Consider the following 72089-nt stretch of genomic DNA (forward strand, 5'->3'; position numbering starts at 1 on the left):
GGCCCGCATCTAACTCACTAGCGTAAGGAGGCGGATGAAACGCCTGAACCACAATATCCCTGGAGCGGAAGGAACTCCGGATATTTTTAGGCACGAAAGCAGGATTAGGCCGCAGAGTGGCACCGCAATCGGAACGAAAAGACAGGCACTCTGGACTTACCGAAAGAGCACAGAGCTCACCCACGCGTTTAGCGGAGGTGACAGCCAGCAAGAACGCGGTATTGAAAGACAGCTGTCCCAACGGCGCTTGCTCAAGCGGCTCAAACGGGGCCAAGGACAACCGACCGAGGACCAATTGAAGATCCCAACTCGGAGCCAAAGAGCGTTGCACCGGCTTAACCGTCGAGCGCCAAGCAGGAAACGCTTCACAAGAGGGTGGCTAAACAAGACATCCCCCTCAAACCCCTCATGATAGGAGGATATAGCTGCTGCATATACCCTCACCGTCGAAGCCGACAGTCGACCAAGGAGAGACTGGAGATAACCAAGGACAGCATCCAGGGGGCAGGAGACTGGGTCCCGGCCCCCCGCCTTACACCACTCTTGGAACATACGCCATCTGCCCGCGTAAAGCGCGACAGTGGAGGGAACATGCGCATTCCGGATGGTATTAACCACAGAAGGGTCCATCCTCTCCAGACTTACCCTCTCACCAGCCACACCAACAGGCGTTGGCTCAACACCGGGCACTGGAACAGCGACCCGTGTTGCTGAGAGAGGGCCGTCACCGACCAAGGAATAACCCAAGGCGGAGCGACCAGTAGCTGGATCAAGACCGGGAACCACACTGCCGTGCCCCGGGTCCGGCGCGACCAGGATCACCGTCCTGCGCTCCCTCTGTATCCGCTACAACAGTTGACCCAACAGCCGTACAGGAGGAAAGGCGTACAGAAGACCGGGCGGCCATGGAAAGATCGAGAAGGCATCCACCCCCAAGGGGGGATGATCTGCTCGACTGACCGAGAACCACAAGGGGCACTTGTGAGAGCGTTTGGCTCGCAAACAGATCTACCGAGGCCTCCCCGAAACGATCCCAGATCTGCCTGACTATGTCGGGGCGGAGTTCCCACTCGTCGTAACGAGGACCGCCCCGAGACATCATATCCACGCCCACATTCTCTGCACCCGGGATGTGGAGCGCCCTCAGGCTGCGCAGCCTGCGAGATGCCCTTAGCCAAAGTTCGACCGCCGCCCGGTGCAGGCGGATGGAACGAGTCCCACCCTGCCTGTTGATATACGCCGCTGCCGTCATGCTGTCCGTTCTGACCAGAACGTGCTCGCCTACCACCAGGTGGTCGAACCGTTTGAGGACCAGGAGGACCGCCTTCAACTCCAACACATTGATGTGCGGGGTAGACTGGCCAGCATGGACCTTCGTCCAGCTGGCCCCCACTGCGTGGGTCCGACACGTCCCTCCCCAACAGAGGCGTCGGTGAAAACCGTGATGTGTGAGCGCCTGCTGCCCATGGGGACCCCAATGGTGAGGATACCCAGCCTCCTCCAATGGGCGAGATCTCCCCATATCGACAAAGGAACCGTCAACCGTTTCCATTTGTCCCTCACCGGATCTATTCCCATAGAGAAAAACCACCTCTGTATCCTCCTCATGAAGAGGAGGCCAAGAGGAACCACCGTGTGAGCAGATGCCATCATACCGAGCAGGCGCATCACTTGCAGCGCCGTGACCGTCCCTCCCAGACGGAAACCCCAGAGCGTGCGAAGGATAGACACCCGCCGCTGCTCCGAGAGGGTTACAATCATGGGCCTTGACCTCAACGTCAAGCCCAAGTACTCCACCTGTTGACTGGGAAGAGGTGTACTCTTCTTCCAGTTCACAGCAAAACCCAGCCTGGTGAGGAATTCCACCACCAGCCTGGTATGAGACCTGGCAACCTCCTCCTAACGACTGAGGAGTAGAATGTCGTCGAGATAGAATAGAACCCGTATTCCCCGACGACGTAGAGGCTCCAGCGCAGTCGCTACGCACTTGGTGAATGTGCGGGGAGCCAGAGAATAGCCGAACGGCAACCTCTGGTACTCGTACGCTACGCCCTGAAACAGGAACCGCAGGAACTTCCTGTGGGGAGGGAAAATCGGGATGTGAAAATACGCATCCTTCAGGTCTATGGAGGTGAACCAGTCTCCCCTTCTGACAGCAAGCAGAAGGAGTTTGACGGTCAACATCTTGAATGGTCTCGCTACAATCAACCGATTGAACGCGGACAGATCCAGTATAGGTCTGACCCCCCCCTTTTTCTTGGGCACCAGAAAATAACGGGAGTAGACGCCTGACATCGCGTCCTCTCTCGGGACCACGACTACGGCCTGCTTCGCCAACAGAGATTGGATCTCGTCGGCCAGGGCTGTCACTGCTTCTGACCCTGACAATAGGGTTGGCACCAAACCTGAGAACGGAGGGTGGGGTTGCGCGAACTGCAACACAAGCCCCTCCTTCAACGTTCTCTCTATCCACCCCTCCAAACGGCATTCTTGTCGCCATATGTGAAAATAATCCCACAGCGCACCCGCCGTCAACTGACGCTGGGCCGCAAGGAACAGTAGATAGTTGGCCCGGTCCCTCCCGCTGTGCAACGCACCCAAGGGGGGACCCCGACAGAAAGGGCCGGTTTGATACGGGAGAAGCTGTCATCAAACTGGTTGACACCCCCCCCCCCCCCCTGAACACCCCTCTAGCGCATGCTGAGGAGTTGTTCTACAGCTAGACACGCAAGGCATGAGGACCCCATGGGCTCCTACACGCCGAAGCCCTGCAGTGATATTGCTATCACCCAAATCACGCTCGCCTCTTCTTTGCAGACCACTGCCGCTCTCACGGGAGTGGGAGGCATCAGCGTGATACCCCGCCTGGCGAAGGCGAGGCCGGGGTAACCCTTGCTGTGCATTCAACAGAAGAGGCCTCGAGTCCCCTTGCTGACCACTGTAGCTAGTGGCAGCCGTAACACCAGGCTCACCCATCACACAACGTGTGGTACAGGAGCCACGTGACAGCACAACATTCTCACAGACAGGCTCAGCCATCAACTGGGTGTCAGCCCCTGTCCCCATGAGAAGTGAAAAATGGGGCTGCATGCGCTTCAAAGAAGGTTCGCGGCCCGCAGCCAAAGGAAAACGATCAGAGCCCCGCTTCCGTGGGTACCAGAGAGAGGATTGAACGGGGAGCGGGCTGCTCGCGGCAGAATGACAACGGCTTGTTTTATCCAAGCCGAATACACCCAAAATGGCCGATCCCTCGGCCGCTAAGGCTGTCGGCCTTGTTGATCCCTGTTGACTCTCCGCCCAGGGCACCACTGGCAGGGGAAACATGGCCGCCTGTCGAGGGCCTCGCCACAGTCGTTGACGAGGCCGTGCTCCCACCTCTGGCTGCACAGCGTGAGGCGGTGTGGGACCCAGATCAACAACCCCCTGCGCCTCCACAGAACGACCAAAAAGTATTTCCGTGGAAAAAGGAGTCGTGAGGAGAGAAAACCTATCCTCTTCCCCAAGAGGAGAGTGCTCCAACCAAACATGCCTAACAACAAACGTTGATAGCATCCTAATCCTCCCCGCAGTTATAGCTTGCGACTGAGTCAAGATCTCTATAACACCACAAACATGCAACATGTTTACAATGTCGGCTGGACCCATAGCCCCACTACCCGACGCCAATGTGGATAGGAAACTAGCCAGCTGAGCCATAACACTGGCCGCCGCTACAAACCATCCTGCAGCAGTATACCACTCATCCGTCCATACTGCCACCCTCCGAGCCGATTCGCTCTCAAGCATCGGCCGGGTGGGACAGTTCATCCCCGCCGGGGCACAGGAACAAAGCTACCTGGCTACGTAGCCACGGTACACCCGGCCTGCACCCTGTTGTTAGCCCTTTTACCCGTAAAAAAGGTAAATAAGACTCAGCGAAACCCCCCACATTAGCAACCGACTGACCTTCATCAATGAACCGGGCAAGAGGAGGGAAAAGCGGCAACGTCCCGCGGCGGGGAATATTAGAACAACGACCCATTTCAGCATCAACATTAGCATTAGCAGTAGTAGTATTAGTAGCATTCGTGTAAGCAGCATGCTCCAGGATAGCCAGGAAATCGTCCACTGCAGTGGAACGTTCACCAAGCCACCCCGGCCCTGGCGCCGAAACACACTTCACAGCATTACTAACACCAACATCAATGCCTGATGACAAAGGGCCTACCTGTGTACAAGCCGGCTCGATAGCCAAACCTTGCACGCTGCTCCTTGGTCTGCTGCCACCAGACGAGGAAACATCAACATGTCGCTGAAACATGCCCCGAAGATTCCAGGGGTAAGCAAACCTCCGGTAAGCTTTTAACATTACGCAATTTCTCTAATCTTTTCATAACAACTAGTTACATAAGGCGCATTGCGACCGTTATGATGGAAACGAAATAGAGGAAGAGTGTTTGGTGACCATGCCTAGTGTCTTATAGGCTACGCCTCCATAGGGGCGGGACCCGGCAGGTGATGGGCGTATTTGTTTTTTCGTTGGTGGAGTACAGTAGGTACATGAGATGATGTATATCTCGATAGGCTTAAGAGCGGGACGCGATGGCCAAGTACGCTATATAACTGTACTTACATTCATGGTTATTGCTGCACGCCTGGGGATACTAAATCCAGATTGAACTCTGCCATTGGAGATTTGGCCCAATCCATAGATGTATTACATGGCGATAATAAGGTAATTTATAGGCCTGATATTCTATATTCATATTTCATATTGCATGTGTCTGGATGGCAAAATTCTGTACTGTATCTACAAAAAAACCTGTAACTCATCTGCCCTTTGTTAATTTGCTTAGATTTTTTTGTACACTTGATCTCAAGGTGGTGCTGAATGAGCTGAATGAATTTTCACTTTTTGTCAAGGTTAGCATGGTGTTATTCACCATCAAAGATCCAAATAAAAGTACATACTTGGGTATGTACTTTTAGGGAATTTTCTGAAAATATGGCTAGGGCAGGTTAAGATATGTTACATAACAAACACCAGTCTACTGTGTGTTCATTGTCAACACAGCTACATTAATAAGGGTTAAATGTGTTTCATAACATACATCAGTCTACTATGTGCTTCTGGTCAACACAGATACATTAATAAGGTTAAATATGTTTCATAACAAACATTCTATGTGTTCCTGGTCAACACAGATACATTAATAATGGTTTAAATCTGTCCCTATTTCACCATCTGTTGCGGTCAGGTTGTTCTGATAAAATAAAGGGTAAAGTCTGACCGTGGGTGAGGTGAGCTTCCTCAGACTCTCTCCCAGTGAGTCCAGGTTGACCCGCTTCCTCCTCCTCAGGCCTCCGGTTGGGGGCTGCTCCTCTGAGAACGGGCAGGAGAGCTTCTCCACGGGGCTCCTCCCGTTCCACAGCAGCCGCTGGGAGAAGGGACAGCCGCCCTCATCCAGACAGTCTGAGCCCAGCGAACTGCTGAAGGACTCCGATGACATCTTTCGAGAAGATGAGGACATGGTTGCTGTGGTGATGGTGATGATGATGATGATGATGATGATGATGATGATGATGATGATGATTATGATGATGATGATGATGATGATGATGATGATGATGATGATGATGATAGCGATGATGATGATGATGATGATGATGATGATGATGATGATGATGATGCTGAAGATGTCAGGTTTTTTGCTGTGGAATCACCGGCTAGTCGGGGACCCATCAGATCTGGGCTTGCATTTGACGGAGAGAGAGAGAGGAGAGTGAGGGTGAGAGATATTGGGGAGAGGGAGAGAGAGAGAGGGGGAGAGGGGGAAAAAAGAGAGGGTGTGCGTGTGTGAGAGGGAGATGGGAGAGAGAGGGAGAGAGAGAGAGACAGAGAGAGATAGAGAGAGACAAAGAGACAGAGCGAGGAGAGGGGGGAGAAAGAGAAAGGGGAATGGGAGAACGCAGCACTAATGGCACACAAACATTTACGCAGGAGGGAAAATAGCGTGTTCTTCTCGTCCTGCTGTCAGAGGCTCCATGTGATCTTTACAGCTTCACAACAGTCTAATAATAACTCCCAGCTTCAGTGTTGTGCCAGAATTATTATTTCAACGATGTGGTTCCCAGAAGAACAGCTGGAAACGTGTCAAAAGGAAGACCGTCAGACTGCCAGCTGCTCCAGAAGCTCCATGATAACATCCTGGTTCGATCCATTCATAAGTATTTTATATATCATCATGTTGGGAGTCTTAATTATAAACAGCACAGAGCTGCTCCGTTGAGAGCCGAGGAATATAAACTGAAGGCAGGATTTAAACAGTGCAGGCTGCAGGAAGACCGTTACATCATTACTCCAATAAACGGATGAATATTATATTATATATTACCCTCCAATAAACATGCATATTTGGAGGTGGAAGAGAAGCAAGTAGATGATGGCTGGGATGTCTGGTGCTGCTCCTCACTGAAACCACATTTTCCTAATAAATAATAATCATTCAGTCCAGATGATTATTCATGTCAGAAACCTCAAGTCTGGTAGGTTATCTCTCTCCTCTACGCTGCAGCTGCCTCCTCCAATAACGCATATTCCTCTTCATGGTCCTCTTTTTTTCCCTGTATGTCCCATCAGTCCTTCACCTGGGGTCTCCGGAGGAAAGATCAGGTGTCTGGTTTGTGTTGTATGGAGAGAGAGAGAGAGGAGAGAGAGGAGAGAGAGGAGAGAGAGAGAGAGAGAGAGAGAGAGAGAGAGAGAGAGAGAGAGAGGAGAGAGAGAGAGGAGAGAGAGCGGAGGAGGAGAGGAGAGGAGAAGAGAGAGGAGAGAGAAGAGAGAGAGAGAGAGAGAGAGATGAGGAGAGAGAGAGGGGGGGGAGAGAGGGAGAGAGAGAGGAGGAGAGAGAGAGAGGAGAGAGGAGAGAGTGAGAGAGAGGTGAGAGAGGAAGAGAGAAGAGGAGGACGGAGAGGAGGCGCGCGCAGTCAGACGGTGGTATGCGGAGTCAGAAACGGTGTGTCTCTCGGGTGTTCTGCGGCTGTTACATGCTGCTGACACGACCAATCAGAGAGACCACCCCCCCACACACACGCAATACGCACGCACCGCTCGCTCGCACGCACCGCACGCAACACACACACGCACGCACACACACACACACACACACACACACATGTACACACATATAAAGTGCCGATAATGTTCAATTGATCAGAGAGAGAGGTAAGAGATAACACATAAGATAAGATATTCCTTAGGAAAATTCGGGAGTCATAGCAGCATGGGGAGGGGATGTGCAGTATGGGCAGGGTAATATTAGAAAGACATAGATAGATATAGGCAATATAATTAGATCTGGTTATAAAGACATGAGATAAATAAAAGTGTTCGAATTATGGGGGGCCAATGGGGGCTCAGCCCCCATAGATAGATTCTGAGCCCCCATAGTCAACAACAGCTGTGGGGGTCTCTCAAAAAATTTCTTTTTTTATATATATATTTTTTCAATGTACGAATTAGTATTATTTATGTTACCTAAATAAATTGTTAATAGATAATATTAGGGCGCTTTCACATATAGTTTTGGTGGACTCGGTGCGGTTCTGGTGGTGAAGTTGCAACATTGTTGCATTCGTCATTTGGTTCGTCTGCATTCACATTGCAATTTGTCAAGCGCACCAAACTTTCTGAACAATGTCACACGGTCGAAAAGGGCGCTCGTCTATTTGACACAATGGAGAGTGGAAATCCCTCCCCTTCAGGAAGTGAAATCCGCGAAAACACAAACAGCGCAAGAAGCGTGATAGTAGCATTTTGTGAGTGCCCACAAGCAGCTGTTTTATTTGGTCTTCTGCCCATATGTCGATCAGGGCTTTCACTTCATCATTCGCCCAAGTCTGTCCACGAGACATGTTTACAGTGTGCTTGTTTTGCAGTGAATGCCGCGCGCTGCGGTAATAATAATAATAATAATAATAGTAAGCCGCTGTGTTTTTTTCTTCCTTCTACCCAAGATGCACAGTTTATCAGGAGACATGTATACAGTGTGCTTGTTTTGCAGTGAATGCCACGCACCGCGGTAATAATAATAATAATAAGCCACTGTGTTTATTTCTTCCTTCTACCCAAGATGCACAGTTTATCAGGAGACATGTTTACAGTGTGCTTGTTTTGCAGTGAATGCCGCGCGTCGCGGTAATAATAATAATAAGCCGCAGTGTTTTTTTCTTCCTTCTACCCAAGATGCACAGTTTATCAGGAGACATGTTTACAGTGTGCTTGTTTTGCAGTGAATGCCGCGCGCCGCGGTAATAATAATAATAAGCCGCAGTGTTTTTTTCTTCCTTCTACCCAAGATGCACAGTTTATCAGGTGACTTCCTATATTTGGTCCGCGTTTGGTCCGATGAAGCAAACCGAGACCTATGTTTTTTGGCGGACCAGAGTTCGCGTGTTTGGTCCGCACTAGAGTTCGACTGCGCATTCACACAAACCCAAAAAAGCGGACTATCGAATTCTGGTCCGATAGTCCGGACCAAACAGCTCTGGTGTGAAAGCGACCTTAGTCTTTTCAGTTTTTAAAATGACAGAGTAATTAATGTTGTGGAATAGGCTACGTTTCACCTCCAAGCCCCTATGCGTCGCCCATGAGCGTGTTTGACGCTACTCCTCCAACCCATTGGTGAAGAAGAAGCAGCCAGCTTAACGTTATTTCCTGCAACTGCAAGTCTGCGACTCAAGTAAAAAGTAAACAGTACACCACATGCCACCGGAAAAAATGCTTAACCTGCCACAAGGCTGTACAAGGCTGGACAGCTTCGTCTTTATAAAAATGCCAAAGACTAGTCAAAGACTTTAACTAATGCTGTTAGCGGAGCAGCTAGCAGTGCTACTGGTGATTGACACTGCCAGACCAGAGTCTCCACCTAGACTGCGCTGCTGCTCAACCACCACAATGCTGGGGACAGAGTCAGTGGACCTGTTGGCAAACTAAATACAGCTGGTTATTTGCCAAGGAGGTAAATGCTGCTGTTACATTTCAACTGGCCTCACGTCTCGCTCTGCTACTGAGATAACCTCTTATCTCCTCGCAGCTAGCGGGCACGCAAAACTAAAACAAATGCACCCACTTGCACGTAACCGCGCCACCCCCATGCGTCCCTATATGACGCCGGAAATGGTCACACCTCACCCTTCCTCATTTCGTTTCCAAACGCAGGAGTAGCAGTGCACTTCGTGAACTGGTTGTTATGAAACGTAGGGAGAAATTACACAATGTTCGCCAGAAGTTCACCAGCCCCCTAACCTTCTCGGCACATCCTAACAGCGCAGCGGTCCTGTCCTGGGTTTTCCTCGTCTCGTCTCGTGATAGCGGACCGAGGGATGTCGTGCACCGGTAGGGCCTGCGCTATCAGGCTTTGATACTAGCATGGGTAATACTGCTTGTTGTCTCGTGAGATGACCGAGTGATGTATTGGCGCAGAGGGCGGGATATTTGGGAAAACATGACTCTCTTTTGGATGTTTTTCCAAGTATCCTAGCGCGCAGCTAATGCTACAATGTTGGGGCGCCGTTCCCATGTACCCCGCCGAGGGCTGTCTTTACTGTCTTCTCTCCTCTTAACCATTCATGCTGACGGTCAATCGGTGTCTAATGTTGGGGGTTTAACGGGGGCGTATTTACCCTTTACATGGGTGGATGGGCTGAGGCTCAGGGCAGGTGTGCTTTTTGTGAATCTATGGATTGAAAATGGGGGTCCCTGATGTGGACAGGACTAACGTTTTCTCTGGTCTGCACCCCCTTAACAATTGTGTGTATTGGGCTAGCCCATTCTGCAATATGTTAATAGAGTTTTCGTTCATTCCTTCATTTATCCCTTCACGGGTGCACACCGCAGTGGAGGTTGTTACATGACTACTAGTGGAGCAGTGCTTCACTAGTAGTAGACTTTGGTCTGCAGCCACCACTGGTGTTCCGTGCTTAGTGAAGCAGGTGGCATCAGTCCTTTGTCCTGACATGGTGGAACGGTGTCCCGCCCGGCCGACGCCATGAGGCGAGTCGGCCCGGCAGGTGGCTGGTGGGCTGATGAAGCCTATACTGCCGCGGTACAGAATTTAGCAGCGACTGGCAACATTGCTCAATTGGCTGTTTTTCTGTCAAAAATGGTGTCGGGTGGTGGGGCCTTAGGGCCAGCCGACGTCAAAACCATCACGCAAAACCATAGCTGTGTCTAGCACGCTCTCCGGTTACTCTCCCCCACTACACTACTGGACACAGGGCTCTGATTTGTTCCCTTTAACTGCGGGCCGCGTTCTTCCAGTGAAGGGCAAGCGGCCCCACATTTTGCTTCTCATGGAGACAGGGGCTGACACCTAGTTGCTAGGTAGGCCTGGGTCTGTCTATGAGAATGCTGTGCTGTCAAGCGGCTCCCACACCACACGTCCTGCGTCTGTGTTTGGTGAGCCTGGGGTTGTATCTGTCGACGGAGCAGGGTTCCCTGTATCTAAAGAATTTTGTCAGAGTGGGAACTCTAGGCCCAGGAGGTCGCAGCGTGGGTTCCCCCCAGCCCCGCCCTCGTTAGGCCGGGTATTACGTTAGTGCCTCCCCCGTCTGGACTTCCGATCCCGCGGTGGTCAGCAGGCACACGTAATTTGGGTGGTAGTAATATCACTACAGGGCTACGGTGTGTAGAGACCCACCCTATCGGGCAGTGTGAGGACCACACACCATGCATGTCCAGCTGCAGAGCAGGCTGTCCTCAGCAAGCTAAGCCGGGAAGATGCTCAGTGGGGGCGCCTATGTCACCAGGAGTGATGGCCGCTCCCCCCGTATCAGACCGCACCTTCTGTCGGGTCCCCCCCTTGGGTGCGATTGCCTCGTTGGTAGAGTCAGGGTGCAATATCCCGGCTCCACGAGACACCCTGCTCGCACGGTTGGCGAGACCAGGGTTGACAATGCACAGCGGCAGGGACCGGGCCACCTATCTACGATTCCTAGCGGACCAGCGGCAGTTGGCGGCGGGGGGCGCTTTGGAATTTTATCATGTATGGCTGCAGTGGTAGCCACATGTCAGTGTGGATGGAGAGAACGCTGAGGGCGGCGCTTGTGTTACAGTTTACACACCCCCGACCCTTGGGTTTGGTACAGACTCTATTATCAGAGTCCGCGGCAGTGACAGCCCTGGCCGAGGAGATTCGTTCTCTGGCGGCGAAGCAGGCGTTTCCTCCCGATATTCTCTGGTGCCCGAGAAATCGGGGGGGGGGGGGGGGTGTCAGACCCATACTGGACCTGTCCCATGGAAGGTTCAGAATGTTTACCGTCACCCACCTGTTAAGCGCTGTCAGGTGGGGGACTGGTTCACCTCCATAGACCTGTACGATGCGTATTCGCATCCCGATCTTCCCTCCTAGGACATACCTACGCTTCCTTTTCAGGGCTTAGCGTACGAGTACCAGAGGCTGCCGTTCGGCTACTCTCTGGCTCCTCGCATCTTCACCAAGTGCGTGGAGACCGCGCTGGGGTCTCTGCGTCGTCGGGGGATAAAATTTGTATTCTACCCTGGACGACGTTCTGGTCCTCGGCCGGTCAGAGAAGATCGCCAGGTCTCATACCAGGCAGGTAGTGGAATTCCTCACCAGCCTGGGTTTTTCTGTAGACTGGAAGTAGAGTACTCCTCTTCCCAGTCAACGGGTGGAGTACTTGGGCTTATTTCTAAGCTCAAGGTCTATATGGGCATCCCTCTCAGAGCGGCGGCGAGTGGAGGTTCTCGGCGTGCTCGGGAGGTTCCGTCCTAGGATGGTTACGGCGCTGTCCGTGATGCGCCTGCTCGGTATGATGGCATCTGCTCACTCTGTGGTCCCTCTTGGCCTCCTCTTCATGAGGAGGATACAGAGGTGGTTTTCCAGTATGGAAATAGACCCGGTGAGGGTCGAGTGGAAGCGGCTGAAAGTTCCCATGTCAGTACTGGGGGACCTCGCCCTCTGAGGAGGGCCTGGGGCCCTCACCAGCGGGGTCCCCATGGGCAGCAGGCTGTCACACGTCACGGTCTTCACCGACGCCTCCCTCACGGGATGGGGAGGATGTGTCGGGCCAACGCAGTAGGGGGCAGCTGGCAGGACCATGCTGCCCGGTCTGCACTACATTTCAATGTGTTGGAATTGAAGGCAGTCCTTCTGGTCCTCAAACGGCTCGGCCACCTTGTGTGGGAGAATGTGGGTGCAGATGTGATGTCGCGGGGCGGTGCTCACCCTGACGAGTGGGGACTACGTCCAGACATAGTCAGACAGGTCTGGGACCGATTCTGGGAGGCCACGGTGGACCTGTTTGCGAGCAGACAGTCCCACTAGTGCCCCTTGTGGTTCTCGGTCAGTCGGAAGGACAACCCCTCTCTGGGGGTGGATGCCTTCTCGATGTATCCGTGGCCGCTCCGGGATTCTGTACGCATTCCCCCCCCATACACCTGATAGCTCAGCTGTTGGGGCGGGTACGTCAGGAGCGCAGGACTTTGATCCTGGTCGCGCCGGGCCGGGGCTCAACTGTGTGGTTCCCGGCCCTGATTCAGCTCTTGGTGGGCCCACCGTGGCCTATTCCGCCCTCTCTCAGGCACGCGGAACCCTGTTCTGCCTCCTGTTCTGGGGCAGCCTCTAGGCTTGGCTGCTGAAAGAGTGAATCTGGTGGGGATGCGTCTTGACTCTTCTGTGGTTAACGCCATCCGGAACGCACACGTTCCGTCCACTACCGCGGCTTACGCTGGGAAGTGGCGTATGGTCAAGAGTGGGGGGCAGAACATTGTTCAGCCACCCTCTCGTGAAATGTTTCCTGCTTGGCGCTCGGCGTCTCAAGCCTGTGGAACGTTCTCTGTCTCCGAGTTGGGACCTCCAACTGGTCCTGGGCCGGTTGTCGGAGGCCCCGTTTGAGCCTCTTGAGCAGGCGCCATTGGATTGGCTGTCCTTTAAGACCGCGTTCCTTTTGGCCGCCACCTCCGCAAGGCGCGTGGGTGAGCTGTCAAGTCAAGTCAAGTCAAGAGTTTTAATTGTCACGGCATACAGGTATACAATGAAATGCGGGTGGTCTTGCCCGCAACGATGTGCAATACAGTGGTACATATAATAGAATCAAAAGAAGAAAACAACATTGTGCAGTAACAGGTAGCAGGTAACATGGAGTGACATCTCGGTATCTGTACATAGTTATTTACAGAGCATGTGTGACATGCTAGTTAGCTTTGGTAGTGCAATACACTGTTCCTGTTATTCTAATTTAAAGTGTCCTTTCCTTTGGCCATAAGTGTGCGTGTGTGCGACATGAGTGTGTGCCCGCTCATGTTAAAGTGTTAAGTGGCTGCTTGTGTGTGAGCGTGCACAGTGTGCGTGTCGTGTGTGTGTTCATGTGTGCTTGTGTGTGGACAGTTCAATGTTCTGAGCACTCAATGTTCATTGTTCATGGCTCTGATGGCCTGGGGGAAGAAGCTGAGCCTAAGCCGCTCTGTCCTAGTAGCTGGGGTTCGCAGGCGTCTGCCTGACCTCAGCAGCTGGAACAGGCTGTTGTTGGGGTGGTGAGGGTCTTTCATTATCCTGCAGGCTCTGGATTTGCACCTCTTGTTGTATAGAACCTGCAGGGGGGGTAGTGTAATACCCGTGGTACGCTCGGCTGAGCACACCACTTTCTGTAGGGCCTTCTTGTCCTGTGCCGTGCTGTTTCCATACCAGGCAGTGATGTTTCCGGTCAGGATGCTCTCTACAGCTCCTGAGTAGAAGGACTGGAGTATCTTCCCCGATACTCTGAACTTCCTTAACTGTCTCAGGTGGTAGAGACGCTGTTTCGCCTTCTTTACTACTGTGTCTATGTGTGTTGACCATGTCAGGTCCTCTGAGATGTGGACCCCCAGGTACTTGAAGCTGCTCACCCTGTCCACGGTAGCCCCGTTTATCATCAGTGGTGTGTGTGTCTCCTGCTGTCCTCTCCTATAATCCACGATCAGCTCCTTGGTTTTGCCAATGTTCAGGAGCAGGCTGTTGTCCTGGCACCAGCGTTCCAGTACCTCAACCTCCTCCCGGTAGGCCTTCTCGTCGTTGTCCGAGATCAGCCCCACCACCACCGTGTCATCTGCGAACTTCACTATGGAGTTGGAGCTGAACTTGGCCACACAGTCGTGTGTGTAGAGTGAGTACAGCAGGGGGCTCAGAACACAGCCCTGGGGGGACCCGATGCTCAGGGTGATGGTGTTGGAGGTCTGACCCCCCACCCTGACCGCCTGGGGTCTTTCGCTCAGAAAGTCCAGTACCCAGGCGCTCAGGGCGGAGCTCAGACCTAGCTCGATCAGCTTGTCCACCAGTCTGGTGGGGACTATGGTGTTGAACGCTGAGCTGTAGTCAATGAACAACAGTCTCACATAGCCCCCCTTCTGACGGTCAAGGTGCGAGAGGGTGCTGTGCAGTACCTGGGAGACCGCGTCGTCGGTGGACCTGTTTGTCCTGTATGCAAATTGCATAGGGTCCATATCACTGGGGAGGGAGGCACAAATGTGGTCCTTGACCAGCCTCTCGAAACATTTCATGACCACAGAGGTGAGTGCCACCGGTCTGTAGTCATTTGGACATGCTGGGGAGGGTTTCTTCGGCACAGGGATGATGGTAGACATCTTGAAGCAGGCAGGGACCACTGACTCCGCCAGTGATTGATTAAATATGGCGGTGAACACAGGGGCCAGCTGGTTGGCACAGGTCTTGAGTATACGTCCTGTTATGCCATCTGGGCCAGCAGCCTTCCTGGTGTTCACCTGCATAAATGCTCTTCTCACACTGTGTTCCGACAACGAGAGAGCGTCCCCCCCCCCTTGCGGTTGCCCCCCCCCCCCTCCACAACAGCCGGCGCGCCAGTGACGTCACTAGCCGGAGAGCCAGCAGCGCCACTGTCTACACCAAACCGAGCGTAGAAGGTGTTGAGCTTGTCCGCGAGGGAGGCGTCGTCGCTCCCCATTGAGGGGGCGCTGACTTTATAGTCAGTTATTGTCTTCAGTCCCTGCCATAATCCTCTTGTGTCGTTTTGTGCCATTTGTGTCTCCAGTTTATCAGCATATGTCCTCTTAGCAAGTTTGACAGCTTTGCGTAGAGTATAGACTGAAGCCTTATACTCCTCCATGTTTCCTGACTCTCTACCCAGGTTGTAGGCGGTGGTACGAGAGTTCAGAGCTGCTCTAATAGTGCTATCCACCCACGGTTTCTGGTTTGGGAAAATCCGCACCGTTTTCCTGAGGACAATACCATCAGCTATTGTTGTTATGTAGCTCACCACTGTGTCTGCTAGCTCACTGACGTCACTGGCGCTTCCTTTGAACATATCCCAATCCGTGTCTGCAAGCACGTCCTTGAGCGTGGCCTCTGATTCGTCGGTCCACTTCTTTGTCTCACGTGACACGACGGCGTCACGTGATCTCTGTTGATATGCCGGAAATAGCAAGATGGAGTCATGATCGCTCGAGCTTGTGGACCCCGTTAATGGCGGAGCGGCTACTGCCTTGTAACCGGCTTTGAACGGGGAATAGCAGTGGTCGAGTGTGTTCTTCCCTCTGGTGGAGCAAGCGATGTGCTGGAAAAAGGACGGCATCACTTTCTTCAGGTTGGCCTGGTTGAAATCGCCGGCCACTACCATCGCTGCGTCTGGGTGTTTGATCTGGTGTCTGTTGAGATGATCGTGTAGTTCGCCCAGCGCTTTGCCCGTATTCGCGTGTGGGGGAATATACACGGCAGTCATGACGACTGCGGTGAACTCCCTCGGGAGGTGAAACGGACGACATAGGATAGAAAGATGTTCCAAGTCCGGCGAACACGAGTTTGAGAGGACCTGCACCCCCTCGGGATTAACCCAGGAATTGTTCGTGATGAGGCAGACTCCGCCGCCGATGGTCTTTCCTGAGCCAGCGTTGCGATCTGCACGTAAGACTGTGAAGGCATCCGAGGGAGAGACGCTTTTGTCTGGGGTCGTCGACGTGAGCCATGTCTCTGTGAGACATATAATGTTGATGTCTCTCATCTCCCGTTGGAACCGGACCCTCGCTCTCAGGTCATCCATCCTACCCTCCAACGAACGGGCATTCGCCAGAAAGATGGATGGAATTGCTGGGCGGTAAGCAGCTCTTTTTAGTCTCAATCTGATACCTCCACGTCTCCCTCTGTGTCTCCTCCTGCCGTCGCCTTTGTTCTTTTCTTTGCCGCCATTCTCCCGTCTGATTTCTGCTGGCCATTCTAGGTCAAAAGTGTCTCCAAACTCCTCTTTGAGCCCGGGGTTCAGGTCCATAAGTGTCTGACGGTCGTATGACGTACCCGCCAGTGTTGCTTTAAATAAAAAAGTAGCAAAAACAAACATAATAGCTAAAAGTGAGTACATCGTTGCGGAGCTAAAACCAGAGGCGTCTGACCAGGGTCGCGTCCTCTCGAACCTGTGTGCTCTCTCGTGCGGCCTGAGTGCCTGTCTATTCGGCCATTAGCGGTGCAACTCTGAGGCCTAATCCAGTCTTCGTGCCAAAGAATATCCGGAGCTCTTTTCGCTCTAGGGATATTGTGGTTCAGGCGTTTCATCCGCCTCCTCACGCTAGTGGGTTGGAGGCGAGCCTTCACCTGTCGTGTCCTGTCCGTGCACTGAGGGTCTACCTTAGTTGGATGCAGGATATCAAGGCTTCCGATCAACTGTTGTTATGGTGGCCCTCGCGCGGGTAAGGCGCTATCCAAGCAGCGCCTGTCACATTGGTTGTGCGAGGGCATTGCCCTTTGCTACACGTTGGCTGGACAGGTCCCCCCCGGGGGCGTCAGGGCGCACTCCACTCGTGGTGTGGTGGCCTCTGCTGCCCTGTTAGGGGGGCCTCGGTGGAGGACATCTGTGCTGCGGCCTCCTGGTCCTCCCCGGGTCCTTTCGTTAGGTTTGACCTCATGGACATGACTGGGGGTTCTGTCTCCCAGGCGGTCCTGAGGTCCGGGACCTCTCCTGCATCCCGCCATCAGGTGGGCTAGCACGGGTGTGTGGGTGTGGACCGCGGGGTGCTGTGTCACACGTGGTCCCACCTGTGCTGTGCGTTTCCCCCTTTTCGCACTTTGGTGGAGTTGACTGCCTCCCCCCCTTCGTTAGGACGGGCGGGTGGACGGGACTCCCCTCCTCCCTGGCTGGGGCTTACGGGCCCTCAGGGGGTGCATTTGTCAGGCCGCGCATCCGCTCTTCCCTTTATCTCAGTAGCAGAGCGAAACGCGAGGCCAGTTGAAATGTAACGTATGGTTATTCTATAACCCTAGTTACATGATACTGGCTGAGCGTCTCGCTATTACACCCTGAGGTCCCTTGGAGGTTTTTCGAACTGGGAAAGGTGAGGCGTGACCACTTCCGGCGTCATATAGGGACGCATGGGGGTGGCGCGGTCACGTGCAAGTGGGTGCATTTGTTTTTGTTTCGCGTGCATGCTAGGTGCGAGGAGATAAGAGGTTATCTCAGTAGCAGAGCGAGACGCTCAGCCAGTATTATGTAACTAGGGTTATAGAATAACCATACGTTATGTGCCATACAACTATTTATTTTTCATTCTATTTTTTTGTTAGTTTTTGATTTATAAGTGCAAAGACAAATAAATGTTCATTCAAGTTCATAAATTTGGTCTAATTTTTCAAATTAAATTGTTGTATTATTTGATCGGATGCTAAATGCAGATAAGTAAATATGGCATTATATATCAGAGATGAGTAAGAACATGAACAAATATTGATGGTTAATAATGAGACTGAATAATGACATTACACAATAGTCTAATGATTAGACTGTTGTGTGATGTGATTGATTGATTGAAAACTGTAACAGATTGCAGAATGGGCACAATACAGTACGGCTGAATACACACAATTGTTAAGGCGATGCAGACCAGGGCCCCGTTCCCCGTACCTGGTTCAACTAAGTCGATCAAGATGTCATTATCCAGATTCAGTTAACCCGATGTTTGAAGCCGGGATTTTCCTGTTCCTCGAAGGTGGATTCAGTCTCGTTAACTCAAGCCAGACTTGAGACCCAGGATAAGTGCGCGTGCCCGCCTCAGCCGAGAAGGCAGCAAGTGTCGAGAGCAGAGATCCTGATTCTCTAGCGGCATTGATTGATTAATTGATTTAAAACTTTAGTAACATATTGCAGTACGGCTCAATCGCCTCGCCGACAAGTTAAATGCGTTATCTATAGGCTAATTTTAAGTCCCTCATTACCTCAATCAATCAGATTATATTTCTTTAAACTTGCCTGCTGGATTGAATAATCAAATGAGATCTTGCTAGCGAAAATAATTAGTTAAACTGTTATACAAAATAACGATACGGCTCTCTCCCCATTGATCGATCTTTTAGTTATCTCCACTGTGGTGTAACGAGTTCTTCTTTTGACTTTCACGCAGACGACCGGGGTTCGAAACCTAGTCTTCCCCTTCTTTTTGCGATGTAGGAATAATTCAATTTGGTGCACGTTGAGAGCTATATAAAGAATGACATCCTCAATGCATGTAGATTTATAATATTTTAACTTGAAACTAGGCTACTTTGGCGTATAATCATTAATATTATATTCCAAAAAATTATATTGGAAACACGGGGTTTCGAACACCGGTCGCTGGGTTGCCAGGGTTGAGCACTACCGCTGAGCCACTGTGCCAGATGGGATAAATTCATTGTTTATACATTAATGAACGAGACAAGATCCACAATCCACGCATAGACACTTCAATTTTATGCTTGAATGAAACACAATCCAGGCGCTCCATTAAACATCCACAGCGGAAAATATGAAAGGAATCAGAGCCAAACGAGCGATAGGTTTCAATCATTAAAAATATCCCCGCGCGATTCACATTTGCAATGCTGCGCGTTGTTAGAATAACCACATAATGTGTACATCGCACCGAGCGAGCGCCACGGTATATATAACGTGCATTATTTAGGACAAAGTGAATTTAGTATCAGCATTTTGGGTCTATTTTACATTTCAAAAGCCCCCTCTGGAAGAATGAAGCACAAAAACGTAATTCAGAATGGTATAAACCAGATCCTAGACTGTGGGAATAATTTTAGGAAACGCGCTGTCACTTTCTTTGCGGGGGCATGGCTGTGCTTCATCCGGCTAACTTGAACTTAAACCCTGCTTTCGACCAGGCTCAAACTTTTGGATCTGTTGTCATGGTGATTTGGACAATCCAGGTACGGGGAGCCGGAAAGTCCGGCTTAAGTCAGACTTAACCGAAAGTTATCCGGCTAACTCAGTTATCCAGGTACGGGGAACGGGGCCCAGAGAAAGACTCATCTTGTTTACATCAGGGTCCCCCATTTTCAATTCATAATGACATTTATGACATACACTATTCAGATATATATCATGACATTAATGACATACATGATGACTATTATGGAAAATGTTAAAGGACAAAAGATGAGCCGTTTTGTAATCATTGTGGCCACAGTGAAATAAACGTCTATTTCTATTTTTTAATAACGACTCAGAATGATTACAAAACGGCTCATCTTTTGTCCTTTAACATTTTCCATAACATGACATACATATATACAGTACTGTTACATTTGTGGCCTACAATATATACAAATATACAGTACTGTTAAACAGAGATCCTAACAGAAAATATATACATACGAGTGGGAGGAACCTGTACATTAGGAGGGGGTGGGAGGGGGGTTTGGAGTCTTACAGGGGCCAGTTTCATTAGTTTTCATTAGTATTAGACTCTAATCCTAATGAGATATTCCTCTAAATATGACTTCGAAAACGGCCACAATTTCAGAAAAAAATGTGTAAAAAAGAAAATCAGGGGGCCCCCATAGCTCTCAGGTGATAACTCAAACCCTGCTGTAAACAATATAATTAACTCTGAATATAAAAAGATGAGAACAATAAACAGTATACACAAGGTGCAGGTGGCATGATATACGACATACGATATATAGTCTGTGCAAGTTCTGGTGGTGTAACCTTGGTTAATGGTTAAATAGAGAAACGTTAGGTTATGAATATAACCAAGTTCTGTTAACACTAGTGGACGCTCTGCGTCTGTTGCATATATCTCACTTCAGCATATATACACTGAATAATTTCACAAATGTACCTTTAAATGCCAGCATTCATCTGGCCACACCCCCATCCGCTTACCTATATAAGCAGGGATGGTGCCACACACTCATCTCCTTCCCAACAAATTTCACCACAATGAAAAATCAAGGGCCGCAGCGGCGTCTAGACGCAGAGCGTCCACTAGTGTTAACAGAACTTGGTTATATTCATAACCTAACGTTCTGTATCACACTAGCTCCCGCTCTGCGTGTGTTGCATAATAGGAGCTGAGCCCCCCCGACCCACCCTAATGGAGGGCACCCCCCCTATTGGTGGCTTCACGGGAGGGCGACGGACCCGACCGTGCGAAGAGGCACTCAAGCAACTCAACGCACAGGGTGAGCAGACCGTGGCTTGACCCCACGACTACACACACGCACAACCCGCATGCCACCCGGGAACGAACGGAGGAAACAACCTCGTTACTGCCCCCAGAATCACGGGGTCAAGGGCAAACCCAACCCCATGGCAAGGCCGCAGCAGCGGAGCGCGAAGGAAGACCCAGACCCACCAAAGGGACTGGACCCCCTGGAACGGGGGCCCGGAGAAGTCCATGATGCCAGCATCAAGACCCCACCAGGTGGGCACTTAGTGACCCCGCCCCCCACATCGCCAGCGTATTCGGACAAAGGCCCCTCAGCCGAGCGGGCCCTGTCCCCCCAATAGTACACCGCCTGGCACACTGACCCTGCAGAACAGGCAGTCAGCATGGCCGTAAGCACACAAAAAAGGTTAACCAGGCAACAGGCTGTTAACCCTAGCCTGGAGACTGCGGACGAGACAGGCGCCAGAGGGGACAGCTGAACACAGCCGCGCCGGTGGAAGGGGCGTATGCTGGCGTTGTTGTATGACCAAGCCTCCATTTAAAAAACCCCACCCAGAGGGGTTGAGGCAGAGAAGGCTGACACGATTGGCAGACGTCATGAACGTGCAGGGGCACCCTCAACCGGTGAACCCGGGAGTTGACACTGCTCCAACACACCAGGGAATCAACCACCTTGGTGTTACCCAATGCGGTGGTTGTTCCTATAACCCCTCAAGAAAAAACTCCAAAACACACCTGCGGGTATACACCGGCTATACCGCAGTACAAGTGTTTCAGTTTTCAAAAAGGGTTAACCCAGGCCTACGGGTCGACGAAACATTACTTCGGACCGGGCCTGGCGATACGGGAAGCACAGGGTCACCAGAGGAGGTCAAAGACCACCCCAACAGGCCCCTCTTTGCCATGTGTGAGAGAGGAGCGAAAAAGAATGGAGAACCCGCCCCTAAGCACACCGTACTTGGTATTCCCAGACGGTCTCCCAACCAAGTACTAACCAGGACCAACCTGTGTAGCGGCCGAGATCCGACGAGATCGAGCGTGTACAGGTTGGCATGGCCGTAAGCCATTACGACAGTGCTGAGTAAAAACGTACCCAACCAGGGTCTCCATAGTGCTTAACCCTGTGACACCCGGACCGACCTGGCATTTTTCCCCCTGAAAAAAGCCCAAGTCCCTCAGGGTACCAGAACAGCAGATCTGCATCCCCGGCGGACAACGGGTTCAACTGATCCGGACCAGCGTGACCAGAACCAGTCCCGTGCCCTAACCACGCCGACACCTACCAGGAGAAAGGGCAGATATGCGTGTTGATCTTAACATGAAAAGAAGGCGCCACCCAGACGTTCGGGCGAACCGCGCCCGGTGGCCCACCCCCAGGGCGTGAGACCCCTCTACATATGTTCAGATCCATTCCGTCATCATCCCCCAGACATGAACGAGAATCCGTCGACAACCAACCCAGGTCGTGGGATGTGGTCATCGGCAGAGGAAAAACCTCCATCTCAGTTGCTCTATAAAAACGCAGTTTTAACCTCAAGCAACCAAGGCGTGCCAGTCAGTCGCCTGTTTACAGCGAGCTAGCACTATACGTGCGTCGGGACACACCCCCATCAATGAACAGGCTATTTAGACCTGTCATTGAATCCCCAAGGCGCCCAGGGGAACGACAAGAGGGGTGTGATGCTTCCTAACTCCAACACTTTTTGAATAGAAACGAAGGAAGCACCAACAGTATGTATCCCAGTCTACACAGCCGGGGGTAAAAAATGTTCACATTTTTACCTCCCACCACCCTCCCATAGGAAGGAGACGGGAATCCCCAGAGAGACTTCCCACGCGAGCTGTACAGATTGAAAAGAATATATTGCACCTTGAGCCATGTAAAAAATTGGTTTTTAGGGCTCTCCGGGGAAGAGGCACTGAACCCATACACACTCAATAATCGAATTGAATCGAATACATACACAATAGAAAAGGACTCCTTCTAGAGGGTCCACTCACTTTGACAATCTGAGGAGGAAGGCTCTGTACTCTGATGGAGGCTCCCTCACATGGAAGGAGGAGTCCGAACTCACAGAAGGCCCAAATAGGCGCTTGGTGAGGAGGAGCCCTGACCACCCCCCCGAAACAGATCCATCACATGGACCTGAACAGCACACGGAAGTCCTACCAACAGAGACGCGCACGGTGACGTACTCTATGGCGGGGGAATTTCTGCGGTGCACACGCCCAATATTCCAGGCCTTGGGACCAGGAAACTCCCTCCCCCCCCCCCACCCCCCCCCCCACCCCGTAACGTGCCGAACCGCAACGTGACAGGAACCTTGAAGGACAGGGGGTGTACCCCTGACCAACAGAAACAAGGGGGAGAGGAAAGGTTACCAGTTCACCCCTTTACGACCCCACACCCATGATACGATGTAATGACAAAAAGAGAATATGACACAGTCATAGTCAGCTCCATGAAGTGTTTGACAGCTTCACACAGCGCATGAGCTAACCTGCTATCTGATTTTTACTAAGGAAAAAACACAGAATAGAGAGGGCTCTCTAAGAGCCCCGGTCCAACATACACATGTGCTTCTGTGGCGGGTCCAATCCAGTTGCAGGTCACATGACACACACAACCCATCATCACCTACAAAAAATGGCAAAAACACTCTACAGAGGAACGCCGTTTTTCATAATGAGAGAATACATAATTCTCAATTAGTATCGGCCACAGGCCTTGCTAAGCACACACGACAGCGACCAAACAATCTTCTCTTTTAGGAAAATAAAGTTTTTCCAGCAGTCATAGCACAACCTCAGCAATCAAGCTAAGGGTTACATCGCATCCCTACCACACAAAGACACAAATGTAGTGCAACAACATGTCTGATAGGAGGATGAAGAAGTCCCCAGGGAACCGTGGGGAAAAACACAATCCCCTACTTTACCCTTGATACGGCCAGTTAAAACAGGAAAACCTGTTAATATATGAACACACTGTTCATTGTCATCACAGGCTGAGAAAAGAATATTCTTTCACTCATTTGACACTAAGCATAGCTTCATAGGTTAGTTACCTTAGTTGTGAGTACACGGTACATAACAACACACATGATGTTTCTCACATAACAACCAGATCATTTTCACATCCCGATTTGCACGGAGAAGCTAACTGCCAGTGACAAAGACAGTTCACACATAACTCGCGTCGTATCCTAAATGCATTGCAGCAACACACGTTTTGGGAAAACATCGTTATTCACAAAACATTTAGAAAGATAAAGCCAGAAGACGCGTTATAAGGTCTGGCCAAACCTTGTCCTACCCGGAACGTAGATCAGCGAAGTGCAGTCTCAAGACCCCGTAGAAAACACAGCCATTCCTGTGTTGTTCGAACTGGGCAGCGCCGCTGCTCCAACCAGTCGCTACAGTCCTCTTTGTTGACGCAATCCCCGTCCTGGCTCAGGGCAGGGTCGACGAACATCCCCTGTCAAAGATGACGTCGTAGTCAAGAGTGTAAAACATGTTATAATCAAAGCACGTTCAACAGAGTAGCATTAAGCTAACGGCCGCCCCAACCATCGGTCGCTACCGCACCTGCTCGCGAGACGCCGAGCGAACAACGCACGCGACCAGGGGGAAGCTCGCGGCGGCGCGCGAGGAGCCGGAGCTACCCCGCGCTGGCCTTGTCCGATAGCAGCAAGCTAACGTTTCCTAGTGATCACAACCGGCTAGCGCCGCAGCTAACAGCTGACTGACTAACAGTAGGCCCAACCTCTGTAGGCCACGCAGTGATCCCAGCAGGCTAACGCCGCAGCTAACAGCTGACTGGCTAACCGTAAGCTAAGCAGCTATCACCTGAACTTGTACACAATGATATAACACTCACCCAGACAGGCCGCCGTTCTGAAACCCTCCTCACTTTTTAAGAGAAAAGAGAAACAAGATGTCAACACAGCTTTACAACAGTGATTTTACCAACACCCGACGGAATCAGCACAATACCAAACTGGCTTGTGTAGCTGACTTGAACATGGATCTTCCGCTATCGAACATCCATGCACATATCTCCTCGTGAAGGAATACTCTCATTTGGATATGAAAGAAGGGGCTTAACACTGGACAGAGAGATATCCACTCGTCCAGAAAACACAGGGATCACCAGTGTTAATGGTCGCGGCCCACTAGTTAAACTAAAATGGCTTCAGACCAAGGTCTTCTGTCGCCTAGGAGACTGAACAAAGGACCCTACCCTGGGGCCGGTTTTCATAACATTATCAATTAGCCCTCATAGCACTAACAGACAAGTGGAGCCTGCCAGCAAACAGTACTCACCCAACCTGAAAACCCACCGCTTCTCACAACAGCGGCGCGTCCACAGTTCAGCTGTGCCCTGAAAGGTTTCACCCCAACCAACACAGCAAGGAACTGCAGTTGAGAGGCATGCAGCGGCGTGCTCCCAATACAAAAACCGGTGGAGGATTTTAGAATGATCATCATCTTCCAGACACTCCAGTACGAAGACAATATCGCTGTATTTTCTCGAAAATAGTGAGAGAGAAAATAAAGATATGATGTCAACGTATCTCCTTGTGCTTCCTTTCCTCGTAAACATTGCTTTTCCAGCCAATATTTTTCTCCACGTCAAGTGGGCATATAGCAACACGTTGCTTGTGATGAAATTTGAGAAGGAGATGAGTGTGTGGCACCATCCCTGCTTATATAGGTAAGCGGATGGGGGTGTGGCCAGATGAATGCTGGCATTTAAAGGTACATTTGTGAAATTATTCAGTGTATATATGCTGAAGTGAGATATATGCAACAGACGCAGAGCGGGAGCTAGTGTGATACAGAACTGTGCCACTCTATGTTAAGGGGAGAGACCCTCATTCATTGCTACACATTTCTAATGAGTTCCTAGTCCACACAGGGTTTCTAATAAAAGAAAGGCGTACAGCAGAGGTTTTTGTATACCCAAGATATTACACTTTATTAAATAAAAACAAGGGATCATACAACTCTGGACCAATCTAGACCACTACTTTAAAAGAGTATTGCACACCAGGTAATCACTCCACCTCTATAGAGCACACACACACACACTTCTAATAACTCAGAACAATCACTGCACTCACTGCTTGATAAAACAAAATACAAATAATTGTTACAGTCATGTAGCATACACGTCGGCACACAATGCAATATACTGAGCATGCAACACAAACACATCAATTAAAATGTCACACCCCCTCAAGCTCCCGATTGCCAGCCAGCAACTACGGTCCGAGGAACGAGGATGGTTGGCCACATCCAGCACGTCTACACAAAAATAGAGGACTTTAACTGGAGGTCAGAAATGGTGAAACAGATCTATCAAATAACAGTGTTTACAGTGGCAGCTGGTCCATAGAGGCCGGGTAGCGCAGCAGACTAAGCGTCTGTCTACCACCACAGAGACAGTGGGATCGAATCCAGCTGTGGTGCTTCCGGGTTGGCTGACCGTCCATACTAACACAATTGGCAGTGTTAGCAGGTGGGAAACCCGGCGAGGGTGGGTCCTGGTCATTGTAAACAGCGACTCCTACAGTTTGGTCGGGGCGCCTGCACAGCAAGGGAAGGATCTGGGAGAGGTAGTTTGACCTTCCACACTTTACACTCTCCCAGTGAGAGTCCTTGCTGCCAGGTGAAAAGAAGCGGTGGGCTGGGTAGACATGTGTCGGAGGAAGCATGTGATAGTCTCTGCCCTCGACCAGGAAGGGGATTGGGAATTGGCATAACGACTAACATTGGGAGGGGAGAAAAACGGAAAAAGAAGGGGGAAAAAGATTATTCAAAAAACCAAAAAAATAAGTGGTTTTGGATTTTAGATTTCGACCGCCAATAAATTTTTTTTTTTTATAAAATAATAATTACTCATTATAAGTATGTTTGTGTTTAAAATTCACAATAACGTGTAATATATATCAAATATAAATTAGGGCTGTTCGATATTGGCTTTTTTACCGATACCGATATTGTCCATCTCTTAATTTCCAATACCGATATCAACCGATATCAACTGATACCGATATATGCAGGGTTTCCCCCCCCCAAAAAAACGGAATAATTTCAGGTAATTAACATTATATCTCTTGTCGTGGAATTAACACAACATTATGCATACTTTTGACAATAAATTAAAAAAAGAATTTGTTCTTACTTGCTTGCCTGGGTAAATAAAGGTTAAATAAATGTAAAAAAACCAAATAAAAAAAATACTTTTTTTTAAACCGATACCGATAATTTCCGATATCACATTTTAATGCCAATATCGGCCGATAATATCGGACATCCCTAATATAAATCATTGTTTGTGCATCCTGTCATCCACTCTCTCTTCTGGGCGCTTCATTACTTAAGGCAACCATCTTGCGCCTAGCACGCCCCCCGCGGCGACGCGGCAGCGCCAGAGCGGAGCGGCAGAGCACAGCGGCAGGCGGCAGCGGCAGAGCGGCAGAGTGGCAGAGCGGCAGCGGCGCGCAGGTTGCGGCACGCAATCCCCCCTGTTTTAACATCGACAGTTAGCTCAACTCGTTCGCCAGCTTGCTGTGGAGCCTGCCGTCCAGTTCGTGACAAGTTAGATTTTTTTTTTTTTTTTTTTTACGTTTAATTAATTTATCGCCTCTCTATATAAATGTCTTTCTTTCGCCGGTTAAGTTTAGGCATTCTTTCGGAGTTGGTTAAGGTTAGGGTTAAGTTTAGGCATTCTTTCGGAGTTGGTTAAGGTTAGGGTTAAGTTTAGGCATTATTTCGGAGTTGGTTAAGATTAGAGTTTGTCGCAGAGCATGGCAATAGAGTGCCTGTCTGCAGCAGTGCAGCAGCCTATTTCCGCTCTGCCGCTCTCTCGCTCTGCCGCGGTCACATGGGCGTCGTGGCCAATCAGAGAAACACTGAACGCAAGTTGGTTGCCTGAAGTGTTGACGCCTTCTGGGCGCTAGACATTCACTCATTCACGGCCAACCACGACTATAGTCGGATTATCTCGCCAACCGTGCGAGCGCCAAAACCCGAGTATAGTCGGGTTTTCATCGTTTTCATTGTTTTTTCTTTTATTCGTTTTTTTTAAACTATACAGTCTCACGGACCTCGGTGTTACCATTGGAACTCATTCTGAGACCCAGAGAGTGCAATACCGGCGGAATCCTGCTAGGTGGCAGTATCGCTTACCCTTTGAAACCTTATTTCACACTGTGTGTTACATTGTATACACTGTAAACCTGCATGTTCAAAATAATCAATTAGTTTGAGTAGGGTATACTCAATATTCTATGAAAGTTCTACTAACTTGAATGTCTTGAGTTCGTGTGACGTGTTCTTATGTTTTGAGTAAATAAAACTCATAGTTTTTGATTGACTTGGAACTATTCACTTATTAAGTAAGTATAATGTAAAAGCATAACTTAAGTACAACTTAAGATAATTAAGTAGATACAGACTGTAAACCGCATGTTCAAAATAATCAATTAGTTTGAGTAGGGTATACTCAATATTCTATGGAAGTTCACCTAACTTACATATGTTGAGTTTGTGTGACTTGTTCTTATGTTTTGATTAAATTAAACTCATCGTTTTTGATTGCCTTGGAACTATTCACGTATTAAGTAAGTATAATGTAAAAGCATACCTTAAGTACAACTTAAAAGAATTAAGTAAATACAGATTATTGCGGTTCAGTGGTAGAATTCAATAAAGGAATATCTTATCTTATCTTATAAAAATATATATTTTCCACTAATTTCTATGTTTCAACATTACTGTCTGATGCAGTAACATTAGTGTGATGATGTGTGCATGAGAACATGCAACCAGCATGTTTTTGTGAGCACTTGATGCAGGACAGCCACCCGCAGGCTGGGGTGCCGCAGGCTGAGGCCCCTCACGCTTCCATTGGCTGATTTGGGTCACGTGACCGTCCCACCCAATGGCTGAATTGGAGTGTTGCACTGCAGGCATTGGCTGATTTGGGTCACGTTGCACTGCGGGATTGATTGATTGATTGATTGATTGATTGATTGATTGATTGATTGATTGATTGAAAACTTTATTAACAGATTGCAGAATGGGTACAGTGACGTCACAGGCCCGGATTGATTGATTGATTGATTGATTGATTGAAAACGTTATTAACAGATTGCAGAATGGGTATAGAGGTGTGATAGGTGTGATAGATGTGATAGGTGTGATAGGTGTGATATGTGTGAGAGGTGTGATAGGTGTGAGAGGTGTGATAGGTGTGATAGGTGTGAGAGGTGTGATAGGTGTGATAGGTGGGATCGGTGTGAGAGGTGTGATAGGTGTGAGAGGTGTGAGAGGTGTGATAGGTGGAATAGGTGTGATAGGTGTGAGAGGTGTGATAGGTGTGATATGTGTGAGAGGTGTGATAGGTGGGATCGGTGTGAGAGGTGTGATAGGTGTGAGAGGTGTGAGAGGTGTGATAGGTGGGATAGGTGTGATAGGTGTGAGAGGTGTGATATGTGTGATAGGTGTGATAGGTGTGATAGGTGTGAGAGGTGTGATAGGTGGGATAGGTGTGATAGGTGTGATAGGTGTGAGAGGTGTGATAAGTGTGATAGGTGTGAGAGGTGTGATAGGTGTGAGAGGTGTGAGAGGTGTGATAGGTGTGATAGCTGTGAGAGGTGTGATAGGTGGGATCGGTGTGAGAGGTGTGATAGGTCTGAGAGGTGTGAGAGGTGTGAGAGGTGTGATAGGTGTGAGAGGTGTGAGAGGTGTGAGAGGTGTTAGCTTTTTATGGGTTTTCTTGCTAAAGCTTGCTTGATATTGCCTTCAGTGATATACTGACTGGATTTAGTCTGGAAATCTGCTTGGATTACCTGCTTGGATAAACAAACAAGCCTGCTAGGAGCAGCCAGCTAACACCAGGCCAGGCCAGGCCCAGGCTCCAGCAGCAGCCAGCTACCACCAGGCCAGGCCCTGCAGCAGCTCAGGCCAACCGGGCTGCACCAGGCCACCAGGCTAGTAGTAGCCTAGCTGCTACCAGCCATCACCACCAGGCCAGCCCCAGCCCCAGCCTACCAGCTACCAGCCACCAGGCCAGCCCCAGGCTACACCATCAGGTCAGGCCCAGGCATCACCAGCCCAGCTAACACCATCAGGCCAGGCCCAGGCTTCACCATCAGGCCAGGCCCAGACATCACCAGCCCAGCTACCACCATCATGCCAGGCCCAGGCTTCACCATCAGGCCAGGCCCAGGCTTCACCATCAGGCCAGGCCCAGACATCACCAGCCCAGCTACCACCATCAGGCCAGGTCCAGGCTTCACCATCAGGCCAGGCCCAGGCATCACCAGCCCAGCTACCACCATCAGGCCAGGTCCAGGCTTCACCATCAGGCCAGGCCCAGGCATCACCAGCCCAGCTATCACCATCAGGCCAGGTCCAGGCTTCACCACCAGGCCAGGCTGCGTGAATATTAAAGGCAACCAACTTGTGTTCAGCTTTTCGTTCAGCGTTTCTCTGATTGGCCACACGGCCAATCAATCAATCCACTAGCACGCGGCCTTGCGGCAAGAGAGACAAGAGAGACGCGGCAGTCGCGGCAGAGTGGCTGCGCATGCGCATATATGTATGTATATATATATGTATAAACATATCTACTAGAAACACTGGTGTTCTGTTGTGCGACTGTGCTAAACTCTTCCACCACATGACCGACATTTGACATACAGTACACCTCCTATCTATGTTGGGATTATGTTTGGTCATGACAAAACAATAAAAATCGCTACTGTTAGTAAGCTGCCACCACCCACTTCAATGACAGAGCTCTCATATTTGCGAATGCATAAACTATATCTAAAATTATGGCTATGTGTCTAATATGGCTGTCGCGAAGTCATTGATAAGCGACAGCCATATTAGACACATAGCCATAATTTAAGATATAGTTTATGCATTCGCAAAATATGAGAGCGCTTGTCATTGAAGGGCTTCCTACAACGGAGGAACGGCCGCTGCTGCTGCTGGAGCTGAACCGAGTCAAGCCGCGGGCGGCACACGGAAGCCGGGGAAAAAACAACCGCGTCGCCCCGCTGGCTCTTCAGCAAGGAGCCTCCACAGCTCCAGTTAACCTAATTTATACCGTAATGAATCATTAAAAAATATACCGTTAACTGGAATATGTTGTTTCTTTACACATATGTTGGATTATGTAATTGGGTTTTCATGACAAAACAATAAAAATCGCTACTTTACATCAGGGTGAACGCTGAACCGAGTCAAGCCGCGGGCGGCACACGGAAGCCGGGGAAAAAACAACCGCGTCGCCCCGCTGGCTCTTCAGCAAGGAGCCTCCACAGCTCCAGTTAACCTAATTTATACCGTAATGAATCATTAAAAAATATACCGTTAACTGGAATATGTTGTTTCTTTACACATATGTTGGATTATGTAATTGGGTTTTCATGACAAAACAATAAAAATCGCTACTTTACATCAGGGTGAACGCTGAACCGAGTCAAGCCGCGGGCGGCGCACAAGCCGGGGAAAAAACAACCGCGTTGCCCCGCTGGCTCTTCAGCAAGAAGCCTCCACAGCTCCAGTTAACCTAATTTATACCGTAATGAATCATTAAAAAATATACCGTTAACTGGAATATGTTGTTTCTTTACACATATGTTGGATTATGTAATTGGGTTGTCATGACAAAACAATAAAAATCGCTACTTTACATCAGGGTGAACGCTGTTACACTGCCACCACCCACTTAAATGACAGAGCTCTCATATTTGCGAATGCATAAACTATATCTTAAATTATGGCTATGTGTCTAATATGGCTGTCGCGAAGTCATTGATAAGCGACAGCCATATTAGACACATAGCCATAATTTAAGATATAGTTTATGCATTCGCAAAATATGAGAGCGCGGTCATTGAAGGGCTTCGTTCTACAACGGAGGAACGGCCGCTGCTGCTGGAGCTGGACCGAGTAGAGCCGGCGGCGGTGCACGTTAGCCGGGGACAAACCACCGCATCGCCCCGCTGACGTTAAAAACGCGAAATAACGTTACTGATGTACAGTGACACCCAGAGTTTCTAGTTACAGTAGTGACGCGTGACTCGAGATAGTCCTAACACTGTAACAGTGTTTATTATTAAGAGTCAGATAGTCCTAACAGTGTTTATAGTCCTAACACAGTGTTTATTAGTAAGAGTCAGATAGTCCTAACAGTGTTTATTATTAAGAGTCAGACAGTCGTAACAGTGTTTATAGTCCTAACACAGTGTTTATTAGTAAGAGTCAGATAGTCCTAACAGTGTTTATTATTAAGAGTCAGACAGTCGTAACAGTGTTTATTATTGCGAGTCCTAACAGTGTTTATTATTTCATAACTGTATAAAAACGCGAAAAACATAATAATCAGTCAGCAGCGCTCCACTGCTACCGCAGCCCAACACAAGTGCGTTGGAACAGCAGCCCAACACTACACAAGTTGGTTGCCCGCGCTGCCGCACTTGCTCTTTGGATTTCATTTGGGACGTGGGACGGCTGCGCTTGCCTGCGCGTGGGGGCGGGGGGGCGCGGCCAATCAGAGAAAAGCCGAACACAAGTTGGTTGCCTTTAATATTCACGCGGCCAGGCCCAGGCATCACCAGCCCAGCTACCACCATCAGGCCAGGTCCAGGCTTCACCATCAGGCCAGGCCCAGGCATCACCAGCCCAGCTATCACCATCAGGCCAGGCCCAGGCATCACCAGCCCAGCTATCACCATCAGGCCAGGTCCAGGCTTCACCATCAGGCCAGGCCCAGGCATCACCAGCCCAGCTACCACCATCAGGCCAGACCCAGGCTTCACCATCAGGCCAGGCCCAGGCTACACCATCAGGCCAGTTTAACTGTTTAACTGTGTAGAGGGGCATTTCTTGTACTGAAATACCGCACAGGGATAGCACACTGGATCCTTCTGAACAGCTGTTTCAGCTGGAGCATTTTATAGACAAACATTACGACAATATCAACATGTCGCAACAGAAGACTGTGAAACTTAACATTCAGACAAAGTCACAGAAGATTACAGACTGTGGTGATAGCTGGGCTGGTGATGCCTGGGCCTGGCCTGATGGTGAAGCCTGGACCTGGCCTGATGGTGAAGCCTGGACCTGGCCTGATGGTGATAGCTGGGCTGGAGATGCCTGGGCCTGGCCTGATGGTGAAGCCTGGACCTGGCCTGATGGTGGTAGCTGGGCTGGTGATGTCTGGGCCTGCCCTGATGGTGAAGCCTGGGCCTGGCCTGATGGTGAAGCCTGGGCCTGGCCTGATGGTGGTAGCTGGGCTGGTGATGTCTGGGCCTGGCCTGATGGTGAAGCATGGGCCTGGCCTGATGGTGTTAGCTGGGCTGGTGATGCCTGGGCCTGGCCTGATGGTGTAGACTGGGGCTGGCCTGGTGGCTGGTAGCTGGTAGGCTGGGGCTGGCCTGGTGGTGATGGCTGGTAGCAGCTAGGCTACTACTAGCCCGGTTGGCCTGAGCTGCTGCACGGCCTGGCCTGGTGGTAGCTGGCTGCTGCTGGAGCCTGGGCCTGGCTTGGTGTTAGCTGGCTGCTCCTAGCAGGCTTGTTTGTTTATCCAAGCAGGTAATCCAAGCAGATTTCCAAACTAAATCCAGTCAGTATATCACTGAAGGCAATATCAAGCAAGCTTTAGCAAGAAAACCCATAAAAAGAAAAAAAAACACCTCTCACACCTCTCACACCTATCACACATCTCACACCTATCACACCTATCACACCTCTCACACCTATCACACCTCTCACACCTATCACACCTCTCACACCGATCACACCTATCACACCTATCACACCTATCACACCTCTCACACCTATCACACCTATCACACCTCTCACACCTATCACACCTCTCACACATATCACACCTCTCACACCGATCACACCTATCACACCTCTCACACTGATCCCACCTATCACACCTATCACACCTCTCACATCTCTCACACCTCTCACACCTATCACACCTATCACACCTCTCACACCTCTCACACCTATCACACCTCTCACACCTATCACACCGATCCCACCTATCACACCTCTCACACCTATCACACCTCTCACACCTCTCACACCTATCACACCTATCACACCTATCACACCTCTCACACTTATCACACCTATCACACCTCTCACACCTATCACACCTATCACACCGATCACACCTATCACACCTCTCACACCTATCACACCTCTCACACCTCTCACACCTATCACACCTCTCACACCTATCACACCTATCACACCTATCACACCTCTCACACCTATCACACCGATCACACCGATCACACCGATCACACCTCTCACACCGATCCCACCTATCACACCTCTCATACCTCTCACACCTATCACACCTCTCACACCTCTCACACCTATCACACCTATCACACCTCTCACACCTCTCACACTGATCCCACCTATCACACCTATCACACCTCTCACACCTATCACACCTCTCACACCTCTCACACCTATCACACCTATCACACCTATCACACCTCTCACACCTCTCACACCTATCACACCTATCACACCTCTCACACCTATCACACATATCACACCTCTCACACCGATCCCACCTATCACACCTATCACACCTCTCACACCTATCACACCTCTCACACCTATCACACCTATCACACCTCTCACACATATCACACCTATCACACCTATCACACCTCTCACATCTATCACACCTCTCACACCTCTCACACCTCTCACACCTATCACACCTATCAAACCTATCACACCTATCACACCTCTCACACCTCTCACACCAATCCCACCTATCACACCTCTCACACCTATCACACCTCTCACACCTATCACACCTCTCACACCTATCACACCTCTCACACCTATCACACCTCTCACACCTATCACACCTATCACACCTCTCACACCTATCACACCTATCACACCTATCACACCTCTCACACCTATCACACCTCTCACACCTCACACCTATCACACCTATCACACCTATCACACCTATCACACCTCTCACACCTCTCACACCTATCACACCTATCACACCTCTCACACCGATCCCACCTATCACACCTATCACACCTCTCACACCTATCACACCTATCACACCTATCACACCTCTCACACCTATCACACCTCTCACACCTATCACACCTCTCACACCGATCCCACCTATCACACCTATCACACCTCTCACACCTATCACACCTATCACACCTATCACACCTCTCACACCTATCACACCTCTCACACCTATCACATCTCTCACACCTATCACACCTATCACACCTCTCACACCTATCACACCTCTCACACCTCTCACACCTATCACACCTCTCACACCTCTCACACCTATCACACCTATCACACCTCTCACACATATCACACCTCTCACACCTCTCACACCTATCACACCTCTCACACCTCTCACACCTATCACACCTATCACACCTATCACACCTATCACACCTCTCATACCTATCACACCTATCACACCAATCACACCTCTATACCCATTCTGCAATCTGTTAATAAAGTTTTCAATCAATCAATCAATCAATCAATCCGGGCCTGTCACGGTCACTGTACCCATGAATTCAATAGAGGAATATCTTATCTTATCTTATAAAAAATATATTTTCCACTCATTTCTATGTTTCAACATTACTGTCTGATGCAGTAACATTAGTGTGATGATGTGTGCATGAAAACATGCAACCTGCATGTTTCCCAGATAGCAAAAGACATTAATTAAATGTTGGATTTTGGTCAGATTGGTTATTTTTGGTTGAGGTTGAAAAAGCTATGTTGATTCAATATTTAATTACAGATACCATTTCAACATTTGAAAAAACTGTTGTTGAATCAATTTAGTATAGATTCCCCCTCCCCTCCTCCCCTCCTCCCCCTCCCCTCCCCTTCGAGAGGGTAGTCCTAAGCAACTCGCGAGACCTAGAAGATCTCACAGGACTTGAGGTATTCAAACATAACTTGCCGCGATGGTGTCTTCACTGGCTTGACAAATAGTCTGAGCCAAACTCCTTGGTAAGTCATTGACAATATAATGTCTTCCAGACACTCCAGTAACGAAGACAATATTGCCGTATTTTCTCGAAAATAGTGAGAGAGAAAATAAAGATATGATGTCAACGTATCTTCTTTTTTTCTTTTCCAACTTTCTTCTACTAACAACCTCGTCAAGTGGGGATCTACCGAAGGCACTTCCTTGTGGTGAAAGTGAAGAGGAAGCGAGTAGGTGACCACACTCCTGCTTATGAAGGTAAGCGGATGGGGGTGTGGCCAGACGAATGTTGGGATGTAAAGGTACATGGTGGAAATTTGTATTCAGTGCTCGTGCACAAAGTGAGGTACAGTGCAACTGGTGCTGAGCGAAGCCATAACGAAACAGAACTTACAAATTTGAGTTGATTAACTTAAAAGAAATGAGGCATAAGAATGACTCAATTTCGTTGAGTTCTGTTAACTTAATCACATGGATTTAAGGTTGAACCTTTTTTTTGTATTTTATTTTTTTATTATTTTTTAAACAAACATATAAACAAACATGACAACACACGATAAGATATACAAGCATTATTAACAGTGAACATCCAATGAAATCACCATATAGTTAAATGTCTTATACAGGATATACCCCCAATACCTGCTATCTAATACCCTACACACATTATGCTCTAGCTCGTACCCCCCCCCCTCCCGGACCCCCCATTGGATAATCCATCCATTATCCCTTGCTCCTAACCAGACACTACCATTATATGCTAGCTTTTATTTTCTCCACCACTTCTAACCACATTGTCATTTTGGATTCATTGAGACCCAAAATTCTTGCTGTAGATATTTATTGATAAATCACATCGAGATATGTAATAATCCAGACCTTTCGGCATTTTTTTTCCGGTTGGAACCATCGTGATGCTATCAGCTTTTTAGCCACTGTGATTCCCGATAAAACCAATCTCTTTAGCTGTGGATGTACTGCGCACTCAAAAACATCATTCAGCAGTAATACAGAGGGGTGTACAGGTATATTCAGAGTTAAGAGATTTGATAATTGCTGGGTCACCTCTTTCCAGAATATCTTAACTGGTGGGCAGTCCCAGTACATGTGCATAAATGTCCCCTCGTCCCCATTTGTACATAAGGAGCATTTGGAGTCTTGTTTGAGACCCATTTTTTTCAGTCTTATAGGAGTCAAGTATGTCCTGTGAATATAGTTAAGATTTATTTGTTGATGGTCCGGGTTCCTTGATGTAAATCGAACATTTGCCCAGGCTTCTTGCCAATCAAAATCACTTTCCAGGTCTGGTATATCCCTCCTCCAGACGGAGTCTAGGTGGAGGGTTTCATACGAGGACGTTAGTAATTGATGATAAAAATCTACAAAACCTCTCAATGTCTCTCTTTCATAGAAGAATTTGTGGTATCTGTGGTGTTCAATTGGTATCTTTAATGGAACACTGTGAGACTTCAAACATAACAATAACTGTGTGTAAAAAAAAAAGTGGACTCGGTGAGATTAAATTTTTTGCGTATTTCTTCATAACTACAAAAACCCTGTTTGTTAAAAACATCACCTAATGAGTGTATGCCTTGCTTTTCCTATAGGGAATATTATAGGTCGTTTTCCAATCAAGAGTGCATTGTTATTGAATAAGGGAGTATGATTGTGCCATTTATGTGGGTTAGAATATTTTTTTTGTGTTTCACGCCATATCCGGATCGCATGAGTAATTATGGGGCCAAATTTCCGTTCGCATTGCTTAATTGATAATTTAGTGTATGCTATGTCCTTCAGTCTATGTGGGGCTACTATATTTTCTTCTAATTTTCTCCAGGATACTAATGCTTGGGGATCAAACCATGTTGTCAATGGTCTTAAAGTGTACGCCTTAAAATAGTGGAAAAAATCTGGAAATGCCATACCACCGTCTGCTTTGTTTCTCTGTGCGGTGGATCTTTTTATACGTGGTGGTTTGTTATTCCAAATAAATTTGTATGTGGAGGAGTGTAATTTTTTCCAGTAACCCTCTGGAGGAGGTAACGGTAGCATTGAGCTGAAGAAGTTGATTCTAGGTAGTACGTCCATCTTAACTATTGATATCCGTGCCTGTACTGAGTTTTTAAGTTTTGACCACCTATCAAGGTCGTCTTTGATTTTGTTTTGGATTTTTATGTAATTGTGCTTCACCGTTTGTCTTATGGTGGGGAATATTTCCACTCCCAAACATCTAAAGTGTTTTACCATAGGTATCTCTTCTGGGGGGGTTAAATTTTTTTTGCAGGGGCGTTAAGTGGAAGGAAAGCCGACTTCGGCCAATTTATCTTAAATCCCGATAAATCTCCAAAGTCCTCAATCAACTCGAGCAGATGAGGCAATGTGGTGTTGGGGTTTTGCATGAACAGTATTACGTCGTCCGCATATAAACAAATTTTATGTTGTGTGCCCTTGATTACGATTGGTTCTATGGATTAGGATTGTCTTATATATTGTGCTAAAGGCTCTAATGATAGATCGAATAGTCCGGGACTAAGAGGGCAACCCTGTCTAGCTGAGCGTGATACCGGAAAGATTCCGGAGGTGATTATACCTGTTGTAATCATGGCCGATGGGTCTTTGTATACTACTTTAATCATATCAATGAAACCTTTACCTAACCCCATCCTTTCTAATACTGCCAATAGATACGACCATTCCAGCCTGTCAAAAGCTTTCATTGCATCCAGGGATAGCATCGCCTTAGGTATGGTGTCGTCCTTGTCAGCATCTAGTACGTGCAGTATTCGTCTTATGTTATCAGTGATCAAGCGGCCTCTTATGAAGCCAGTTTGGTCCGGATGAACTAAAGACGTCATATGCTTTTGTAATCTGATGGCTAATACCTTAGAGTACAGTTTGATATCGGTTCCGAGGAGGCTTAAGGATCTATAACTACCGCACTTGTGGGGTATTTGTCTTTTTTAAGGAGGACTGTTATGAGTGCAATATTGTCGTTCTTATGGAAGTTCCCCTCCTTGACTGAGTATAAAATATTTAGTAATAAGGGTCCAATTATGTCCCAACAAGAGAGGTATATTTCTGGTGGGATACTGTCTCTTCCAGGAGCCTTACCACTTTGCATTTCGGATATGGCCTTCTTGAGTTCCTCTAGTGTGATCGGTGTTTCTAACTGTTTAGCGTCATCCTCTGAAAGTTTAGGGAGATTAATTTGATTAAGATATGTGTCCATTTTGTTTTGATCGAAGGTCGTTTCTGATTTATACAAGTTGGAGTAGAATTCTTTGAATGTTGCGTTTATTTTTTCAGGGTCTGTAACAAGTACTTGTTGTGGTCTAATGGTAGTTATATCTGCAAATTTTGCATTAACTCTTAATGGCATAGCTAATAGGTGACTTGGTTTAGAACCTTGAGAGTACTGCTGTTGTCTTGTGCTACGTATTTGTATTTCCGATTGTTGTCTGTATATGGCATTAATCTCTTTTTTTAGTACATTAACTTGATTTTCCAGTCGAATCGAGTTGTTGTATTGTAAAGAATTAAATAACGTTGAGTAAAGCGTTTCCAGTTCAGCCAGTTTTGAGCATCGATTCTTGCGCATTTTGGAGGAAAAGCTATCAGTGAAATCCTTGATCATTCCCTTTACCGACATCCATAATATTCTGGGGTCCTTCACCGAGTTTGCATTCCTCCGTAGGAATACTGTAAGAGCTTCTTTGAGCAAAAGTACTACCGGGTCGTGGGGTTAAGTGATCGCCATAAGTCATTTACACCTGTAATCTTCGACCAATCCTTTAATGCATTAGATGAATTTTTTTGTTCGTTGGAAAAGGAGGGGTAAGATTTGTCCATCCTTGGATTCCAAATGGCATTAAAATCCGCACCAATTATAAATGAGTAATCGGGAAGGTCTAACATTGCTTTGGTAAGTGTAGTGAAGAAACCAACTTCGTACAAATTTGGGGCGTATACCGCTACCAACGCTATTTTCCTGTTCTTGTGTACAATCTTAGCTATAGTTATCCGACCATCTTCATCAGACCATACTCCCTTCAATTCAATATTCAACTTCCGTCTAACGACTATGGCTACTCCCCGAGTTCTCGTTCCAAAGGAAGAGTGACTAATGTTATGATATGTGTTGTCCGCTAACGTATCTATGTCTTTCTCTGAAATGTGCGTTTCGCTTAGCAGAGCCACGTCAACCTGTTCTTTTTTCATCAGTGTGAGCACGCTTTTGCGTTTGTGTTGATTATTTATTCCCCCAGTGTTCCAGATCATTATATTCAAACTAGCCATAATCTATACATGTTGTTGTGTAGTTATTGGTAATGCTTCTGGAGTGCAAAGCAACAATAGATGTACATCCAACTATTGAGGTCCCGTTGAGAGCCGAGCTTAAAAACATACATATATACAAATAAAAATCCCCTAATCCCCCCTCCCACCGAGAGTCGTACAGGACTGTGTTCCATAGACACATCCTACGCGTATGACTCCCTCCCTTAAGCCACCGGGTTGCCCAAAATGAGCTTTGTAACCCTAATCTTCCTATGCTAATTGCCATAGGATCTACAACTTTCATTTCTAATTCAATAGAATGTCGCTTTTTGGTCTTGCGCCTTCCCATTAATGTAATAACAATAGTGTGAAAAATGAAAAATATACCTTCATTGATATATTCATTTGAACCTTCTACTAACTTATGTTGGAACCATCAGAAAGAGGAAAATAGTGGAGAAAAATATTAACACCAAAAATAGAAATAAAAAAGAAAATCAAAAAATGAGTGAGAATTAAAATAAAACTCATCAGAGAAAAAAGAAGATGAAATAAAAATGAATAAAGAGAAAAACAGAGATTTTTAGAGCTACATTATGCAAATCACTAAATCAACTTCTTTCATGCAACAGTTGAGTCTGGCCTTTTGTATGGCAGTGAATGCTGGACCTTGAAGCCCACCCTGCAGAAGTCCTTGGATGGGTGCTACACCAGAATGATGCGTGTGGTGCTCAACATCAACAGGGATGAGCATGTCACTAATGCAAACTTGTATGGGGGGGTGCTAAAGGTGAGCGATAAAGTGGCAGTCAGGAGAATGAGGCTGGCAGGTCACTGCCAGAGACACCATGAGATGCCAACCAGCAAACTTGTGCTGTGGGAACCAACACACGGGCATCGATCACGAGGACGTCCCACGTTAACCTATGTGGACGTACTCAGGACAGATGTGGGAACAGAAAGCACCGGCGAGCTAGCCAGATGCATGGAGGATCGGGATGACTGGAAGCACCGATGGAGGGCCCGTCCGAGGACGACCTAGATAGATACTAAATCAATGGAGTAATTATTTAAAATATTAGAATAACCTTGTCATGCTTGTACCTTTAGATGTGGCTGATGTTTTTTTAAAGCCTTATTAAACTTACGTCATTGGATCATATGCTTATACATACCGGATGTTAATGTTAAAGTTACAGGCCTTCGTTGTAGGAGTGCATTATATTCTAGAAGGTTGTAGAATACCCTTGTGAATTCGTAAACACTGCTGTTATGTTCCAGAATGATCTTCCTACCCAGGAGTCATGACCTAATATATATAGTATTTTCCGGAATATTCCATTGTGCCCCTGAGCAGTCGAGAGAGGAGTCCAGAATGTTCCAGAATGTTCCCAATGTCAATATTGGATTATTGTCTCCTCAGAGACCAGAAGTCTATAAATATAATGCCTTACGAACCGTATTAAACACCTTGTGCCTTGGTGTTGCCAGCATGCATATCATCTATTGCTTTCGTTGAGCCGTGGTAAAGTCATTCTAATAAAAGTACTAAAATACAAAGAGGAAAAAAATTGAGAAAAAGAGAAAGATGAGTAGGCTTATCTGATTCGAGCCTATGTCGCGTCCGGCCCCGGGGGACCAGATCCATGTTGCTTCATGTAATCCTCGGCGTCTTTAGGCGTGCGTAATCCGTGCCTAATGCCCGCTCTTAACTGGGAGATATTTTGCATCTTATAAGTTCCTTGCAAGCCACACTGTGCGACACAAATTGAATAATCTTGGGTACGACCATCAATCTGATGCATGTACACTGTGCGATGAGAGTCGTAGGCTACGACGCAGACTACGTAGCGTCATAATAAAGCGTAGCATCATCATAAAGCGTTATCCTGTGTGTCATCAGTGTGCGTCAACCTGACGAGTTGTAAACAAGACGGTCGTGATACGAAGAAGAAGCAGACTGTGAACATGCCAATGTCCAGGAAGCGAACACTTGCCATAGTGGCTTTTATGTGCCTAGAGAGGCCGGCTATATTTAAAAAAAAGAGAAAGAGAACAAAGTCGTGGCTAGGGAAAAGAGGCCAACTGGGAATGCCAGTCCTGCAAATGGAACTTGAGGTAAGTAACGTTATTAACGTCAGCAGGCTAACGCTACATGTGTCGTAGCCTCCTAATGAATGTTGAGCTTGTTATCACTGCTAGCTTGTGTTGTTCCCAATGCACTCATTAATGTCTGCCTGTTGTACTTCTAGATACTAACGTCAGCATGCTAACGCTACATGTGTCGTACCCTCCTAATGAATGTTGAGCTTGTTATCACTGCTAGCTTGTGTTGTTCCCAATGCACTCATTAATGTCTGCCTGTTGTACTTCTAGATACTAACGTCAGCATGCTAACGCTACATGTGTCGTACCCTCCTAATGAATGTTGAGCTTGTTTACCTCACTGCTAGCTTGTGTTGTTCTCAATGCACTCATTAAAGTCTGCCTGTTGTACTTCTAGACAGATGATCGAAGTGGATTCAGAAGTCTACTCCGCATGGATGTGGAACAGTTCGATCATCTGCTACAGCTGGTGGCTCCTTATATCTCCAAAGCAGACACCCAGATGAGGAGAGCGATCACTGCCAGAGAGAGACTGTCCATCACACTGCGATACTTAGCAACAGGTAATAATCAGGGGTTGTAGTGGAGGGTAAACCCAAGTGAACTCAGGCTACAGTGTATCCGCGGTGACCAGAATGTAACTATAGAATGTGTCAGTCTAATAGTTCTGATATGCTGCAGTTTGGCACATTTATTTGTCGACGCGCATACATAAATGATATTCTACAATCATTCTCCATGCTGACAGGAGAGTCGTTCACTTCCCTGAGCTTCCAGTACCGTATTGGACAGAGCACTGTTGGTGTGATTGTCAAGGAGACATGCAAGGTGTTGCACCAGGTCCTGAAGAAGGATCACCTGACGGTAAGATCCATTTAGAAGCAGCTAGAATGTAACATATGGGACAATCATACCTAGATCAGATAAATATTGATAGATTCATGTCACTGTTCTGATGCAGTCTGTCTGTCTGTTTGTGTAGACACTGACTACAGAGGCTGAGTGGAGAGCAGTGGCCAGTGGCTTCCAGGAGAATTGGCAATTCCCTCACTGTCTCGGAGCCATAGATGGAAAACACATCACCATCCGCCCACCAGGCAACAGTGGGAGCACCTTCAGGAACTACAAGTCTCGTTTCTCTGTGGTCCTGATGGCTGTTGTAGACGCCAATTATCGTTTCCTCTATGCGAATATTGGAACCCAGGGCAGAGTGTCTGATGGAGGTGTTTATGCCCACTGTGACCTGAAAAAGGCATTGGACAGCAACCAGTTAAATGTCCCGCCAGCCCAAAGTCTGCCAGGTACAGATGTAGTCACCCCTTTCATGTTCATTGCAGACGAGGCTTTTCCGCTCCACACACACCTGATGAAGCCATACCCCTTCAGACAGCTTGACCATGACCAGCGTGTCTACAACTACAGACTGTCAAGAGCGAGGCGTGTTGTAGAGAATGCGTTTGGCATACTTGCCAACAAATGGCGAGTCTTTCTCACCATCATTCCCCTAGAACCAGATACAGTGTCCCAGATAACCCTGGCTGCTCTCTCCCTGCACAACTACCTACGAGCCCAGGCCACAGACACCTACATCCCCCCTGCTCTGGTCGACACGGAGGATGAGGACCACCACATCATCCCTGGGAGCTGGCGCAGTGATGCCGCCCTGGCATCAGTGCCTGCTAGCAGGGATCGGAATGCCAACAGAACTGCAAAGGAGCAGCGCGACACACTGAAACAATACTTTGTCTCACCATCAGGTTCTGTGCATTGGCAGGAAGACATGTTGTAATGTCCTTTTGTACTTTTTTGGTTATAAAGATGGTGTTTGAACACTAGGCCTATACACCATAGCCTAACTGTTGGGCCTAAAATCATTATACAAGAAAATAACATGCCTAGGCCTACTTGTAGGGCCTATCGAGTTCAAATGTAGGCCTACATGTTAAGCTACGTAAATATCCACACGTTAAATACGATAACCATATAGGTAGGCCTACAGGCTAACCTTGTTATTCTGTTTTATTTAAAGGCACATAGGGACATGCATGACATACAGGTATATAGTACTGTTACATTTGTGACATATACGATATGCAAATATACACTGTTGATGATATGATATAATGTTAATAGACTAGTGTCTCATTCTCCGTTGCTACTTTACTGTTTGTTGGATACCATTCCCCCACATAGAGACGAATGTTGGTTTTTGCCTCTACACTATATATAATATAATAATTATCTCCTATCAGGTTGGTTCTGTCCACCTGTCTATCTCTGTCGGCAGCTAACCTCACAAACTACAGGGCAGTTTTATGACAAGCATATAAGTTAATTAATTTCCATCATTGTCCATTGAAATGCATATTCAGTATGAAGTTACAGCTTTTGATTCAGGGCTGACCAGACGTGTGCACCAATCAAGGGGGGGGGGTCACCTCATCGCCCAGCCGAAGGGCATTGTCTCCGATTAGTACAACGTTGGGGAGAATTAAGAGGGGAGAATGCAAGGGAACAAACAACACACATAGAGTTAGAGTAAACAAAAACAACAGCTCACCAACAACAGGGACAGTGGTCACTAGCTTACTTGTAGATGTTCTTGGATGGAAGTAAGACTGCTGGACCTTGACCCTGAAGTTCTACAAAATTGAAATATCAATGTAACACGGGTCATTGATAATCCCGATACAAGTGGTAATGGTGTCTCCCAATTAATCATTTTCTTTGTCTTTATTATAACTGCTTTATTATTCATTTCATTCTATTTCCTTGTTTGTCTGAGAAATGTAAATAAATGAAACTGGAATGGTTTATCAAAGTAATTATTTTTTTATTTGAATAGCAAGTGCTTCAAGATTAGCAAGTGCTTCAAGATATCAAAAAAATTAAGAAATTACAGTATTTCTATACAGTATATACAAATACAGTATATATACGCTCTGCTCCCCCTTTTGATCACAAAAAAAGAATAAGGTGTTTCAGAATGTAAGAAGGTGCTTCAAGATATCAAAACATTTTAGAAATTACAGTATATGAACTTACTGTTCACTGCTCAACAGGGGCTAGAAAACTTCAAATAAAGTGCAAAGTATAAGGAAAATAAAACGTACTATAAAAAAAAGAGATTCCTGAGCCAGGCAGCCACGAACCCCAACCACGGAGGAGCCGGTGTCCGGCACCCCTGCGGGCCAAAGCATCACGCCTCTTTAATGCCTCGACCCGCAGAGACCCCGAACCACGGCCCCCCCCCCCAGTCAGAGCCCACGGCTACCAGACCCAGAAAATATACATCATTAAAATTACAAGAAAAAAAAACAAGTGGACAATGGCACTCGCTCGCTCTGCTCCCCCTTTTGATCACAAAAAAAGAATGTAAAATAAGGTGTTTCAGAATGTAAGAAGGTGCTTCAAGATATCAAAACATTTTAGAAATTACAGTATATGAACTTACTGTTCACTGCTCAACAGGGGCTAGAAAACTTCAAATAAAGTGCAAAGTATAAGGAAAATAAAACGTACTATAAAAAAAAGAGATTCCTGAGCCAGGCAGCCACGAACCCCAACCACGGAGGAGCCGGTGTCCGGCACCCCCGCGGGCCAAAGCATCACGCCTCTTTAATGCCTCGACCCGCAGAGACCCCGAACCACGGCCCCCCCCCAGTCAGAGCCCACGGCTACCAGACCCAGAAAATATACATCATTAAAATTACAAGAAAAAAAAACAAGTGGACAATGGCACTCGCTCGCTCTGCTCCCCCTTTTGATCACAAAAAAAAAATGTAAAATAAGGTGTTTCAGAATGTAAGAAGGTGCTTCAAGATATCAAAACATTTTAGAAATTACAGTATATGAACTTACTGTTCACTGCTCAACAGGGGCTAGAAAACTTCAAATAAAGTGCAAAGTATAAGGAAAATAAAACGTACTATAAAAAAAAGAGATTCCTGAGCCAGGCAGCCACGAACCCCAACCACGGAGGAGCCGGTGTCCGGCACCCCCGCGGGCCAAAGCATCACGCCTCTTTAATGCCTCGACCCGCAGAGACCCCGAACCACGCCCCCCCCCCCCCAGTCAGAGCCCACGGCTACCAGACCCAGAAAATATACATCATTAAAATTACAAGAAAAAGTGGACAATGGCACTACCACACTACCAGTTGTACTGATTATCAGTAATCATATTCAGCCTGCGTATCTGAATTTTCACTGAGCATCCCCATGTAGCTACTAGACGGTTGAGAACTGGGAGTGGCAGGAGGCTGGTGGTAGGGTTGAAAGGTTTGCGTTTGCCGCTGGTGTGGTGTGTTGTGTGGGAAGGTGCGATACATCGGCTGATTCGGCTGATTCGGCTGTTGACGTATTGACATGCTTCTGTCCTGAGCTTCATAAATCATCCTCATGATGGACCGCCTTGCTCGCATTTTTTCAACAGGATCCGTTACGTGACGCATCTCACTGCCCACCTGTTTACCAAAAATTACATCTTCATCATCATCATCTCTGTTGTCTGAAACTACTTGCTTGAGGAGGTCAATCTTCTCTCTCTCAAGGTTCAGCCCTCTCTCCCATGGCTTGCTCCGGACCACTTTTGCCTGACCACCCGGTGTGGGTGCGGGTGAGGGTGTGGCTGTACGGCTACGGTACACGTTGGACACTTGGGTTGGTGGGTCCTGTGCTGATGATTCTGACGCCGCTGATTCCCCAAGGTCATCACTCTCTGGATCTTGTTCAGCAGTGTCAGCACAGCTGTCCGTCACTGAATCATCTAGCTGGATGAAGGACATAGGATCAGAATAATCTTTATTGACCAAGTATACACACAATGATTATGCAGGTGACACCATTTGTGAACTGTAGGACACAGTACAAGGTGATAATTAAGCAATAAACCACGAGAGGCAGTGGGTTACAGGGTATTTTACAAAGGCTACAGTATATAGTTTGTAGATATATGGAAAATATATAGTTTGGTATAAAATTCCAAATAGAATGGGTTACAGAGAAACGTTCATCCAGTTGATTTTAAACGTGTAATTAAAAGAGAAATTTAAGAAGTCAAGGCCACCACAGACTATAGTATTCATTATTAAGAAATAAACGGTCTGACAACTTTAGTGGTATGTACAGTAAGTACGTTATTATTGTCAATTTCCAAATATACACATACCTCCAGGGTGCTGTAGGACTGACGAGGCAATACATGATGCTTTAGGAAGTCCAGGTACTTCAGTATCCATGTCTGTCGCTGGGTTGGGTCTTTAGTCCCACTTCCACTCGGTTTGGGATGCAATAGCTTCCCGTATTGGGTGCGCAGGGACGCTGCATGAGTTACCACCTCTTCGGCTGTGAAGCGCAATAACAACATTACGTTAGTTAATGTACACTGAAAGTGGGCTGACAGAAACAAGACTGTACTTGCATAGTGTGTGTGTGTGTGCTAGCTAGCTAGCTAGCCAGCCGCTAGCTAGCCAGCCGCTAGCTAGCTAGCTAGCCACTAACGTTAAACTCACCCGGGAGCTGCAATTCCTCCGCCATTTCCTTCCATTCTTTGTCCTTCTGTACACGGTCATGGTAACAGCTGGAGGACACATCGTACAGGCATGGCTTCTGTTGCCACAACTCGACAAGCCTCTCCTCTTTGATACGACTCCACACAATTGGCGTCCGTTTGCGGGGCGGCATTATTGAATTTGTACAGTCACTGTCTCACATAAACGCACATGTGTCGCACTGATCACACGTCATCATGCGGTCGCACTGATCACACGTCATCATGCTGCATTTCTATTGGTTGGTAGCTGACGCTGGTCGTAGAATATCAAGCACTGTCAGATATGTGTCGCAGGCATCTTTGATCGCAAGACTTGCACGTCGGTCATCTTTGAACCTCTCTCACTGTGCGACGTACGACCTGCGTCTTGGAGCCACGATTTCGCCCACGACCACAGATTATGCCACGATTGGTCATCTTTCGTCTGGGACGGCCGAAAATCGCCCAGTTAAGAGCGGGCATTCCATCTTTCCCCAAGATCGATAGTAGTGCCGGGTACTTAAGGCTTGGTTTAAGACCTCTCTTGTACAATCTCTGCATCACATCCTTGTAGGGGACACGCTGAGCGATGGCCTCCTTGCATAGATCTTCGTAGATAGATATTGAGTTATCACCATATTTCAGTTTCCCCCTTTGATTGCGCGCCCCTCTGATGATAATAATAACTTTATTTTTTATGATGGCGTCTCTTATTACTGTCTTGCGCAGAGTAGCAATGATAACCCTCGGACCGTTGCCTCTTTGGTCTCGTGTACCGACTCTGTAACATTGGTCCACTATCGGCGCTGTGGGTAGGGTGTGGTTACCTAGAATCTCTGCTAACACAGTTGGAAAACTGTCGTCTGTGCAATTGACTGATTCATCCAGTCCCACAATACGGATATTGTTTCGCCGGTAGTAACGTTGGATCTCGAGCCGCCTCTCCATTGCTTCCTCTTCGATGTCTTGTATTTTCTTCCGAAACGCTTTTTCCACCTGTTTTATCTCCTTCGTTAACTCTGTAAATCCATCGTTAACGATCTTCTCGTTCTCTTGGACCACCAGTGTAATTCCTATCACCGTATTCTCCACAGCAGTGATTCGCTCGGCCTGTACAGCGGCCGCTTTTATAACCTCTTCGAATTTAGCATCGATGTGTGCTTTGAATTCATCTTTGAGTTCATCGATGTGTAATTTGAAAGCGACCATCTGATCCTTCCCTACTTGTATCTGATCTTTTATCAGGTTAGTCAGAGAATTGAAGTCGGGTTGTGTGATTTCACTGCTTGTGTCAGTTGACGTTGTAGGTGCGTTTGGGTACACGGTGGGTTTGATGTACATTTTCTTCTCAAATTCCTCTGCTTTATCTCTCACTGTGTTTTTCCCTGCCGTTACCGTTATGTTGTCATCTGCTGTCACCCTCTCGGGGCCTGTCGTCGTTGGTCCCGGTATATTCTCCACTATTATCTCCCCGACGGGGCCTGTCAACAACGGTATTGTTGTACTGGCGACAGTTGTGTCCTTCGAACGTGTCAAAACCTGCGCCGTTGGAATGTCGGCTCCGGGTCTCTTTCCACTCTTTTTCTTGTCCTTAGGATCCATGTTAAATCTTTATGTCTTTTGATATAGTTAGTAGAAGGTCTTATTTAATATATACAATGTGGTTTAATCTCATTAGTGTTGTTAAAATAAGGTTTTTAAACGAAATTAACGTTGACGGGAGCGGAGCAATAACCAAACGTGCTCGCTACATACTGCTGTCAAACCGGAAGTCAAAAGGTTGAACCTTAAGTCACAGTAACTGAATATATTTGAGTTGCCTCCACTAGAGAACTTTAAGTCACAGTAACTGAACATATTTGAATTGCCTTAACTGAGAACTGTAAGTCACAGTAACTGAATATATTTGAGTTGCCTCCACAGGCAACATGGAAGAACACAAGACGGCAAGATACAACGTCAGGAGAGCAGTAATAGAGGCAAAACGGCGTTACTGGGATAAAGTTGAAATTCAGTTTGAACAGGCAGTCTAGAGGTATGTGGCAGGGCCTCAGAACAATGACAGATTACAAAGGCACCTCCCTCAAACTGAACAGTGACATCTCCTTAGCAAATGATCTCAATACCTTCTATGCGAGGTTTGAGGCTGTGAATAACAACACCAGCCTACAAGCCACGGCAATGGGGGGGGGGGTCTGCTGATGGAGACTCAGTGTTCAGGGTAACAGAGCATGAGGTGAGGCGGACCTTTAAAAAAGTGAATATCAGGAAGGCAGCAGGACCGGACGGCATCCCCGGCCGCGTCCTAAAAGTCTGTGCCGACCAACTGGCCCCGGTATTCACTGACATCTTTAACCTGTCCTTAGAATAGGCTGTCATCCCCACCTGTCTGAAGAAGTCCACCATCATCCCTGTACCCAAAAAATCTACGTCCGCTTGCCTCAACGACTACCGCCCTGTAGCCCTCACCTCCATAGCCATGAAGTGCTTTGAGAAGCTAGTGAAGGGCTACATCTGTTCCTCCCTCCCCATCAACCTGGACCCCCTGCAATTTGCATACCGCCCTAACAGATCCACGGAGGATGCCATAGCCCATGTGCTGCACACAGCAGCATCACACATGGACAAAAGGCAGGGGAACTATGTGAGAATGCTGTTCATCGACTACAGCTCAGCATTCAATACCATAGTCCCCTCCAAACTCATAGCCAAGCTCAGGGACCTGGGCTTGAACTATGACCTCTGCCAGTGGGTCTTGGACTTCCTGACGGGCAGACCCCAGGTGGTAAGAGCAGGCAACTGCACCTCCTCATCCATCACGCTCAACATAGGGGCCCCCCAGGGCTGTGTTCTGAGCACCCTCCTCTACTCTCTGTACACACATGACTGCGTGGCACAGCGGAACAACAACACAATCATCAAATTTGCTGATGACACAGTAGTGGTGGGCCTGATCTCTGCCAACGACGAGGGGGCCTACCTGGAAGAGGTAGAGAATCTGTCACAGTGGTGTCAGGAGAACTGCCTCTCCCTGAACGTCAGCAAAACAAAAGAGATGATTGTGGACTTCAGGAGGTCGGGGGTCAAGGACTACAGCCCCCTCAGCATCGACGGGGCACCGGTTGAGAGAGTGAACAGTTTCAAGTACCTCAGAGCCCACATATCCGAGGACTTGACATGGACCACACACATTGACAGTGTTGTGAAGAAGGCACGACAACGCCTCTACTTCCTCAGGCGCCTAAGGAAGTTCCAAGTCAGTCAGAAGATCCTTAGGAACTTCTACTCATGTACAATAGAGAGCATCCTGACTGGCAACATCACCTCCTGGTTTGGGAATAGCACTGCACAAGACCGTAGCCCAGATAGCAAAAAATGAGTGAATCAACGTTGAAATAGGGTTAGGCAGAAATATTGAATCTATGTTGAAGCCTGACATCGAAATTATAGAAATCGTTGTCTATGACTTACATGTTGAATCAACGTTAGGTGTCAACCATAACTGATACTATATCAATGTTGATTCAACCATCATCTAAATGGTAATCTACATGCACATTTTAGTTGATTTTATATTGAATCAATGTTAGACATCAATGTTTATTCAACCATAATCTAAATGGTAATCTACATGCACATTTTAGTTGATTTTATATTGAATCAATGTTAGACATCAATGTTTATTCAACCATAATCTAAATGGTACTCTACTTGTACATTTGTAACTTGTACATCTACTTGTAACTTGTAAAGTTAAGGAATCAATACTGATTAATGTACATTTTACATTAAAATATTGCTGCTGATATGTATACATCATAACATTACATGTTTTTTTCCTGCTGTTAAACACACTATTGTTAAATAAATAATAATACAATTCTTATATGACCATATTTCCAAAAATGTGTGAACAAAAATGACAACATGGCTTTAATATGAAAATTTATTTTTTTCTAGGGTCTCATCATACTTCCAGTGACCATACCTTTTACACAAAAAAAAATAACAGACCTTATAACAGGCTTTCATTAACAATACTATATAGCCACTGCCAGAATAGTGACACACGTATTGTGTGTGGTGAGCACACGCATTCATGCACAACGAAGACAAGATTGCATTGTCTCAATCATTTTAACTATAAATTTATGAGCTCAAAGTATGAGCTCACTGACTGAAATGTCCAACAAAAAGCATCAATTGTCAAATAATATTGATCACATTAACTAGACTAGATGTTTTTGAGGAAATTAGAAAGGGAACAACAACTTAACCCTTGTGTCTGATCAGATTCGTATTTGTTTGATAACTTTGCAGTGATTATGTTTGTAGCCAACATAATATGTGGCATAATCTTTTAATTATCTTGTATTTTTTTTTTACTCTTCATAAATTGTTTATTCAACTTCAGCCCGATCATAACCACCACATATTGTTTTTTTTGTCATATTTAACAACTCTTTTCAGAAAAGTGGGAGTATTTCATTACAAAAATAATATAAAAAATGGTTATGATCAGGGCTGAAGTTGAATAAAATATTTATGGAAAAGAAAGTGGGAAATTATTTCAACATAATCTTTTTATGGAGTTTTTCAATTTAGTCCCCTAATAAGAGTATAATACTTTAGTTTTCAGACACAAGGGTTAAATAACAATGGCAGAGGATTTGAATTTAAACACAGTGGAGCTTAGATGATCTACAGTTGTCCACGACTTATCCTCCAAGGCATCTGCTATATAATAATCTGCAGATTTACTTAAGTGTTATTAGTAGGTTACAGCAGTAAGCATTAGTTTGCTCAGTCAATTATGGCCAATTCGTTTTATATTGTTTAATACAGTTAAATAAATAGATAAATGAAAAGCAATTTTTTTTGGATTCCCCCTGGCCCCCCCCACGCCCCCCCCCCCCCCCCCCCCCCCACTGTACCGAAAATAATACCGAACCGTGTGTTCAAAACCGAGGTACGTACCGAACCGTGGATTTTGTGTACCGTTACACCCCTAATGTTTCTATAACTCTCTCCCATATAACTCTCTCCCATACCCTTGGGCAAGGCACTAAACCCCCAACTGCTCCAGTGGAGTTGCTCAGTGGCCAACAGTGTCAGACTGTGGTTGTACTGGGCAGCTCCCAGGTGTGAATGGAACTCTGTGAATGTGAATCAGGGCGTAGCTGAAAAAGAGCATCCGTGCTCAGCGAACCTACCCTGGGTAAATAAAGGTTAAAATAAAAAATAAAAAAATAAACACTGCAAGAACAGGCTGAAGCAGCAAGTCATTCAAGTAGATGCCGTCCATGGAAGAACAGTGTCCATGAGGGTAATTCCTTGTACTGTATGAACCAGGGAAACAGTGTGTGCTGGGGTACCCTAAGTTTGACTCTGGTTCGCTTGACTTAAGTTTGGGTCACTTCGGTTCCAAGAACAGGCTGAAGCAGCAAGTCATTCAAGTAGATGCCGTCCATGGAAGAACAGTGTCCATGAGGGTAATTCCTTGTACTGTATGAACCAGGGAAACAATGTGTGCTGGGGTACCCTAAGTTTGACTCTGGTTCGCTTCCCTCCCTCCCGATCTGGCGCATAACGAAGCCACTTCTTGACAGTTTCGCTGTAGTCCTGGTCGGTCAGCTTGGGGTCAAACTGTCGAGCAGCAGCTGATAGACACAAAAATAAAAAAGTGAGGAAGAGAGGTGAGATGATGTACGATGATAAGAGCACCCCTCACTTCACACAAGGTCTACAGTACTGTAGGTCTACAGTAACAAGCTACAGTCAGCATCCAGTTAGACTGGACAGGAAAGAGAAGCAATCGCCTAGCCTGACACCATCTAGGCAATACAATGTGTATCCATGCACCTCTAAAGCTCACCAATTACGTTGTCCATTTCTTATAGGTTGCACTTTCATCACTTTATTCCAACATAACACTTTTTTTTTAAGTTTTTGCAACAGCATAATTATATTCTGAATCACCAGCATCACCACCTCACTACCTAAACTTAACCTATGAAGTAGTTTGCAGGGGAGGAAGCTCACCAAACATGCAGGCTTGTAGTGTGGTGTGCTTGAATGGCTTCTTGCTTTCTGAACAACGCTTGTCTTTCTTTCCAGCCCAGTTGAACCCACTGGCCAGGGCGTTGGTCATAGCAGTTTTCAACATCAGTCTGATCAGGTTCTCTGAATTGGTGCCTCCTACCAAAGCCAGGCGAGAAATCTAAATCAGAGAGAAGAAAATGAAGGCCCTGCGTTAGAAACAGCATAACATTTATTTTATGAACACAGAGCAACCAACTTGTTTATACACACACTTTATGCATGCACTGATGATATTCCAGCCCATGTCAGTCATTAGGTTTAACCACATTAACCCTCCTGTCCATATGTAAACGGTATATTTGAACAATTTCAAAACGTTTCATAAATAGCAGATATACAAGCTCTAACACGTTTTGAACTAGAAAGTGCTAAACACATTTTTCCCCTGAACAAGACCACACTGAAAAGATCTACATTTGATAAATGAATGCAGTTCAATAAATTACCATCTTTTGACGGACTGATTGCTCCATCAGTAATGATTTTGCCTCATTGAAGTCTTGTTCACTGGCGATTGGCAGCTGGAAGGGGAGCATAGTGGTTGTGGTGGCCACCCCGTGTCCCCTGGTCCCACCAGATATGTTGCCCTCAGCCAACTCGGTCTTGATGAACTGCACATCTCTGGACAGATCCTTCACCACGACAAGTAATTCAGCAAGCATTGAATTCATCTTCTGGATGGTAAGGTCTTCAGAAGAAGAATTAAAATCATTAAGTGAGAAATAAAAATAAGCAGCAAATCACACGAGGAATTACACCATGTCCAATAGACTTGCCTTTCATAAGCTGCCCGTCATCGCCGGCCATCTGTCTACGCTGTGAAACACCAGATGGGGTGTTGTAGTTCTCTAAAGAGTGATGGTTTGTCCTTGAATTAGCAGCAACAATTAACTTATAATCAGTGAGGATAGCCTGCTCTGTCTCTCTCAGTAATTTGTTGACTCTACGTCTTTTAGCCCGAGAATAAGATGACATAGTGATGAGGTGCTGTAGTCAATGTAATGGTACATAAATTGTGCTATTTACTTGGCTAGAACAGGTCTTTGCTTCAATTGCTGCAACGCGCGGCTTCTTGAAACTGGTACGTGATTCTGGAAAAAGAAAGAAAAAAGGGGGGAGGGTCCTGATTAATGTGCTGCATTGCAATGTGCAGGGTGAAACGCTTGCATAATTCTACATTTTGATCAATATCAAGAGAGTCCATTATTATATTATTGTTATATTGTTCATTAGAAAATACCATACATATAACCAAACGTCTAACTATATAGTCAATGTAATGGTACATAAATTGTGGTATTTACTTGGCTAGAACAGGTCTTTGCTTCAATTGCTGCAACGTGCAGCTTCTTGAAACTGGTACGTGATTCTGGAAAAAGAAAGAAAAAAGGGGGGAGGGTCCTGATTAATGTGCTGCATTGCAATGTGCAGGGTGAAACGCTTGCATAATTCTACATTTTGATCAATATCAAGAGAGTCCATTATTATATTATTGTTATATTGTTCATTAGAAAATGCCATGCATATAACCAAACGTCTAACTATATAGTCAATGTAATGGTACATAAATTGTGGTATTTACTTGGCTAGAACAGGTCTTTGCTTCAATTGCTGCAACGTGCGGCTTCTTGAAACTGGTACGTGATTCTGGAAAAAGAAAGAAGAAAGGGGGGAGGGTCCTGATTAATGTGCTGCATTGCAATGTGCAGGGTGAAACACTTGCATAATTCTACATTTTGATCAATATCAAGAGAGTCCATTATTATATTATTGTTATATTGTTCATTAGAAAATACCATGCATATAACCAAACGTCTAACTATATAGTCAATGTAATGGTACATAAATTGTGGTATTTACTTGGCTAGAACAGGTCTTTGCTTCAATTGCTGCAACGTGCGGCTTCTTGAAACTGGTACGTGATTCTGGAAAAAGAAAGAAAAAAGGGGGAGGGTCCTGATTAATGTGCTGCATTGCAATGTGCAGGGTGAAACGCTTGCAAAATTCTACATTTTGATCAATATCAAGAGAGTCCATTATTATATTATTGTTATATTGTTCATTAGAAAATACCATGCATATAACCAAACATCTAACTATATAGTCAATGTAATGGTACATAAATTGTGGTATTTACTTGGCTAGAACAGGTCTTTGCTTCAATTGCTGCAACGTGCGGCTTCTTGAAACTGGTACGTGATTCTGGAAAAAGAAAGAAAAAAGGGGGGAGGGTCCTGATTAATGTGCTGCATTGCAATGTGCAGGGTGAAACACTTGCATAATTCTACATTTTGATCAATATCAAGAGAGTTCATTATTATATTATTGTTATATTGTTCATTAGAAAATACCATGCATATAACCAAACGTCTAACTATATACTATCTGTATGTCATGTATGTCCCTCCCTATGCCATAAATGTCATCATGTGTACAGTATGTCATAAATGTCACTATGAATTGAAAATGGGGGACCCTGATGTAAACGAGACAAAAACGTCTTTCTCTGGTCTGCATCCCCTTAACAATTGTGTGTATTGAGCCATACTGTATTGTACCCCTTCTGCAATCTGTTAAATAAAGTTTTCATTCATTCATTCAACATTAGCAGGACCAGTGGCACGCCAAACAGCCTGCAAACTACCTGGCGTTCTATCGCCATGCTCTAAGACAAACTCTAACCTTAACCAACTTCGAAAGAGTGCCTAAGCTTAAAGGGGAGATGAAGCATATAGCGATATAAACATAGTCATAGCATCAAATTAGTATTTAGATAAGCCACAGAAAAAATCACGTTATAAAAATAAGCAATAGACACAATATTTCGGACAATGTGAATACATTCCCTGAGGTCCATAGATGTCCCTAGATACCAATAATATGCAAATGGTCTTTTGATTTTGATTACTATTATTGTGAAATAATAATTAAATGTGAAATATTGCTATGTTATTGTGAGATTACAAAATCTGATGTGATATTACAGAGGATTTTGATTACAGCATTTTATTGTGAAATAATAATTAAATTATGTGAAATCAAAGGATACTGTATGAATGTCACTGTAATATGACACTCATAACAGAATTAGTTATCAATAACCTACCTGTATAAATGTTAAAAGTTGTTGCAAATATGTTTCCCCTCATAAATATACCACTATACATTAATTTCTTATATTAGTTTTAAAATGACCATTTAACAGTTTAACAGTGCTCTGAAAATGCTCTGAGAACATGCGGTCATCATTCACTGTTTTAAGCACAAACACATGAGGGAGGGAGGGAGAGAGACAGGCCCGGCCTGTATGCCTGCACCCTGCCATGTTGTTGGTTTACCATGACTTTTTAGCAAGCAAGCATAATGGTAGCAGCAATGCTAAGCTAACTGATTGTGCCAGTGTATCCTGTTAAAGAATACAGCATAAGCCACATTTTGAAACGTTACTGACGTTAGCCTACAAAAAAAGGTATAATAGTATATGCAACAGGTGGATATCACTAAACACCAAAATCAAGAAACATTATAGCTAACTGCTAACGCTACTAGCTAAATTAGCTTCAGCTAGCAGGCATGCATAACGGTTAATATAATATTCTCTACCATGTAAAAACGAACACGGCACTACTCCACTGGCGTTTGCAATCGAAAGCATACATACAACATACAACATACAACATAATCGACATTATTGCCATGCAGTACTCACAAGTCTTAACTATGCAGAGAGACATGAGGTAGCTAGCTGCCAGGAAGCTGCCGCACAGGTGCATTCTGGGAGGCGGGGCACAAGTGCAGTGCAGTCTGGGTGATGAGACAATGACGACAGCATACGTTGAGCAGCATACGTTGATTCAACATTTATTAGATCTTGGCATTTCAATCATTAAAATTCAACCACAAAACAATATTGATTCAATGACATGTTTTCAACATTGGTCAAGTGGTTCATCGGTTAATGGTTGATCCACCATCAATCGTCGACCTTATCCAAAAATCAAGCATTTTGACCATAACTCAACATTGAATTAACATCTTTTGCTATCTGGGAGCAGACTACAAAGAGTGACACGTTCAGCCAAACGCACAATTGGAGGGGGGCTTCCCACCCTCCACAACAACAAGCGGTGCAGGGGGAAGGCTAAGAGAATCATCAAGGACTCCAGCCACCCGAACAACTGCCTCTTTGAACTGCTGCGGTCAGTCAAGCGATACCGGAGTCTTAAGGCGAGCACAGAAAGACTCAGAAGAAGCTTCTATCCCCAGGCCATCAGGCTGCTCAACGAACAATAAACACTATGCAACAACCATCAAATGCACACAGCACACACACCCACACACTCACTTAAACAAACAACAGACTGCATCACCCACTCTCCACACTTTAGATCACCTAAACACACTTTACACTTTATATTTATTGGTAAAGGATTTGCACTACAACTCGTACACCTTACTGTAAATTGTACCTAAATTGTACCTCATCCCATTTCTGCTCTGCACTATATAGTATTGTATATTAGTACATTGCATAGTATATTGTATATTGTATGGTAACTCAGTTACTTCTATTCTGCATCGAACATTGTATATATGTCTATACTAAACACTGTGACCTCTATTTTTACTTCTATTTTACATGCTATACTATTTTATTTCATACTTATCTTGTCTAGCACAGTCTCTGGAGCGTAACAGTGAGAAGCATTTTGTATAAAAGTATTCTGTACTTCTGTATGACAACTATTAAAGAAACTTGAAACTTGAACATGAGAACCTTAAGTCACAGTAACTGAACATATTTGAATTGCCTTAACTGAGAACTGTAAGTCACAGTAACTGAACATATTTGAGTTGACTCCACTTGAGAACCTTAAGTCACAGTAACTGAACATATTTGAGTTGCCTTAACTGAGAACTGTAAGTCACAGTAACTGACCATATTTGATTTGACTTAACTGAGAACCTTAAGTCACAGTAACAGACCATATTTGAGTTGCCTTAACTGAGAATTGTAAGTCTTAGCCAACTGAAAACATTTGAGTTGATAAACTTTTTTTATTTTAAAAAAATTTGAGGCAGGGGGTTACGTACATTTTTTTAAGTTCTGGAAACTTATTGGGTTTTACAGTGTATGGTCCGGGCGGAGAATTTAGACCAAGCCAGTAAATCGCTTCATCCGAGCACTTTGAAGATATGACACTTGAGGCATATCTTGTGCCACTTCATGTCATGGACCCGATGGACATCAATATTGGAAATCGCGATCAGACAATTGGAATATTCTTTTTGGGATACCTCCTAGTAAAGGTAAGGACTATATGACATCAATCCTACTTTGATCCAACAATGATTTCACATCGATCGCAAAGATCATATGTAACATACTCCAAAACGTATACTGTTGCTGATGATCAAAGCATCAAAAAACGTCCCGCCCCCCCATTTGATGCATTCATGATGAAACATAATACCTATTATATATATGCCTTTGATTTGGAAATAGTAACATGTCCAGGCAAGCAACGCAAATGCCTTTAGCAAAATTCACATAGCACTCCATAACGCAGCTTCCAGGAATTAGCCAGGATCACTCTGAAACTATACAATATTCACCACGGGATAACATGCAAACATATACATAAAAGAATTTACTCTTTTTTACATGTTGGACGAGAGATAGTGTCTGTCAAATGTGCCATAGTATTGTCTCCATAGCTATAATATAGAATATAGATATAGCCCTGCAAACATCGTGACGCACAGTGAAAATCCCTATCTTTTAAAGCGTGGCCCATTGACTACAAGGATGGATAAAACGGCTGGTGCTGAAAGTGTTAACGCCCCACTCACTGCGCAACGCAGCCAATAGAAAAATGCACAGAGCAACATAAATGGACCTAGCAACTAAATTTATCCAATCAGCATCTTCAAATATGATGCCTGAGAGCGCATTTTTCTAGCGCTCCAAGCAAGCGGAGTCACTCTTTTCATCATACAGAAAAGAGTTGGCGCTTGGAGGAGGAGGAGTCTTTTGTGTCAGACCGTGACGGAGAGTTAGCTAGCTTGCTAGTGAAGTGTATTCTATAGAATTCAGACTGGACTGCAAGAAAAACTCAGAGTCAAAGAGTGTGGACCTTATCAGCCTGATATCTCAATTCAGCAACAATCAACAGACAGAGGAAGACAATATACTCTGTTGTTTTCTAGGGGCTGGTTCGGTAAGAAGTCTTACTCTTGGCTAACTGCTATTTCTAATGTAAGATTTTTTTTTCCTCCTAACTCATTGACCACTAAACCCGAGATAAGTCTGGTTTCGCCACCAATGGTTGAGCGCCATACCCGAGAATTATCTGGTTTTGATCCTTTGATATGTTTCCTTTGATCCCCGTTCTAAACACTCTGCCGGAGCTCCCTGAGTCTCCCTGGCACAGCTGCCTAAGTTGGAATTGCAATGACGACCGAATCTCGCCAGGTGGCAGTATCGCCTACCTTATGAACATGCATGGGCCAGCTTAGTGCCAGCCCCACAGACCCCAAATTACTAGGGACTCGTTGTGAGCAGCAGTGAGCAGGACACGTTCAACAATCGAACTAGAGCGAACTATTGGATATTATGAAAAAGACTAAATGGTTTATATGGATGATGATTATGGACGATAAGGTGCGTTTCCACCAGACTATCTTGGACTATGTTGGACTCAGCACCTATTCGGCTCTGTGGTATAGTCTGGCCCGTGCACACAATAGTAACCTGCAATGCAATGGCGAGTGAACTATTGGATATTATGAAGAAGAAGAAAAAACGGATTATATGGATGATGATTATGGATGATAAGGTGCGTTTCCACCAGACTATGTTGGACTCAGCACTACTGTTAAAATGTAAAAAAAAATATATAATCAAACCGACCGATGAGGAAACCTATTCGGCACTGTCTATAGTCTGGCCCGAGCAGATGAAGAAGACGGATGAGGGCTACCTAACGTATTGATCCTGTTCTGATTCAAGACACTTTTGTACTCAAAGTGAGAAATGGAGTACCTCTAAAACAAAGGTAACGTCTATTTTACGTGTACTTTACCGAAACTCCATAAAAAAACATGCGTTTGTATGATCGCAGTGTCGGACCCCCCCCCCCCCCCCCCGGCTTTGTGAAGAAACAAGGTCATGTGCTTACCTTTGCCCTGGCAATAATATAGGTTTCAAGTGAGCAGCTGCGAGATTTGTACATACGCTGCACAAAACACACTTTATCTCACGATCTAGAAAACCAGCCTGGATTATTTTGAAACGGGGCAATGTTTATGTTGGGATTGTGAACGAACAAGGGTATGTAGAAACAAACTATTTTTTACATGTTGGACTATAAATACTGTCTGTCAAATGAGCCTATTGTCTCCATAGCTATAATATAGAATATACAATAGCCCCGCAAAGATCGTGAAATATCGTGAAAATTGTCAAAAAAAGCTGGAAGTACGATGGGGAATGAGCGTGGCGCTCAATGAGTTAAATTGTGTTATGATCTATTAGGTCTCACTGTGTTCATAATTGCTAAAATGTATGTACAAAAAGTAAAACCACAAGGTGAGTTGAGTTGTAGAAAAACCTGTTACTCACGTTTTCCTGTGCAGTGGTAATTAATACCACGACAGCTTCTGGTTAGCGTCGAGGTGTAGAAATAGTCCCCCCATCAGGGAAGGATTGAGTGCAGCTGTGGAGAGTGAGGTGCTTGACCGCGTGTGAATTAGGGGGATGGAATACAGCTGGGCGTATGAGGGTGAAGGAAGGGGTGACTGGAGAAAGAGAGGATGAGGAGGAGTGCGCAGTGGATGGAGAGGGGGATGAAGAGGAGCGTGTGGAGGACGTGAGGGGAAAAGAAGGGGGAGTGAAGTAGGCCCGTGCTGTGATTATGACAAGACCATTGATTCCCACATGTCCTGGATTTTTCGTCATCCTATTCCATGGTTCTTCTTGTAGACTACGGTCCCTATTAATAGGATGGGTGCGTTTGGCTCAGGCCGCCGGTGATCTCTGGACGTAGCAGCTGCCTCGAGATACCTCCGGGCATTCAGAGACTAGGTGATCTTGGTGTCTGGTCACCCAATCTTCCAGTGTGGTAGCCGTCTGTTCGTCCTCCGCTTGACCCAGAAGCAGATCGACAGGCAGATGGGGCTTCTACCCCTAACCCTAACCCATAGTGTGGGCTGTGAACGCTGGTGTCCCGCTGGGGCGCTGTGAGTGGTGGTCCGCCACTTGTGATGGGATGGTGATGCCAGGGAGGGCTGCAGAGTGTTTGGGAGGCGAGAAAGGGCGTCTGCATTTCGATTGACAGGGCCCGGTCGGTACTTAATATCAAAGTTGAAACTGGCCAACTCCGAGGCCCATCGTTGCTCTACAGCTGCCAGCTTAGCTGTCTGCAGATAGCTCAGGGGGTTGTTGTCTGTTTAGATGGTGAATGTGGTTCCCAAGAGGTATTCTCAAAACGTTTCGGTCACTGCCCACTTCAGCGCCAGAAACTCCAACTTCATGGAGCTGTAATTTGACATGTTTCGCTCAGTCTTCCTAAGCCCCCTGCTGGCAAACGCAATCGGCCTGCATGCTCCATCTTGTTCTTGTAAGAGCAATGCGCAGAAGCCCTGATGGCTGGCATCAACTTCTAGAATAAAGGGCTGCTTAAAATCGGAATACCCTAAGACTGGGGTGGTGGTCAGCTTTGTTTTCAGGGTCTGAAAGGCCGTTTCGCACTGTTCATTACAGTGTCCTTGTAACTTGACACTGGCTTTTGAGCGGGGCTTTTTGTTGGTTCCCTGTAGCTCGGTAACAAGCCGGTGGAGTGGAGCGGCATACTTGGCGAACCCTTCAACGAAACGCCAATAGTATGACGCAAACCCCACAAAGGATCTGAGCTCTAAGACAGTCGATGAGTGCTTCCAGTCCACCACTGCTCTGGTCTTCTCCAGATCAGTAGCCACCCCGGCGGCCGAGATGATGTGGCCCAAATACTTTACCTCCCGCTGAAAGAAGTGGCATTTGGACATCTTCAGTTTCAGGGGGTGTTGCCGGAGCCGACTCAGGACCATCTCCAACCGCTGCAAGTGCTGACTGAAGGAGGTCGAGAAGATAACAATGTCATCTAAATACAGTAGGACTGACTGGAAACTCTGATCGCCCAAGATGCGCTCCATCAGATGTTGGAATGTCCCTGGCGCGTTGCACAGTCCAAATGGCATTCTGTTCAATTCAAACAGGCCAAACGGGGTACAGAAGGTGGTTTTCTCCTTGTCCTTCTCAGCCATTGGTACTTGGTTGTACCCACTTGCCAGGTTGAGTGTGGAGAACCATCTGGCGGCAGTCAGGGCATCCAGGGACTCTTCTATGTGCGGCGTTGAGTGGCCGATACTCAACGCAGAGTCGTATGTCCCCATACTTCTTCAGGACGATCACAATGAGCGAGGCGTAGGGGCTACAGCTCACTCTCACAATGTCCTGCTGTAACAGCACCTGGATGTGGGCCTTGACCAGTGAGAACTGAGAGGGGGGGAGGCGGCGGTACCGTTGTGTGGTCAGTTGAAGCCAGTTACAGGATTTCAGCTGCTTTTTGGTTTGGGGTTTAAGATGCTTTTCGGAGAAGGCCTGAGTCACTGTAATAATAATAATAATAATAATAATAATAATAATAATAATAATAATAATAATAATAATAATAATAATAATAATAATAATAATAATAATAATAATAATAATAATAATAATAATAACTTTATTTGTATCAGACCTAGTAGTATGTGTAGTATATACCAAGAATAACTTCAGTATGAGTACAGGGCTGTACACATATTTTGCATATTGTTAAATGAGCCAAGGCTAGCTATTAAACTATCGATATGAATTGAAATGGGGGACCCTGATGTAAACAAGACAAACGTCTTTTTCTGGTCTGCATCCCCTTAACAATTGTGTGTATTGAGCCGTACTGTATTGTACCCATTCTGCAATCTGTTAAATTAAGTTTTCATTCATTCATTCAAACATAGATTGGGCGAGATATTGAACAAGCCATAATCCACTTATTTTAAATCCAAAAGAAACTCCACTCTCTCTCTGATCCATCCAATAATAAACACATATGTATATCTTGTCATTTTAAACAAGTTACCATTCATTGTCCAGGTGATTATGCCCCACCCGCGGCGAAATTAATTAGTTAGTTCAACAACAACACAGCATCGCTCTAACAGAGAGAGCGAGAGAGAGCGAGAGCGAGAGAGAGAGAGAGAGAGAGAGAGAGAGAGAGAGAGAGAGAGAGAGAGAGAGAGAGAGAGAGAGAGAGAGAGAGCGCAACTCACTTTGTTTAGTTGAAACGCGGTCCAGGAGGGCTTGATAAAGTGTATATCCACTGTCCATACTGTTGATGTATATGTCCACTGTCCCAGACTGTTGATGTATATATCCACTGTCCAGACTGGTGATGTATATATCCACTGTCCAGACTGCATCCAGCTAGCCATTATAGCGTGTTGTTGTTTGTTGTCGAACCAGCTAAGACAGAGTATAGCCTACCCAGGGCCGCCTCAGGGGGTGTGCGAGCAGTGCGGTCGCACAGGGCCTCGCACAATTTTTATTTTTTTTTATTATTATTATTATTATTTTTTTTATTATTATTATTTTTTTTGCAAGGCCCCCCTTCCCGCGAGGCCCTTTTTCATCACAGACCTAAAATCTAGTTTTGCTTATATGCTTATATATTTCACATTAGACACGTTTGTAGAATGTGTCTGACTTGTTCCTGGCTCTGAGGCTCTGCAGGCAGCTCTGAGGCTCAGAATTGGTTTCAATGAGGGGAGGGTATACAGGTAAGGTAGCGTCTGTTGAGTTCATTGTGTGTGTCTGTGTGTGTGCCTGGGGGGGGGGGGGGGGGGGGCGTGAACCGACTCATTGCCAGACGTGAGCGATTCGACTCACGTTCACGGCAATGAATCGGCTCTTATGAACGAGTCGCTCATGAGTCTGACTATTTCGCGCGTGCAGCATTGGAGGTTATGCCAGCCAAGATGAAGAGGACATCGTTCGGCAGATGGACTGAAGATGAAAGTTGTTGCATGTTAGACAGTTCAGTCAGGCTAGCCATCCCGGCTAAAGACAGGGACAGCTAGTTAGCTTTAGCTACGTTATAATATTGAGTGCTAACGTGTGGTTCAGTCGGGATATAGCCATGATGATGTCGGCTAGTAGCTAGCTTAGCTAAAGGCTAACTAGCGTTAGCTAACCTAGAGACAGCGCGTGCAGCATTGTTATGCCAAGATGAAGAGGATGGTCGTTCGGCAGATGAACTTCGTCAACTCCACGCGGTTGTCTCCATCCTCTTGGACGTTTGGTGAGTTTTTAATGCACTCTATTCTATTCCCGCCGTGGATCTCTCTCTCTCTCTCTCTCTCTCTCTCTCTCTCTCTCTCTCTCTCTCTCTCTCTCTCTCTCTCTCGGGAGCCAAACGGGCCGACTAGCTGTTGTAGTAGTAGCTAACGGTGTGTGGCCTGGTGTCAGCACCTGGTGTGAGGGAGGTGAGCTTGGTGTTTCATTATGAGAATATCTCCATGCTCAAGTCGGCATTGCCTTCTTTTTCCCTTCTCTCTTCGTATGAGAAGAGGAAAACACAGCGGCTGTCTGAAGTGTTGGCCTGTATTGCTTTTCTCACGTTGTACAGTTTTTCAGTGGTAGCCGCATAGCTTGCTTCTGCGTTAGCTAATGGTTAGCGATAGCCGGGTTGAGCTAACTGTTAGCCAGTTAGCTGTTTAGCTATGACGTTAGCTGCCGGCTGCGCTCGGCTGGGAACGTTAGTTTGATGCTATCAGTTAGCCTAGAGTTAGCTGTTAGCTTGTGCTACGACCATTGACAAATCAAATCAAATCAAATTTATTTATAGGGCCCGACAACACACGTTAATGTCCCCATGGGCCGTACAGGTCTTCTTTAAACAAGTCGAGAAGAAAACATAACAATAAGTCAAGAACAGAACAAGAACACCATAAGGTCCAAATTTTTTTTAGATGAATGCAAATAAATGAAAGAATCCAAGCACTCCCAGACATACCCCACGCGAAGGTAAGGAAAAACTCACTAAAACCTAACAATAGGGAAAAAAGCTCCACAGGCAGTGTGGAGGAGAGAAACCTTAGAAGGGCCATTCAAGGGGGGATCTCCCTTCTTAGATGTTGGTGATAGTAGTGTTGCAGACGAACAGTTGGTAAGCATGCACTCATGTGAGTGGTGAAACACAGATGAGTGCATGCAATAGCAACTGTACATTTTGAAAGATTAAAGATAGAGCTAATAGCGATAGCAACTGAACATTTTGAAAGATTAAAGATAGTTGATAGCGGATCTATTTGAGGCACAGGGGCGGCACAAAGAGGGTCATTAGCCGTGAGAATAGCAGGGGGCCCTGGCACTCTGACTACGACATCATCTTTGACAGAAGATGTAGTCGGGCCTGCACCATGACAAGGCTCCGGCCATAGCTTCTTTTTGTCCCGCCAGCGAGAGGCCTTTCGTCAACGTGGAGACCTGTGTTGCGGCCTTTCGCCCTGCGTTCCTTGGTGCAGGTAAGATGTCCATTGGACATTACCCCACTCTTCCTTCCTTCCCCTCCCGAATGTTTTGTTAATAACGATGTTTTTTTCCAGGCAAAACATATGTTACTTCACAACATTTGGAGATACGACATGTGCTGTGTGTGAATTGTCTTGGTCGTTTGTGTAGCTTGGGTAGCGTTGGCCAAAGCTGTGTGTGGCCTGGTGTCAGTACCTGGCTACTCTATTTGCAGTTAGCCTATTTAGCTGATGTCGGCCATTGGCTCCTTGCTACTTTGTTTTCTCTGGTATAGACCCTCTTCTCTTTGGTTTTAAGTGTTGATCTTTGTCCTTTTGGATCTATGTATATTCATGTTGCCTTTGTGAAGTTATCTTTTCCTTCTGTTTTGTTCTTCCATTAAAAGTTGAATATCCTTTAGGGGCTCATCTTTGCTTATCTCTCTCTCATACATGCTCTCTCTCTAACACACACACACACGACACACAGACATGCTCTCTCTCTCTAACACACAAACACACATGCTCTCTCTCTCTCTCTCTCTCTCTTTCTAACACACACAGTCTGCCTATGGCGGCCTTTCTCGATGGCTAGGCTGTGCTCGCTGAGTCTGTACCTAGTCAAGGATCTTCAGTCACAGTGCTCAGGTATTCTGCCACTGTGTACTCTCTGTTTAGGGCCAAATAGCATTTCAATTTCTTTCCAATGTGTCTCCGCCGTGGATCTCTCTCTCTCTCTCTCTCTCTCTCTCTCTCTCTCTCTCTCTCTCTCTCTCTCTCTCTCTCTCTCTCTCTCTCTCTCTCTGTACACTGTATATTGACTGTAGAACGGGAGCTCTCTCTCGCTCTCTCTCTCTTGCTATATGTTGACTGTATCATGCCCAGCCTTGGGCAGCGCTATTATTTAAGAATATGTTGACTGTATGAAAAATCTCGCACAGGGCCTCGCATTTCTCCCAGGCGGCCCTGAGCCTACCCTTCGAGAAGCTTTGTGGTCCAGACTCCAGGCTTGAACTTTCCATAAAAGTGTCCATATAAATCTATTTAGTTAGATCCAACACTGTCTGAATGTACAGTATCTTGTGATTATTATCAATTTCCGACAACTACTATTTCCTAGTAGCCCCTCGAATAGCATATATCTGCAGAGCCAGAGACCAGAGCCCAACGTCTGGGGACGCGATGTCACGTGCCACTCTCAGCCAATAGTGACTACATCGGGCACTCGAGCAAGCGCCCTCTGGTATCGTATTTGACAGCGCTATGTTGTACGTACGTATTTATTTATATGTATTTGCATTTTGCCCTGTGAGTTGCGCAATTAACCTGTAAAACCCATATTGAGCTGGAATTAAACCACCATATACGAATACAACCTCTCCTCATTCTTCCTGACATTACTGCACGACTGATCGCTACAATACGTTCTCACTACCACCGATTGGACAAGTATTGTTATGCACCTGCTGAGAGAGAATGTTTTTTCACAGAAGACGCTAACTGTTCTGTTCTCAACCATAATTTTTTTTGGACAATAAACCTTACAACATCAGCTGCAGCCTGGACATTAAACTCTGTCAACATCCACAACTTCTTTTGTTACCCGAGTATAAAAACATCTAGTAGGTGCATTGTGGCGCATTGTCAATTTATTAGTTAATGACAAGCGGCCACTAAGCCTTAAAGGGGAACTCCAACATTTTGGGAAATTAGCTTATTTAACATCTTCCCTGGAGTTAGACAAGAAGATACATACCTTTTTTGTCTCTGTGCGTGCATTTTAGCTTTGGGAATAGACGCTCCGTTAGCATAGCTTAGCTTCATCACTGGAAGTTGACCAAACTTGATATGCATGACCTTGGTGGGCTCTAGGTCAACTCCTGAAAAGGGGGTCAATGTCAGACCTTGCAATCAAAAGTTAGGGGGCGCACTGAAATTATAAAGGGTTATTAGCCCCCTAACTTTTGATTGCAAGGTCTGACATTGACCCCCTTTTCAGGAGTTGACCTAGAGCCCACCAAGGTCATGCATATCAAGTTTGGTCAATGTCAGACCTTGCAATACACTGTAAGGCACTGTAAGGCTCTAACCCTCCCCCACTTCCAGTGATGAAGCTAAGCTATGCTAACGGAGCGTCTATTCCCAAAGCTAAAATGCACCGACAGAGACAAAAAAGGTATGTATCTTCTTGTCTAACTCCAGGGAAGATGTTAAATAAGCTAATTTCCCAAAATGTTGGAGTTCCCCTTTAAGTTCTCCAACTAACGTTATTTATTTAAATTGTTACTGTTAATAATAATTAAAATAAGTAGTATGGTAATAATACGTAGGTTATTGATCAATGAATGTATTGATAAATTAATGCTGTACAATTATGATACACCAGTCGAAGTCATGTTATTTGTCATTGTCATCGCCTGCCGTCGCCTAAAAAAATAGGATTGAGGCGATATTTAGCCAGGCGACAGAAGTTGCTGTGCGATCGTCGCTGGAAAATCTCCTGCCGTGTGGGTTTTCTCATTCATAACAATGGAAGCGATACAATTCTGTTGGTCGCCTCGCTTAAAAAGTCGGTCGCCTGGCAAAAACCGCCCGCCATGTACGTTGGACTTTAGCCTCTCCATCTAAGATATCACAGAGGAATGCTGTCTGTTCTACCAGGGATGTTTGCTGCACAGACAGTGACTTTCATGCTTCCTCCACCCACTCCTCCAAAGTCATATGATCCTGGACCATAACGCCGTGGACACTTCCTCTCCCTGGGTGCATAAATATACACTCTCTCAGGTGCTGGTTTAAGGGGGGACAGCACCCCCTAATAGGGAAAGAAAAAATACTTGAATAGATATCACTATGAAACTTTCCCAGTTTGTTATGTACATATAAACTAAGAAAAAATATATTACAAGTTTTCTGAATTTTATGTTTATATATGCAAATGAGGCACTTCCACCATTAAATATGCACATAATTGCATGTATCGCCAAGACTCGCATCACCAAAATGGATAATGCCAGATTAAAAAACTTGGTTTCATTTTGTTGATACATTCAAAACGAAACTTTGTATAGAAAGACTTTGTGGCTATGTCCTCTTATCAGCCCATACATCAGGAAATACTGTCTACTGTCATAAAAAAAAAAAAAATCGCCTAGTTTTGGTATAAAATGTACTATAAACCTGGCTATGAACCCCAACACCACACTGCCTCATCTGCTCAAGTTGATTGAGAACTTTGGAGAGTTATCGGGATTCAAGATAAATTGGCCGAAGTCGGCTTTCCTTCCACTTAACGCCCCTGCAAAAAAAGATATAACCCTCCCAGGAGAGATACCTATGGTAAAACATTTTAGATGTTTGGGAGTGGAAATATTCCCCACCATAAGACAAACGGTGAAGCACAATTACACAAAAATCCAAAACAAAATCAAAGACGACCTTGATAGGTGGGCAAAACTTAAAAACTCAGTACAGGCACGGATATCAATAGTTAAGATGGACGTACTACCTAGAATCAACTTCTTCAGCTCAATGCTACCGTTACCCCCTCCAGAGGGCTACTGGAAAAAATTACACTCCTCCACGTACAAATTTATTTGGAATAACAAACCACCACGTATAAAAAGATCCACCGCACAGAGAAATAAAGCAGACGGTGGCATGGCATTTCCAGATCTTTTCCACTATTTTAAGGCGTACACATTAAGACCATTGACAACATGGTTTGATCCCCAAGCATTAGTATCCTGGAGAAAATTAGAAGAAAACATAGTAGCCCCACATAGACTGAAGGACATAGCATACACTAAACTATCAATCAAGCATTGCAAACGGAAATTTGGCCCCATAATTACTCATGCGATCCGGATATGGCGTGAAACACAAAAAAAATATCCTAACCCACATAAATGGCACAATCATACTCCCTTATTCAATAACAATGCACTCTTGATTGGAAAACAACCTATAATATTCCCTATATGGGAAAAGCAAGGCATACACTCATTAGGGGATGTTTTTAACAAACAGGGTTTCTGTAGTTATGAAGAAATACAAAAAAAATGTAATCTCACCAAGTCCACACATCTTTTCTACTTACAGTTATTGTTATGTTTGAAGACTCAAGGTGTTCCATTAACGAAACCAATTGAACACCACAGATACCACAAATTCTTCTATGAAAGAGAGACATCAAGAGGTTTTGTTTCAGATTTTTATCATCAATTACTAACGTCCTCATATGAAACCCTCCACCTAGACTCCGTCTGGAGGAGGGATATACCAGACCTGGAAAGTGATTTTGATTGGCAAGAAGCCTGGGCAAATGTTTGACTCACATCAAGGAACCCGGATCATCAACAAATCAATCTTAACTATATTCACAGGACATACTTGACTCCTATAAGACTGAAAAAAATTGATCTTATACAAGACTCCAAATGCTCATTATGTACAAATGGGGACGAGGGGATATTTATGCACATGTACTGGGACTGCCCACCAGTTAAGATATTCTGGAAAGAGGTGACCCAGCAATTATCAAATCTCTTAACTTGGAATATACCTGTACACCCCTCTGTATTACTGCTGAATGATGTTTTTGAGTGTGCAGTACATCCACAGCTAAAGAGATTGGTTTTATCGGGTATCACGATGGTTCCAACCGGAAAAAAATTGCCGAAAGGTCTGGATTATTACATATCTCGATGTGATCTATCAAGAAATATCTACAGCAAGAATTTTGGGTCTCAATGAATCCAAAATGACATAGTGGTTAGAAGTGGTGGAGAAAATAAAAGCTAGCATATAATGGTAATGTCTGGTTAGGAGCGAGGGAAAATGGATGGATTATCCAATGGGGGGTCCGGGAGGGGGGGGTACGAGCTGGAGCATATGTGTGTAGGTTTTTAGATAACAGGTATTAAGGGTATATCCTATATAAGACAATTAACTAAAATGTGATTCCATTGGATGTGCACTGTCAACTAATGCTTGTATATCTTATCGTGTGTTGTCATGTTTGTTTATGTGTTTGTTTAAAAAATTATAAAAAAAATAAAATACAAAAAAAAACCTGGCTATGAATGATATATATCAACGAAACTTTCTATAGATAGAAGCATAATATAGATGGGAAGAAATGTGGAAAGTTTGGTCTGTGTAGGTACTAGGGAAATGGAGTTCCAACTCTTTGTGTGTAAGTAAAATGCATAAAAACGAGTTTTTCAGAAAACAACCTCAAAGTTTTGTATTGTAAAATGCCATAAATAATTTTTTGTAACAGCTATTTACAAACACAACACCCAATCAAACCATTAGTAATAGACAACCTAAACACATGCCTGATAACTGAATAATAATAATAATGATGTTATTGAACTGAACAGAACTACACACAGGCTACAAACACTGTAGTAACAGTGTAGTACCCCCTAATAGGCAAACAAATAATTGAATAGATATCACTATGAATCTTTCCCAGTTTGTTATGTACATATTGTTATGGTTTGTAACCGACCCCAATCGCACAACACAAGACAGGTACAGATGTGGGACTGGAAAACGAGGCGTCTACCGCCGGTAGCAAGCTAGATGACGCTAGATGACGTCTTTTTAAGCTGCTCTGCCTGGTTCAACCAGTAGGGGGAGTCGAGTTACACGGTGGAGAGAGGGAGCTATTCTACAATCTGTGTGTGTGTGTGTGCATGCGACACTAGTCTTGGACATATTATTTTGCAATGTAATGCTTTTCTGTAGATTATTTGACTGTCATTGGTACAGTAATGGTGTGGTATTTTCGATTAACGTGCGTTTTTTATGGATAATCATCTAGATACTCAGATACAGTGCAGTATTATTCTTTACGAGACAACCCATACGTGCTGGCACCGAAGACCCGCCCTACTCTGCCTCTGATTCGCAGAATGTGGCTCTAGTTAGGCTCTGGTTGGGGGAAATGTAACTGGCCCGTCGATTATTGTG

At 46.0% G+C, this 72089-nt stretch overlaps 1 protein-coding gene and 1 long non-coding RNA gene across 2 annotated transcripts in view; one reads left to right on the top strand and one right to left on the bottom strand.

Moving 5' to 3' along the window:
• gucy1a2 (guanylate cyclase 1, soluble, alpha 2) overlaps nt 1–5510 on the bottom strand; it is a gene marked incomplete at both ends in the record, with an annotated part of 345259 nt that extends 339749 nt beyond the window's left edge. The window contains 1 exon segment of the mRNA XM_084335849.1: nt 5271–5510. Coding sequence (XP_084191975.1) covers nt 5271–5510 — 240 coding nt within the window.
• Nucleotides 5511–41671: 36161 nt separating this feature from the next.
• LOC311235179 lies at nt 41672–42746 on the top strand. Its single transcript, XR_014620140.1, has 3 exons — nt 41672–41894; nt 42280–42445; nt 42631–42746. It is a non-coding gene; the product is annotated as an uncharacterized lncRNA (long non-coding RNA).
• Nucleotides 42747–72089: the final 29343 nt, after the last annotated feature.

The sequence above is a fragment of the Notolepis coatsorum genome (assembly GCF_963971535.1).
Source record: "Notolepis coatsorum genome assembly, chromosome: 1".
In the NCBI taxonomy this organism is placed as follows: Eukaryota; Metazoa; Chordata; class Actinopteri; order Aulopiformes; family Paralepididae; genus Notolepis; species Notolepis coatsorum.